The sequence below is a fragment of the Thamnophis sirtalis genome, unplaced genomic scaffold, assembly GCF_051295495.1.
Source record: "Thamnophis sirtalis isolate CommonGarterSnake01/CBP01778 unplaced genomic scaffold, rThaSir2_p1.2 scaffold_1, whole genome shotgun sequence".
In the NCBI taxonomy this organism is placed as follows: Eukaryota; Metazoa; Chordata; class Lepidosauria; order Squamata; family Natricidae; genus Thamnophis; species Thamnophis sirtalis.
The window spans coordinates 64760834-64824340 of NW_028261381.1; the positions used below are offsets into that span (position 1 = coordinate 64760834).

The 63507-nt window shown below is 38.5% G+C and overlaps 8 protein-coding genes and 1 pseudogene across 8 annotated transcripts in view; 2 read left to right on the forward strand and 7 right to left on the reverse strand.

The window, feature by feature from the left end:
- Window positions 1–7037: 7037 nt before the first annotated feature.
- Window positions 7038–8009, forward strand: LOC106543790 (olfactory receptor 5AR1-like). Its single transcript, XM_014059869.2, has one exon. The coding sequence runs from the start codon at window positions 7038–7040 to the stop codon at window positions 8007–8009; it is 972 nt and encodes a 323-aa protein (XP_013915344.2).
- Window positions 8010–9784: 1775 nt separating this feature from the next.
- Window positions 9785–10732, reverse strand: LOC106543789 (olfactory receptor 5AS1-like). The gene has a single exon (XM_014059868.2). The coding sequence runs from the start codon at window positions 10724–10726 to the stop codon at window positions 9785–9787; it is 942 nt and encodes a 313-aa protein (XP_013915343.2). The 5' UTR covers window positions 10727–10732.
- Window positions 10733–22538: 11806 nt separating this feature from the next.
- On the reverse strand, window positions 22539–23145 carry LOC148049461 (olfactory receptor 5P70-like). The gene is given in 2 exon segments (XM_087703690.1): window positions 22539–22931; window positions 22933–23145. Coding segments are annotated over 2 exon segments (606 nt in total).
- A 2006-nt stretch (window positions 23146–25151) lies between these two features.
- On the reverse strand, window positions 25152–29856 carry LOC148049462 (olfactory receptor 5F1-like; annotated as a pseudogene).
- A 300-nt stretch (window positions 29857–30156) lies between these two features.
- On the reverse strand, window positions 30157–31113 carry LOC148049463 (olfactory receptor 8D1-like). The gene has a single exon (XM_087703701.1). The coding sequence runs from the start codon at window positions 31111–31113 to the stop codon at window positions 30157–30159; it is 957 nt and encodes a 318-aa protein (XP_087559827.1).
- A 5573-nt stretch (window positions 31114–36686) lies between these two features.
- Window positions 36687–60747, reverse strand: LOC148049464 (olfactory receptor 8D1-like). The gene is made up of 3 exons (XM_087703708.1): window positions 60660–60747; window positions 39461–39469; window positions 36687–37573 (listed from the first exon to the last, which is right to left on the reverse strand). The coding sequence occupies exons 1-3, from the start codon at window positions 60745–60747 to the stop codon at window positions 36687–36689; spliced, it is 984 nt and encodes a 327-aa protein (XP_087559834.1).
- LOC148049465 (olfactory receptor 8D1-like) lies at window positions 44121–45056 on the reverse strand. Its single transcript, XM_087715429.1, has one exon. The coding sequence runs from the start codon at window positions 45054–45056 to the stop codon at window positions 44121–44123; it is 936 nt and encodes a 311-aa protein (XP_087571555.1).
- On the forward strand, window positions 48979–49926 carry LOC106543788 (olfactory receptor 5D18-like). The gene has a single exon (XM_014059867.1). The coding sequence runs from the start codon at window positions 48979–48981 to the stop codon at window positions 49924–49926; it is 948 nt and encodes a 315-aa protein (XP_013915342.1).
- A 2006-nt stretch (window positions 60748–62753) lies between the features above and the next one.
- LOC106543786 (olfactory receptor 5AP2-like) overlaps window positions 62754–63507 on the reverse strand; it is a 939-nt gene continuing 185 nt past the window's right edge. Inside the window, exon 1 of the mRNA XM_014059866.2 lies at window positions 62754–63507. This exon is cut by the window's right edge and continues 185 nt beyond it. Within this exon, the coding sequence (XP_013915341.2) occupies window positions 62754–63507 (754 nt within the window).

The window sequence follows — 63507 nt, forward strand, 5'->3', positions numbered from 1 at the left end:
TTACTGCACTATGTTGTACATGAGACTATGCTTGAAAACTGTCCAGAAACTGCAGTTGCTACAAAATTCAGTAGCTAAGCAACTGATAAGGGCAACGTATGAAGAAATAGGATTCCTGAACTGAACCAGTTCTGTACTGGTTATGAATTGCCTACCAGACACAATTTAGAGTATTGATTTTGAGCTGTAGAGGCTCAAAAATTCAAGACTGACTATTTGTGGGTTTACCTTGGTTATTGTGAATCTGGATGAGTAGCTTGGTTACTCTGCTATCAGCAATACAACTGTTGGGTATACAGGAAAATATTTTCTCCTGTGTGGAATATCCCAAGAGAGATGGACTTGGCTATTCCCTTGATGGTGAACCTATGGCATGCATTCCAGAGGTGGCACACAGTGCCCTCTCTGTGGGCACACTAGCTGCCACCCCAGCTCAGCTCTGCCACACATGCATGTGCGTGTCCCACTGGCCATCTGGTCTTCAGGTCTCTGCTGCTCATGTGTGGGGGTGGGGCACACCGGAGGGCCGCATGCACATGTGTGGGAGGTGTAGGGGCAGGGACGTGCAGTCACTAGAGGCAGGGGAGGCGTGGCCTCACCAGCCATGAGGAAAAGGAAAGAATTTTAAAGAATTTTTAAAAAATAATTAAAGCCAAGGTAGTTGCTGCCAGATTCCAAGTCACAGTGACTTGGCGTCTGCTTAGTGTTAACTATAGGAGGAGGCGAGAGAACTATGGGCCTCCTGTGCATAAGCAATTTTTTGCCTTTTAAGAGTTAAGCAAGGGTTAAAAAGCGAAAAATTTCATATGCAAAGGAGGCACGTGTTCTCTCACCTCTTGTAGAGGGCATTTTTAGAGGCTTTTTAGAGTTTTCTGGGAGCAACTAGCTCAGTCTGACTCAGGACTCTGGCCTTTCATGAGGGCAGGCAAAAGCAGAGTTGAAATCCTCTCTGAAAGAGCTGGAAAAGGTTCATGTGTGGGGAATGGGGAGGAATTCAAAAAGTTTGATTGCATGCAGAACCACGTTGCCTTTTCAAACACACACACACACACACACACACACACACACACACACACACACACACACCTGGATAAAAGTATATAAGCCCAGCTTCACTGATTACAAGTTTGAAAAGGCAACGTGATTCACCTGCAATCAAAGGCTCCGATTGGAAGGCAGCAGGGGAAGGGGGGGTATGGCACACGAGCTGCTTTCAGGCCTTTGGAAAATATATCCAATCCAACTTCTGTGTTTGTGTTTGTTTGAGAGTGAGTGAGTGAGAGAGGGATCCAACTTCTCTGTGTGCGTGTGTCTGTTTGAGAGAGAGGGAGGGAGGGAGAGAGGGAGGAAGGAGGGGAGGGAGAAGAAAAAGAATGGGAAAACTTATTTTGCAAGGGGGAAAAAATGCTGCCGCTTTAAATTGGAACTGAGCATGTCTGGCTGTGGAATTCTGGGAGTTGAAGTCCACAAGTCTAAAAAAATTGCTGCCTCACCAGCCATAAAGCTCCCCGCACGTCACTGTGTAGGGGCACATGCAGATGGATGCGCATGCAGGTATGGGGGTGGGGACACATGCAGGAGACCACACTCGCAGAGGGGCATGTCCACATTCATGGGGCAGGGCACATGTGGGAGGCCGCATACACATTGCTTTTTGAGGCCACGTGCATGCTTTGGGCACTTGTTACCCACCACTGGCCTATTCTGTATAGAAAACTGACTCTGTTGAAAATAATTAAAGCAATGAATTTATGATTGTTACACATTTCCATCTAGAAGATGATAACCCAACCCAAATTTGCTCTTTCACCAAATTTACTTCTTACCTATGCTAAGCTAGCAGCAAAATAAAATGATTAGATTAAATTATACACAGAGATTCGTTATTGTTCCTTATCCCTGAAATGCAACTTCCTTGGGTTTTGTGAAAAAAGTACTTCAATTTTGAAATGACTAATAAAAGTTTGAAAAAATATTAGAAACTTTATTCAGTTCTTCAGGACTACTTTTCTACATGTCATTAAGCTGCACCCCAGGAGACACAAAGGGCATTTTAATTATCCTAACTGTACCTTTCTTCAAAGGCAAATCTTTGAAGGTTTTTTTTCCTTTTCCAAAGTGAGAATATGCTAGATGGAAAGAACCTCTCAACATTCTCTTGTCCATCATCAGCAATGAAATTGGATTATCATGCTTCTCATCCAAAAGGTATGACCATTATTCTATGATAAAGTAAAAGAGACAGGCCGGTAAAGCTTTGAGATAACTTGTAATCATACAGTGTAAGATTTTGCGATGACTTATTTTGCACTCTCTTTTGAAATTCTCTATTATCAGAGTACTACTGCATTTTTATATTCTCTTTTGATGCTTGCCACAAGCAGCTCAAAAGTGTATTTCACTAAGACTGCCTTGCTAGATTATTAACTCAGCTTTGGGAAAGAGAAGAGCCAAATTCAGTGGAACTAAAAGTTTGGGTTGTTTTTTTTTTTAGGTAAAATGTATTTCAGTAATTCTTTAAGGATAAAGGGATTAAATTATGATTTATGTCATAGTGAGCTTCTAGTTGTATTATGATAATGAAATGGAAGAAAACCCAAATGGGATAAAACTGAGTTAACAAATCAAGAAAAGCATTTATGAACACTTAGGCAAATATGACTTCTTTTTCTTATATCATTGCTTTATTTTTATTTATTAAACAAGAAGCATCTGGAATTTTTTCTTCTTTCATGAAAATGAAAGAAAATCTGTTTTGAAGCACTCATTATTCACACTATAGATCTTGTTAACTGCACAATACTTTTCGCTCTTTGTCTAGTCATAGTTTTCTAATACTTCTTCCCATTTTCAATCTGAAAAACTGCCTTGTCTGAGGCCTTAGCTGAGACCGGGCTCCCAGACTCCCATGCCAAGTTGGCCTGTTAAAGTTAGATGGACTTTTCTAATTTTTTGATGGTAAAAATATTTCACCACTTTTCAAATGCTTAGTGGTTCAATAGGAATGTGAATTTGCCTCATTGACAGAGAACAGATGGTGGAGGAAGTCTTCACATTTGTGTTCTCTATGCAACAGTTGGCACTGGGAAAGACATGCTTGAAAAAAGGAATTGTAAAAAGAGTCCCTCATGAACCACAATCCATCTTATTGTCATTGTGTCCTTTCTACAAAAGTATATAAAATAGCTGACAATGTCATCAACCTGGAATGAATGAGCTGAACATTCAACCTGAAAAGTCAAAGCACAGACCTCCTTAGTTAAAGACTGAGGAGGGCTGAGAGATAAACTCTTTTCAGAAACCCCAGGCTGCTTCCTAAATCTTATTCAGGGACTCAAATAAATTGTACCTCTAATTTGATTACTGGATAGCCCTTTTGTTTGATTGATTATGTGCCATCAAGTTGCTGTTGACTCCCAGTGATCACATAGATAGATCTTTTCCATGATGATCCACATTTAACCTGGTCCTTCAGGCACTTCATCACCACTGTAACTGAGTCCATCCATCTTGCTGCTTGTCACCTTCTTCTTCTTTTTCCTTCCATCTTTCTTAGCATCTGAGATTTTCCCAGAGAAACAGGTCTTCACATAATATTTCCAAAGTAGGATAATTTGACCCTGGTCATTCATGTCTTGAGTGAGAACTCTGGGTCGAAGACAGCCCTTTTAGAGGAATCTCAGTAGCAGCAATGACATGCAGAATATGAAAACTTATCACTCTCTACATTGTGTTTTTGATAGCCACATCATAATAATGAATATTGTTCTTTATCACATGTGATTTGTTAGATGCTTTGGATTTTGTCATTATCATAATAATCTGAATTCTATATATATGCAAAACAGGCAGTCTACTTTTTGTGCGCTTGTCCTCCCTTCCAATTAATTTAATTTTAATTACTTTAATTTTAAATATAAAATATTTTTGCACACATAGATATGCATACATAAACTCTTCTTTTTAGTAGTAGTTTAGTTTGGTGCTACCAAATGAAGTCAGGTGACTTCTTTTGGAAAACAGATTTACTCCCCACTTTTTATAGTTTAATTCTATTGTTCTTGAGCGAGTATTTCAGAAGCCGTGTGATGTTTGAATCTCCATGTGTCAGAAGAAGAGATCTGACTCTCCTCTTTGAGACTGTGCTAAGGTTTGAATCTAATGAATCCCTGTATATGAATTTGATGTTGGAGAAGATACAAAATACATGAATGTCTATGACTAGGGTGGTATTTACATTTTGTGAAATATATAGATAGGGAGAAAGATAAGAACAGTTGCAGATCCTCAATACAAATTTCCCCAACTTCTGATATTCCTTCAGAATGTGAAGAAAATTTTGACAGTCTTGGATCTGAAATACCTTGATTTTTTCCCTTTTATTCTATCTCATAAACATGTTATGCTATTGTGTTTTTAAAGGAGAGGAAATGAATCAGAAATGTGTCCAGATTCAATACATTCAGCTTTAGCATTTTATAGTTACAGATTTCTAAGATGTGATGGTTCCCACCTTTCCAAGTGATGTATAATTCTTATATTCCTGGCTTTAATTTAAAGACAAAAGCAAGTATCCAGTCTTTGCCATATTCCATATATGGTGCAAAATAGGCAACTTATTTTCTATGTGCTTGTTCCTCCTCCAATATTGTTAGCCTATCAACAAAGTCATAGTAGTAATTGGCACACCTTCTATCTGGAGAAGGATCCGAAGGAAAGAGTTACTTCTCTTGTAATATGGCATTGGTCTAAAGGAATCAATATGCTGTGAAATAGCAATAGAATAAAGATAATGGAGAAACAATGGTTGGGAAGGAAATATAGTAGAAGGACTTTTGGTTTATTAGATCCAAAGTTTCACTTATTCACTCTGGTCGCAATAGAAAAAGCTGAGGATAGATGCTGGAGAGAAAGCAGTAGGGAAAATTTGATATAAGATTTTTCTCTTCCCTAATCAGGTTGTCTTCAAACGCAAAGGAGAAAGCCAAAGAATCCTCCACTGCTTTCATTTATTCCTATTCTGCTTGTTCATATTCCTCCTCATCCATATACTAGAGTGAGGTTCAAGGTGATGTAGAGATAAAGATATAATGAATAAACATGAATGTACAGTATATATGAAATCAGATTAATACACCAGTGAGTAGAAGCTTTACAGACAGAGAAAGCTCAAGATTCAGAATCTAGTTCAAACACAAGCATAATTTAAGAACTTAAATTAAGAATTTAAGGGGTCCTCAGATCATCTAGAGCAGTGGTCTCCAACCTTGGCAACTTTAAGACTTGTGAACTTCAACTCCCAGAGTTCCTCAGCCAGCTTTGCTTCTGGGAGTTGAAGTCCTCAGGTCTTAAAGTTGCCAAGGTTGGAGACCACTGATCTAGAGTACCAAGACCAGAATTTAGTAGTTAGAGACAGATGGTGGTTTAGTCGTTAGGAACCCTGAATTTAAAGATTGTAAAGTTTCCAGATTTTAAAGTTCCAGCCAATATCCAATTGTAAATGGTCTGCAGTGTCTCCAAAGGGTATAACTTGCAAAGAAAGGAACTTACTTACTTACTTACTTACTTACTTACTTACTTACTTACTTACTTACTTACTTACTTACTTACTTACTTACTTACTTACTTACCTACTTACCTGTTTGCTTGTTTGTTTATTTCTCTTATCAATTGCCCATCTCCCTCACAGAGGGGTTCTGGGCAAAACTGCTTTTGAATAAACTTTGTATTGGGTGGTGCCTTACACAGGCATTTTTTTGGGGGGGGGGCAAGGGGGTAAGTGATGAAATGTGGTGATGTTGTGAGATAAAAATCCCGTCCCTTATATATCTGTATGGTATGAATGGTGCATTGTGAAATTGTGATACATATAATATGGAATATTAGTGAGTCATTCACTGGCTCCAGTTTCTGCCACCATCATCGGCTTTGTTAAAAGGAGAAGTCATCTTCAGCCTGCCATTGCTTTCCTGGAAGTGATGGCTTTCTTTTAGTGGTAGTTCTCTCTCGGGATGAAAAGTGGCTCAGATTCTTTTGGTACTCAATTAGGGTTCCTCATATCCTAAAGATTCATCAGTAAAAAATCCTTTCAAGGACTTAAATCTTTTTAGTTTGGCCTCAAATTGGATGTTATGAAGTTTAGTAAGTTTCCAAATCATCTTGAAAGAAAAATAGGCTAGACTAGAAAGAATAGTCCCAAGAGCTAAACAATTTCAGAGTTTTTTTTAAAGTACCATGTTTTCCTGAAAATAAGACGGGGTCTTATTTTCTTTTGACCCCCCCCCCCAAATAAGCCTTATTTCTGGGGAGGTCCTATTATTTTTGAGGTGCAGGAGGCGGCAAGCGTGGTCACCTCATTGCTGCTGATGTGTTGCAATATTTTCAGGGAAGGCTTATTTTCAGGGGAAGGCTTATTTTCGCGCATGCGCTGAAAAGCCCAATTGGGCTTATTATCCAGGGAGGTCTTATTTTCAGGGAAACTGGGTATTTTCCTTTATAGGAATGAAACATGTTAAAACATGTTAAAGTAGCATGTTAAACATGTTCAAAACCACAACATAGAAGTCCAGATTGTAATGTAAATGCAATTAAGCATCTTTTAACACCTTAAACAGTTGCAACAAAAAATCACCATTCATCACCAGTTACACCATTTTGTAACTCAGGGCTTCTTTTTTCTCCTCCTCTTTTTAAATTCTCTTTTATTTTGTAAATGTTCAGAAATATAGTCAGCCAATATGAATATATGTATAATCATTTATCACATTATTAATCTATTATTTTCTTCTCAATATACCTAATTGATATATTACACTTAGGATCATTAGTGCTATTATGGGAGCATTAGAGACGATTCTTATATTGATAGATGGCAACAATTTAATTGAAAGTTTAGAGCAAGTGATTAATTCCAGTATTAATTATCTCTTTCAGAAAGTCCATGAAGTCTGAAGGAAACAAGTTTTTGCAGCAACTGATCAGCTATCCCAGCATCCACTAGTGGAAGCTTCTGAATAAATGAATAAAGAAACAGAAAAATGGGCAAATGGAACCAAACAACAGTGACTGAGTTTGTTCTTCTTGGCTTCACTGATCATCAAAAGATCAAGGCTGTCTTCTTTGTTCTCTTCTCAGCTATCTATTTAGTCACTTTGGTGGGAAATATTGGTATCATCGTATTAATTTGGATCAGTTCATGCCTCCGCAGTCCAATGTACTTTTTCCTCAGCAATTTGGCCTTCCTAGATTTCTCTTATTCTTCTGCCATTACACCTAAAATGCTTCTCAATTTCATAACTGGCAAGAAGACTATCTCACTGGCAGGTTGCATTACACAAATGTATTTGTTTGCTTCTTTTGCAGATGCCGAGTGCCTTCTTCTGGCTGCCATGGCATATGACCGCTACATGGCTATTTGTAACCCATTAATTTATCCTGCTCTTATGTCCCAAAGAGTTTGTTTTGGGTTGGTAGCCGGCTCTTATCTTATTGGTAGTATGACTTCACTAATTCACACTTATTATACATTTCACTTGTCATTTTGTGGATCCAACGTCATCAATCATTTCTTCTGTGACATCCCTCCCCTGCTAGCTCTCTCCTGCTCCAACACTCATATTAATGAAATTCTTCTTTTTGCCTTGTGTGGTTCCATCCAAATGAGCACTTTTTTGTTGATTGTTATCTCCTATACCTATATCATTTGCACCATCTTGAGGATCCATTCATCTGAAGGCCGCCAGAAGGCCTTTTCAACTTGTACCTCCCACTTGACAGCTGTGGCTTTGTATTATGGAACCCTTCTCTTTACTTATTTGCGGCCAAGCTCCAGCTATATCCTGAATACAGACAAAATAGTCTCTGTTTTTTATACTGTGGTTTTCCCCATGTTAAACCCTTTGATCTATACCTTGAGAAATGAAGAAGTAAAGGATACCTTCAATAAATTATTGCAAAGAAAACTGATTGCACTCAGAAGGATTAGGAATTTTTTTCCATGTTTGCACTAGCAAAAATGCCACTTCTAAATGTAGACTTGAAGCTGGGAATACAGACATACACAAACCCCTGTGATTACATTTCATTGACTTAATTTCAGCTATTTTCATTTTACTTCATATAAAAGCTTTTGTTCAACTAGTGCTCTTCAAATATTTAATGGTTGTATGCAATAAAGTACTTTTATATGGGAATTCATAAATCACTTGATGGATAAGTTTTATTTTGAAATTTGAAATAGATGTATGAGTGAAAGAGTTATGGATCACAGCCATAAAGCTCCATCTTGTATAGATAAATTCTACTTAGTAAAAAAATAATCTCATAAACATATTTGTTGTGCTATAAACCATTTCTTAGCTACTGTGATTTTTTTTCATCAAAGACAAATTAACAAATTATCCTCAAGGCAAGAAAATAACATTGACATTTGTTCCTACATAAAAATGCCCTATGAAATGGAATGCAATCTTCACAAGCCTCTAGATGTTAAGGCTCCCTAAATATGGTAGTTTTCTATTACTCTGTGGTCTGGGATAGGCAAACTCATCTGCATGGGCTCCCCTTGGAAACACAAAGTATGCTTTAATTTGGAATAAGGTGTTGTTCTTCCATTAATTTAGCCCTATATGGGAAAGATCACTAGGGAAGCTTGCTCATTTGATGATCATTCATAGAAATATTCATAGAAAGCATAGAGGGCAGTGAAAATGTCTACAGACCCCTCACATCCTGGACTTAAATTGTTTCAACTTCTACCCTCAAAATGACACTATAAGCCATGCACTCCAGAACAACTAGACACAAGGACAGTTTTTCCCTGAATGCCATCACTCTGCTAAACAACTAATTCCCACAGCATTGTCAAACTATTTACTAAGACTGTACTCCTATTATTCTTCTCATCCTTCCTATTACCTATCTCCTCCCACTTATGACTATAACCATGTTGCTTTTATGATTTATATTGTTCTGTTTGTTTCCTAGTATGATTTGATTGCTTATTAGTAACCTATGACTATCAAGTGTTGTATCATATGATTCTTGATGAATGTATTTTTCCCTCTCTTTTTTCTTTTCTTTTTATGTACACTGAGAGCATATACACCAAAGACATGGCTTTTCTCTCAATTTTATCTACTTCTGCTTCATTCTTCAGACTCATCTCATGTTCATCAGAGATTAACCAATCAGGTGGATTTACAAGTAAGGATTGCATTTTAAGTAATGTGCTATTCCCAAGGAAATTTCCTCATCGTTTGTGCTGTTTTAATATATTGCATTTTATTTCCATTGTGTTGTATGAACTGATTCTAGCTTAGGATTAGTACATTTAAAAAAAATCACAACTGAGTATCTTATTTCTCAGTTTTCTGTCCTAAAATGTTTTGTGTTTTCTGCCGCAAGGCTCATAATTTAAATTGAGCTTGGTTAGTATGAACTTGGAAATGAGCCTACATTGCATCTCTTGAGGGCTCTTCATTGTCAAGGCCCATGACCAGGGACATATAAGGAAGAGACAAGACATGGTAGGAACCCAATATTTCATCATTCTTTTAAAAATGCCTTTTAAACTAACAACCAAAAAGAAAAAAATATTATCACTGAGAAAATATTCTTTTACTTTAATTGAAAAGCACAAAAGTTTGCTACTGTGCATAAAAACATCATTGAGAATGCGGGCTTTCTAGCTTTATCTGCCAAAAAGATTAATGTATGAATTTACATTAGCATTTTGACTGGCCATATTAATGTTTGGATGTCCGTTCTCCACTCCTCCTTTTCATCATGAATGGCAGGAAACATTTCTTGCCAATGTTTTCTTCCAGGCATCCTTCACTTCTTTGTTCCTCAGGCTGTAGATCAAGGGATTCATCATGGGAAACACCACAGTATAAAAAACAGATATTATTTTATCAGTGTCTGGGGCATAATTGGAAGTAGGCCGAAGATAAGTGAAAAGGAGGGCACCATAGAAAAGTGCAACAGCAATGAAATGGGAGCTGCAAGTTGAAAAAGCTTTCTGGCGGCCTGTGTTGGTAGGAATTTTCAAAACAGTGCAAAGAACAAAGGAATAGGAGATGAGGATAAACAGGAAAGTGCTCATCTGGATAAAACCACATAGAGCAAAGAGGAGCATCTCATTTATATGGGTATTGGAACAGGAGAGGGTCAAGAGTGGGGGGATGTCACAAAAGAAGTGATTGATGACATTCGATCCACAAAAGGAGATGTGAAAAGTAAAACAAGTGTGCACCAATGAGGTCATGCTACTAATCAGATAAGAACCTGTTATCAAACAGATACACACTTTGTGAGACATAAGAACAGGGTAGAGTAGTGGGTTGCAAATGGCCATGTAGCGGTCATAAGCCATGGCAGCCAGAAGAAGGCACTCAGCATCTGCAAAGGAAGCAAAAAGGTACATTTGAACAATGCATCCTGTAAATGAAATGGCCTTCTTCTCTCTTAAGAAATTGACCAGCATCTTGGGAGCAATGGTGGAAGAATAAATGGTATCTAGGAAAGCCAGATTGCTGAGGAAAAAGTACATTGGACTGTGTAAACTGGGGCAGGCCCAGGTTAATAGAATAATACCAATGTTCCCCACCAGAGTGACCACATAGATGGCTAAGAAGAGGACAAAGAGGCCTGCATTGATTTCTTGACGATCTGTGAAGCCAAGAAGAAGGAACTCATGCACTATTGTGTGGTTCCACTTAGCCATTTGATTCAGTCTTTGGTGTCTTTGACTCAGGATCTGAAATCAAGGAGAGATACGAACTGTGAGGACAATGACAAACACACGGTTATACAAAAGGTGTGTCCTCTCTCCCCCTCAAACTAGAAGTAAAAATATTTCCATTGGTCTTCTTTGATATTTATAAACAAAATGCTGAAAAATGATAAGCAGGGAAACCGATGACCACAGAAACCTGACATCAGGTTGCTTGGTTTGGCTGAGTTTGTGTTCTCTTTGACAGAATATATTCTCAATATTCTTCATATCTATTCAAACATTTTTTTGAACATACAGTATGTTGGCTGGTGTGCATTCTCTAGAACAGGAGTGAAGAACTATGCCCACTTTATGACTTGTGGACTTCATCTTCCAGAATTCCTGAACCAGCATGGCTGGCTCAGGAATTCTGGGATTTGAAGGCCACAAATCATAAAAGGCCCATTGTTCCCTTCTCTGCTCTAGAAAAGAGCCAATGAGGCCAACTTCACACAAATTTTGTCCCTAGCCAGGCTGATCTATGCATTGTTGGATTGATTTTCATAGTTATTTATTGATAGGCTGGTGGATTTCTATATTTATAACTCCCATTTCTAAAGCTGTCCAATTTCTCGACAGTTTGAGTTGGCATACAAAAGGAAAACCAAAGAAAAAAAATACCATGACACAATAGTAAAAGGAAACAAAGTTGTCTCTTTTATATCTAACTAGCAAGAAAGACCATAGCTAGACAGTGACCATCTAATGTCTTTAAAAATCCAAATGGTTTACAGTTTAAAAGAGAGAAAATATCATAGACCTGCTTTGAACCAAAACATGAATGAGTATCAAGGGCAATTATGTTTGCAGTCTTTTCTGAAAATCTCTGGATTTGAACAGGATATAAATGTTAATAAACAAAGAAATAAATTAAAAAAGACAAGAGATAACCCAGAAAAGACATAGCATATAATTTCATTCCCGAGTACTGTTTATTAATATTAGTATAAATAATTAGTGTTAGTATTATTACTGTTTACCATTGCTTGAAAGAATGGATATGACAGAAAAGAAATTTACATCTATTCATAATTACTGTATCTGATTTAGAAAGAGAGGCCTTTCAATGCCTGACTTTTTTTCAACCTTAAATCCATGTACCCCTGCTGCTGTACAATTTTGCAATTTTTAGAAAGGTTTAAAATATACATTTTTGTGTGATTCCCCCCCCCCCCCAATATACTTATTTTTGCACATATGTCTTTTCTACTTTATGTATTTTAAGTCACAAATCACACTAAGAGCTAGTATGGTCTAGTGATTAAGGTACCAGGCTAGAAAGCTGGAAACTGTGAATTCAAATCCTCCCTTACCCATGAAAGTCAGCTGGGTGACTTTGGGCCAGGAACTCTCTCAGCCCAATTCACCTCACCTGATGTTGTTGTGCTGAAAATAGAAGGAGGGAGGTCTGATGGATATGTTCACCACCTTGAGTTATTTGTAAAAATAACAATAGCAATAGAACTTAGATTTATATACTGCTTCACAGTGCTTTAAGCGATTTACAAGGTCAGCATATTGCCCCCAGCAATCTGGGTGGGCTATAAATAAATAGATAATAAAAGAAAGGATGGGGATCCTTAAGTTGAATTTATTAACTGCTAAAGTACAATGGATGGATGGATGGATAGAAAAACAGAGGAGGAAAGGAAGGAAGGAAGGAAGGAAGGAAGGAAGGAAGGAAGGAAGGAAGGAAGGAAGGAAGGAAGGAATTCTTTCTATTCAGTTGTGTCAGCAAATCTAAAACAGACCTCCCATTTAAAACCTTCCTTTTCTGGCATTTATTTTCACATGTATGCATTTCTATGCACTGTGCTGTTTCCCCCTTGTATTTATGCTGCCTTTTGTTTGGAGAATGTTGTTGCAAAAGTAAAAAAAAGGTAAAAATCTATTTTGAAATTCAATGGTATTTCAGTGGGAGAATTAGCTCACAATGTTTAAGTAAGGGCATGTTAAATGTATGTCCCTCTTCTCCCAATGCCTAAACCTATGATCATTTATCTTCCAGAATTGAAACAACACAGCATTAAAAAGTAAATGAAATTATACAGACAATATTATTTCATAATTGTTTTCCTTGCAGTGATAAATACTGTTTTTATTTTATTCTCCAAGGCTCAAAACATTTGCCCCTGAATTATTATCAATTCTATCCTGCTTTTCTGTCTAGAGTGTACAAGTCACCTAATCATAAAAATCCAGTCAAATGCCAGTCTGAGTCATCCACATCTGTTCTCAAGGAACATCATCACCAATTCCTGCTATATCACTGCCCATAATACATTCAGAGCACCGTCTTCATATTCTGTTTCTGCTCTAATGGTTTTGACTTACCAGGGAGGCAGTGTGGAAATATTGGCTGCTTTGTTGCAAAAACGGCTGCTTTTAAAGGTTTTGAATTCATCATTCTGACACCAGAGATCAGGATCCCTGGAGTAGCTTAAAGTGGTTAAGCAAGGAAAGATTGTTAAATGTGCAGAACAATCAATTAAACTATGCTTTGGGGGCAAAATATATGGATTGTCTATTTTGTAAAAACTTTACAGTTTTATTTTTCCAAAGGCGGTGCATGTACCTACATTCTCATAACAATGTAGAGCAGCATAAATTGTTGCTTGATTCTGGCTACTGTTAAAAACAATATTGTCAAAAAAACCATTCACAAATATAGGCAGAGAATGCTGGCATATGCTCAGACCCATCAGGCTGTAGGCTTTTGCAAAACTTCAGAAGGTTGATTCAGTCAGAAGAGGACTCACTTGAAATGTACACACCCTTGAATTAAATGATCAAATTCAATCTCTGAATTATCTCAAGTTACATCCACAGGAAGGCAAGTGGGATAAAATTGACACAAGCACTACTGTGATGTTGTAATGCAGGCCTCACCCCAGAGATGGGTTCCTACCAGTTTGGACCGGTTTGACCAAATAGGTAGTAACTTGGGGGCCTAGGTTGCTGGAACCGGCAGCGACCTAGGCCTGCCACATCCCCAAACCAGTTCCCCAGTTGCTTACTCTGCCTGCCTGCCCCACCCAGTCACTTCTCATCTCCTGGGCGGCTTCCCACAAAATAAGCCATGTCCACAGAACTAGTAATAAAAAAATTTGAAACCCACCACAGCCTCACCCCCTTTCTCTTACTCTGTGCAAGGGAGACACAGCTTTGCCTGAGGTGGATCCCCTTGACAGAATACCCTCCCCAGAGAGGCTTGCCTATAGCCATATTAGACTACAAAGACCCCTTCATTTCCCCAGCTCTTCAGTCATATTTTAATTGCATTTTAATTCATATAGTTTCAAATTCTGATGGCTGTCTTGCTTAAGGTGACCAGATTTTCAGATTGGTAAAGAGGGACACCTTTGACCGGGGGCAGGGGGGGGGGGGGCTTGATTAAAAATTTTATACGGAGCAACAAAAATTTTCATACAATGCAAAAATAGTATTGTAATTTTTTTTTATTTCAACATAACTACAATTTACAAATATAAATTTTAACTGTTGCCAAACATCAAAATTTTGATCACGTGACCATGAGGATGCTGCAACGGTTGCTAAGTGTGAAAATAGTCGCTAAGTGTGAAAAATGGTCATCAGTCACTTTTTTCAATGCCATTGTAACTTTGGTCACTATACCACCTTTCTTGCCACAGTTCTTAAATGAATAACTGCAGCTGATATGTTAGTAATATAAGTGAATCTGGTTTTCCCATTTGACTTTGTCAAAAGGTGTTTATATGACCCCAGGACACTGAAACCATCATAAATATGAATCTGTTGCCAAACATTAACATTTTGATCGCATGACTATGAGGATGCTGCAACGGTCGCTAAGTGTGAAAATGGTTGCTAACTGTGAAAAATGGTCATCAGTCACTTTTTTCAATGCCATTGTAACTTTGGTCACTAAGCCCATTATACCACCTTTCTTGCCACAGTTCTTAAGTGAATAACTGCAGCTGGTATTTTGTATTTTGGATAGAATCTTTTTTAAAATAGTCTAAGACAATTTAAAAAAAGAATCCACACAGAATAAATTGAAGTAAAACATTTCAAACTATTCCACACAGAATAAATTGAAGTAAAATTATTTTTAAAAATTCTATGCACAATATATTTCAAAGTATTGTGTGTAGAATTTTTAAAAATGGTTTCATTTCAATTTATTTTGGATAGAATCTTTTTTTAAATAGTCTAAGACAATTAAAAAAAAAATCCACACAGAATAAAATTATTTTTAAAAATCCTATGCACAATAAATAAAATATTATTTTAAAATACATTAAAAAAATAAAAGAGAAAAACCCAGCTCACTTACCAGCAGGCAGGAACTCCAAGTCAATCCAGAATGATGTAGATGTTAATACAAAGAACTGAGCAAATTAAAATGGTGAAATTAGTCAGGGAAATATTTTTCAAAGAAACTTTGTTACCATTTTTTCCACACGAGCTGACCTCCAACCTCCGTGCCCCTCCCCTCCAGAAAATCCAGGAAGGAACACTCGTGACTTCTCTAGCCAAGTATTTCCTGTAGCTCTATGGTAATGGGTCATCTTTTCTTATAAAATGAGGTAAAAGGGGCACGGGGGGGGGTCCGTTTTCTTGCTTTAACATTTTAATATCTTCAATGAAAGTACTGAGACAGAGAGAGGGTTTAGACAGAGTGTCTTTTGTCTTGCCCCGGTTAGGATTTCTTAAGCAAATCCACTGGGCTTTCAACATGAAGCCAGAAAATCGGGACTTTTTAAAAACGCCCCGGGACACAGGACAAATTGTTATAAATCGTGACTGTCCCACCAAAATCAGGACATCGTGTCACCTTAGTCTTGCTTCAGCCTAATTGGTATGGATTTTTTGTTTTATATTTTATTGATTGTATTGTATAAAATTGCATTTTTAGCAAATTTTCTTTTAAACTGGCTAGAGAACTCTAGACTATTGGTGAGCTATAAAATTTTAATAAAGAAAAGTGTTGAATGTTGGAAAACACACATAGACACTTGCGGTACAAAGCTGCGAGATTGCTTGTGGATGCAGCTTGTCAATTTTAATCAGATGCCTCTAAATCTCTTTTGAGAGATTTGTTCAAGGAAAAAATAATAATATTCTGAACTTAACTACAGATGAAGGCAGTTTTATTTATTTGGAAAAAGATAAGATTCGTTGTATCATTCTTAATTAAAATATTTCATAATCCAAAACTGATTTATGTATAAAGTATATCTCACAGACAGATGCGAGAGAATCACAGTCAAAAAAACTACTAAGAAACAAAATGTGTCTGATAAGTTTATGATGCTTCCTCATTAAGCAGTAAAGATGCTAATGAATTGATGGTCTCAGGAAATTCTATTGAGTGATTTTGCATCATCAAGTTCATGTCGACTCACTGTAGCCTCTTAGATAGATTTTCTCTAGGATGATCTGTCCCTAACCTGGTCCTTCATATCTTCCAATACCCATTAGTACTGCAACTGACTCCATTTAACTTACTGCTGGTTATTATCTTCTGCTTTTTCACTTTTTCCATAGAAAAAGAGCTAGTCCTTTGTATCAAGTACCAAAGGAAGGATAATCTGAGTTTAGTCATCTGTGCCTCAGCAAATGAGAATCACTGGGTTGATTTGATCATTGCAGAGGATTGGCTAAGTGATCCTTATGGACCCCTCCCAACTCTACAGTTCTATAATTCTAACAATTAAGTGTGATTTAAGAATTATTTGTCGGCCACAATATCCAATATTTCCTCTCCTTCTTTTTCACTCCCAGGCTTTTGTACAAGCAAACGGTTCATAATAGTAACAGACAAATTTAGGGCAGAGTTCTAATAGGCATTTTTAAATCCAGCAGATTGGATTGGAGCTGTTTGTTTAGTCCCCTCTGAACGCAACTATCCCAAATTGTTTTCCCTTGCCTGAGTTTGGAGTTCACTCCCAGTCAAAGCACAATTTTAATAAACAGTTTGAATACCAATGTTGGCTGGTAATCATGGAGGTTGAACTCCTATGTAGCTGAAGCTGTAATCCCAGGTGAGCTGGCCTTTTGCCAGCTGGCCATTCTGATGAGTATGAAATATCTGGTGTTCTTCATTCTCAGTTGGATGAAGAAAGGACAACTGCTTGTTAATGAAGATGCTGGACATGAACAGCTATTTCTATGAAATCTCTTGGGTGATGTGTTATAATACATCAGCTCCGAGGGCATAACTCATCATTGGATGACAAAAATAAAACAAAAAGGATAATTTATAATTCTTGAAATGAGTAAAAAGGAAGTGGCCACATCCCATCTAGAAAGAATTCTCTAAAGAAGAAGAAAAATATATCAGGCCAAGTTTTAAACCTTAGCAGATGCAATATTCAGCCCAAGAGATTTATATGCAGTAGGTCTTAGGATTCTCCTTGCCTAATGCCTTCAGTGAAGAACTTCTTCAAACCATTTGTTTATATAATAAAGACGTTCAACCCGGCAATTTCTTAGAATCAAGAGATTTAGCATGGATTTTAAACTAAGTAGATTTTAGAACTACAAAAAGGTCGGCAGTAGAGAAAAATTTGGAAATTGTTTCTTGGTTGATGCCACTAATCCTGCAAAACAACCTTAAACATTCTTGACATGATGGAAAAATTATGCCCAAAAGAGGCTTCTTCATTTATATAATTCTGAGATTCAGCAACTGTTTGAAAGTTTTGGAAAACAAGAGCCTGCAGATCAGTAAAAATCTGGGCTCATTAAAGTTGCTTTTAAATGTATCGGGAGGCCCTGATGAGAAGTCATTAGAGGGTGGGGTTAATTTATTGTTCTGCGTTTGGAAATCAGTGTTGCCTTATCCTCACAGGATAAATTCCCAGCACAATTACCTTCCCTTGGCTTTGCAGCAATCACAATCCAACTTATTCCTCCCTGAATATATCCCTTTTCAGTCCTTTGACTGATACTTACAATGTTCTCTTCTCCAAGATACCTGTCTAGTTTTTACTTTTTGGGCTTGACTTCCAACGCAAACCTGTTGTCAGTGGAATCTTACCTAGGCAATGACTAGTGATGTACTGTAAGTTGTAGAACTTAGTGGAAAGGAGGAGAATATTTACAATAAATACAATACAAGTGTAGACTAAACCCACTGTGTCCTTTTACCCCTCAGTTATTCCTGTTTGGTATAAAACTATTGATTGTACTGCTATAGAGACTAACTTGATTTTGTACTTAATAACGGCAGCAAGACTGTTGGTGGCACAATACTGTAAGAAGAAAGATTTGCCTATTGTTCAAGAATAGACATTAAAAGTAACAAACTTAGCAGAGATGGCTAAAATATCAGCATATCTTAAGGACCACTCAAATGAGAAATATAAACTGGAGTGGAGAAGATGGATTGACTATATTCCAAATAAATATGGGATTAAGAAATTCCAGATAGTTTATGACTGAAAAAGCGAGGAATGATATAATCTGTTAAGAGTTAACCTAACAAAAGAGGAGTTAAAGCTCAAATGAAAGATGATACTAACTTTCTTTAAGTTTATTTTAGAATATCTTTGTTAAAGATTTATACCTGCATTTGTTCTGGGAAGTCGGGGGGGAGGGTTGGGGGGGTTTGGGCTTGGGTGGGGAGGGTGGGGGAGGGGAGGTATATATTTTTAAAAGCCTTTTTTAAAAAAAAATCAATTTAAAAAAAAGCCCACTGTGTCCTATCAGAAGAAGAGTCAAGGAGCATGTACTCTGCCTGTGCCAGGGCCTAGGGAGAAAGGGAGGAAGAAGTTACCTCCCAATCTCATAGACACAAAGAAGGCAAAGTGTTGTGCCAAGAGAGTACAAACAGTGAATATTTAACCCTCTCTATGCCTTGCGGTCATTCAGTTATGAATTGGTTTGATTGGATTCCTATCACCAACATTTTATTTTATATTACAGTAATATAAAATAGGTATTTGACTCATTGATCTTTTAACAATTTTTAAAAATCCATTTTAAGAATATGTATCCTCTTTTATATGTAATATAAAGAAGGAATTTTTTAAATACAGATTTCTGTGATGTTATTCTTGAGATAAGCTTTTACGATATATTTTTTCTAGGATTAAAGTGGTTTTTTTTTCATCTCCAACTCCACCCACTACTAGTTTTTTTGCCTGCAACTAGATTTTGCAAACTGGTTTCCATAGAAATCTGTGACAGAATGCTTTTACATTCTTTTTGAAATGGCTCCAGATTCAGTAATACTAAAATTTCTTGAGTTTTTTTTTAAAAATGGAAATTTCACAGTTAAAATATGATCACGTTCAAAACAATTTCAGATAGCAAGTAGAAGACATCATTTTGAATGATCCTAGTATTTAAAAACATCCCCGTAATACAAATTCAGCACATCAACCAACAGGATTCTAAATCCTTTTTTTCTCCTTATTTTCTCTCTCCCTCTATCTTCCTGCCTATTTCCTTTCCATCTAATATGGAAATTTCTTCCATATTAGTTGGAGTGAAAAATTGTCATTGTGACATGTGACTGTAGGTGGATTATTATTAGACTTCCCAATTCCATGATACTCACACAAAATAAAACAAACAAGAAAGGCTAAAATACCAATGTGTCATTTTATTACATGAAAGATGAGAGATTATTTTAAAGGATGGCCTCTAGTCTCAGAAATGTCATTTAGCCCCAATTTAAATAATAAAGAACTTTATTTTAATTCAGCTTGGTTCAGGTTCTTGACAATAATAAAGTGAACATTCAAATGTCTCACTTAACACAAAACATCAATTTAAATATTCCACAGGGCACATTAGGGCACAATTCCTGGCACTTTATTGAACTGAATTCCAATTCACTGCAATCTACAGATGAAAATGTTTATTTTACATGTGAAACATTCTTATTCATTGCTCTTATCAGGGCATCCTTTACCTCCTTGTTCCTCAAACTGTAGATCAGTGGTTCCCAAAGTGGGCGGTACCGCCCCCTGGGGGGCTGACTTAGGGGGGCGCTAAGAGGCAAGGGGGGCAGGGGGCACTAAGAGGCAAGGGGGGACAGCAGGGGATGCAGCAGGGGGGGCGCTAAGAAGGCGAGGAAAAAAATCATGTATTGTGTTGGCTGCAGAGGGCGTCACCCCTAGGTTGGTAGCTTCCCCTTAGCTAATTCTCAGATGGAAAGGAGAAACTTGTCGAGCAGAAGACGAACTGTTTAAAGCCCATCAGCGTGGGCAAAAGGACAAAATTACCCAAACAAACCTGGAAATAGCTGTGGGTTTCCCTTTAAGCACTCCCCAGGAGAGCGGGGGGTGCCACTTGATTCCCCCCCAACACCACTGGCATCTTAACCGACCAGCTTGGCTTGTGAAAAGGTTTTTTTTTAATGGTTGGTGGGTGGGTAGATTGTGTACGGTGTTGTTAGGGGGAAAAAAAACCCACCAATCGAATTCTAGTTGAGCTTGCGAGAGAGCTCTTTGCCACTGGTTTAAAAAACGGTCACATATTTCTATTATAACTTGAGAATGAAGACAGAGGCTCTTTATTCAGTAACACTGTAACCAATTTTAATGTAGCAGTAACTTGAGTGAAAGTAACAGTAACTTGCAACAAAGTAACTCTAGTAGACTGGGCTGTGTGCGCGGCTAAATGAATGTAACAAGAAGTAGACCGGGTACAACAAAGTAACTCTAGTAGACCGGGCTGTGTGCGCGGCTAAATGAATGTAACAAGAAGTAGACCGGGTAGTCTGTGGAGAAGAGGCAGCGAAGCAGTTCCGAGTAAACCGGGTTGTTCGGCTGCTCTGGTAGACTGGGGTGATGGTTGGAGAGAGTCTGCCCTTTTATATTCCAGCAGACTCGCGCTTGACAGCTCGGCAACTGACAGGCGCGTCTGATTGGCTAAGATGCGCCTGGCTGCTGCCGAGCTGTCATTCGTAACAGCGAGGACTAACTTTTACTATACAACAATTTCATGCCATCCTTTTCCTTTGTATGGAGATGTTGGGTAAAAGTAGCGGGGGAGGGGGTGAAGAGCAGAAGTGCGGTTGCTCTCTTTTGGTGGTGTGGGTTTTGGTTAGGGAGCTTTGGATTACCAGCAGGAGGGAGCTCACATTGCAATCTTCCGTTTCTAGCCTTGGAAATATGGGTGTTGTTAAACTCACGGGAGCTTTCTTTGATATAGGTATAGTATACTATATGTATATACTACTATAATATAGGTCAGGAGTCCCCAAACTTGGCAACTTTAAGACTTGTGGACTTCAACTCCCACAATTCTCCAGCCGGCATAGCTGGGAATTGAAGTCCATAGCTGTCTGGAGAATTCTGGGAGTAGAAGTCCACAAGTCTTAAAGTTGCCAAGTTTGAAGACCTCTGGTATAGATTCTTCTGCTTGAGCAGGGGGCTGGACCAGGAGACCTCCAAGGTCCCTTCCAGCTTATTTATTCTAAAGCTTGACAATAATAAACAGCTCCACTCAATGCTGGTCAAGGTTTGGCAAGCAGAAGTTTAGCCATTGAAACCACGTAAGCATTAAAACGCAGAATATCTGTGTCATGCAAAATAATTGGCAATCTGAAAGAGATAAGATTATATTGTATGCCTTTGTATGTGTGGATATGTGCACACATAAATCTTGCAGCAGGGTTAACATAGCCAATGGTTAGCATAGCCAATAAGAAACTTGGCCAACAATATTAAGGGAAGTATGAGCAATTATCTATCCATGGTTGCTTAAAAAATGACACCAGAGTTTCTTGCCATTTCTGGATGGAGACTGGATGAAAACAGTAATACAAATCTTAAAATTGAGATTTTATTTTAAAAAAAGGAAAATAGATTGTACTTCAGTTTTGCTTAGATGTGTGATGTGAGTCAACCATTTTTGATATTTAAACCACCAAATCTTAAAGACTATGGAAGGGGTTAGTAGAAAAGCTAGTGTTGATATTATGGAAATTAATGAAACTGAAAATTACAATGATGTTATTGCAGAGATGTGACTATGCAACTAAAGTTGTTTCTCTGACATTCTAAGACTTAGATGTCTGAGTGATATCAGGATCTTTTTTTGATGGAAATTCCAGAATGGGTGATAAATCCATTTTCAGATACTGAGGAAGATGGGGTAGTGGAGGAATAACTCATAGAGCTGCAAAATGATATTCAGCTGAAGCCAAAGTTTAAGAAATCATACCAAGAGTTTTGGTTATAGAAAGAAATTTCTGATTGCTATCCTGCATTATGGACAGTGGTTAAGAAGCTCCTTGTTGCATTTCTAACATCATATTTGGTGGAACGAGGCTTCAGTGCGGTCATCCAACTTCTCTCCAAGCAAAGAAATCGACTCCAGATTATTGAATGTGGTGATTTAAGACTCCTGCTAAGTGACTTAAAACCAGACATTGGGAAATTGGTATCGCTTCATCAAGCCCATCCATCACATTAAGAATTTACTGAACAGTGAAGTAGTTACTAAATTTTACTGAATTTATAAGTTACTAGTTACTAAGGTTCTTGATAAATGACTATCAGACTTTGAAAACCTGATATCACTGGATCATGTTCAACAATTTTGTTGAATTAGCATTAACTAAAAAGGTTTTTAAATTGGATTTTGAATAAATGTGCAGTTAATTGTTGCAGTTTTGAATTTTACTGTTACTATCTTCCTTCCGTTGTGCAAACCGCCCAGTCACATGACTCCACCAAGCCACGCCCACCAAGCCATGCCCAGAGAACCAGTAGTAAAAAAATTGAATTCCACCATTGGGTGGGGGGGGCACTGAGGATCAGTTTGTAGCACCAAGCGCGTGGTGGACTGAAAAAGTTTGGGAACCACTGCTGTAGATCAAGGGATTTAGCATAGGAATGAAGAAGGCATACAGTACAGCAATAATTTTATGCTGATGTTCAGAATAGTTTGAGCTGGGTTGCAAATAAACAAACAAACCTGTTCCATAAAACATGGTCACAACAACCAGATAGGAGGGGCAGGTAGAGATGGTTTTTTGCTGGTCTCCCAATGAGTTAACCTTGAACACTGTTGAAAAGATGCACATGTAGGAGATGAGGATAATTAGAAAATTTATCAAAATAATGGTTCCAGCACCAGTGAAACCATATATTTTAGGGGCAATGATGTCTGAGCATGAGAGCTTGAGGAGTAGGAGATCACAGAAAAAAATGATTGATTTTATTGGACTGGCAGAAAGACAAAGTCCCTATCAGGGTGGTATAAATAATGGAATTCAGGAAACCAGCTATGAAGGCTCCTCCTGCCATTTTGAGGCATTGGGCATGGGACATGAGGGAAGGATACAGCAAAGGATTGCAGATGGCCACATAACGGTCATACACTGTTGGGGGTTCTGCATTTGGCTGTGTAAGAATTGCCATTAATTTAGATATTTGGGGCAGCTTTGCAAAATAATAGAACAGTCTCTTTCTATAATTGTTTCATGAGGATATGTAAAGACATAATGGGTGTTAATATATGTCACTGTTTAAATCTCAGAAACAAACTCTTGGTTATGCCTGGATTATGAGAGGGATACAAGAACATTGAAAGATAATAGAGATATTCCAACAATTCCAATATTCTGTTGAGAATAACTGTAATGCAGAATTGTTGTGGGGGGAAATGGGGGAAGTACCACTGTGTATGGGATGAGGAGGAGGAGGAGGAGGAGATCACTCCATTCAAAAATATCCTGCACTTTCACACAGAGACCCCCTATTCAAAGGTACATATGTATCAGTCATCAAATTCATCATTCTCTCCCCAAAACTGTGTTATTCTCTGCATCACTTGCATCTGTAGTCAACTGATATAAAACAGTCAGGCTGTATCACAGAGATAATTTCCTTTAACTCCCAATTTTCTCTCCTGCTCCCCCTCTCTTTCTCAGGCATGTAACAAGAATAATGATGAATGAATTGCTTATAGACAACCTACCTGTATGAGCAGGAGGTAACTTGCGTGATAATAGAAATATCTAATAATATTTTCAGAAATACTCTCTTCCTGTGCCTGATTGTATTTGCATCCTTAATCTATCATATGACCGTGTCACTGTATCCCTTCCAGTGCACAGCTGATGTTATTATGCTGGATATCAAAAGTGCTATTGCTTCCTTACTTGGATACCTTAAATATCTTTAAAAAAAACAACCTGCATGGAGTTCAAAATTTATGGTGACTGGGGAATAACATGAATCATGTTAAAACCTGGCTGTTCCGACAGGCCTGGGGCTGATGAGTTCCTGTCCCTGCTCGAATGGTGTGTCTGTTGAGTTGTTTTTAAAATTGTGGTATTGTTTGTCTATGTCTTCCCCCCCCCCTATTTGTATCCCCTATCCCCCCCCCCTGACTTGGGTTGTGAGCCGCCCTGAGTCCCTTCTGGGAAAAGGGTGGCATAGAAATATAATAAATTGAATTCAATTCAATTCAATATCTCTGCAGAATTTGGTGTATTAAAAAGCTAGAAAATCTTTGGATTTTTAATGGCCAAAATGAGGCTATTTCTACAGGTCTCCCAGAGGGGACAGTTCAAATTCATCACCTGATTCATATGATATTCAAAAGTTCCTTCTTTAGTTTCTTAATTGGTTACCCAAAGGATCATGATAAATGGCTCTAATTTTAGATTGATTGTCACTATTCAATGAATTAAGTATTGCTATCTCCCAAATTGCCATTGAAGATTGAGTGTAAAGTCTTATCTTTATCTCCATAAATATACTTTAAATGGGGATATTTTAAAAAAATGAAGCAAGGAAATAATTCTTGAAATTAGCTATTTTGTTATTTGTGTTTATGTCTTTACATGATCACCATCATTGGCTACACACGTCTATCAATGTTGGAGTAGATAATCTACCTAGTAGATAATCTATCAGAGGTCTGTGCCCAGAGCAGTATTGCATTACCAACAGATAATCACTCAGGATGCCTTTAAACATTTCGACCATATTCTCAGGTAGTCACTTCTATTACTGAAAAGGCTTTAGGATTATTATTATTTTTATGTCCAACTGAAATCTGCTGCCTTGTAATCTAAACACATTGTTTCTTGTCCAATCTTCATGGACAACTCTGAACAATTCTGCACTGTTTTCTATATGATAACCCTTGAGATGCTAGAAGATAATACTTTTCTTCATTGGGGTATGCAAACAATACCTTCAACCATTCTCCATCAATTATTCCTTTCATAATACTATCTTACTATTGTAAGAGGCCATTAAATTTATTTACCATTTTAACAATAAATTACAACATTTTAGAAGTATTTACAATATTTAAAATATTTAACAGTTTCAAAGTATAATACAACTGTTACATGGTAAAATTGAAATTGAGGAACATATCTAGGTGGACTGAAACCTTCTTGACTTAATAATTATTTCAAATGCAAAAATAGATTTCTATCCATTGTTTTCTTCAGTGAATCCTTCACCTCCTTGTTTCTCAGACTGTAAATTAAAGGATTAAGCATTGGGATGATGAAGGCATAAAACAAAAGAAACAGTTTTATTCTGATCCTCTGAATAGTTTGAACTGTATATAAAGAGGCCTGTCCCATAAAATATGAATACAGCAATCAAATGAGAAATACAAGTAGAAAAAGCTTTTTGACAGCCGATCTTTGAATTAATCTTAAATATTGTAGGAAGGATATGTATATATGAGGTCAGTATTATCAGGAGAGAGCCCAGCATATTAATTCCAGCACAAACAAAAATAAAATTTTCAGATAAAAAGATTTTGGAACATGAGAGTTTGACAAGTTGGGGGATCTCGCAGAAGAAATGGTTGATTTCATTAGAGTGGCAGAAAGATAAAGTGCCTACCAAAGTGGTGTGAATAATGGAGTTCAGGAAGCCGGCTATGAAGGCTCCTCCTGCCATTTTGAAGCATTGGGTGTGGGACATGAGGGAAGGATACAGCAAAGGATTGCAGATGGCCACATAACGGTCATATGCCATCAACCCCAAAAGAATGATCTCTGTACTTGCAAGAACAACAAAGAAATACCCGATGCCCATGGCTGCCAGGAAGGGGCATCCTGAAAACTAGCCTCCCCAAAGTGTTCACGCAGGATCTCCATGGTATTACTTCCAGGGCTGGTGGGGTTGCTCCACTCCCCCTCTTCATCCTCAGTCCAACGTCTCTCGCTCCATCCCTGCATTGGCAGGGACTGGTAATCTGGGTCCTCCAGTCCCAATCAATGCGGAACTATGCCACCACTCCCCAGATGCTGTGGGACCCAGTCCCATTCCAGGAGCCCCTTTGCTCCCACTAGACCATCAGTCTGATTCTCATGTTCCTTGGGTCTCAACCCCCCCCCTCAAAATGGTCTCTGTACTTGCGAGAGCAACAAAGAAGTAAATCTGAATGATGCATCCTGTGAAGGAAATGGGTTTCTTCTCTGCCAGAAAATTTTCCAAGAGGAACAAAAGACCAACTGCTGATTGACAAGCTAATCCTAAAGAATTCAAAGAAAAGACAAACCAACCTGTTCAAGGCTTGGATAGACTATAAGAAAGTGTTTGATTCAGTTCCGCATAGCTGGATCAAGAAATGCCTGAAAATATTTGGCATCAGCAGCAATATACAAAAATTCATGGAAACTTCAATGAACCTCTGGAAAATGAAGCTTATAGCTAATGAAGAAGTACTGGGTGAAGTTGAAATTAAACGAGGCATTTTCCGGGGTGATTCCTTTTCACCTCTACTTTTTATACTCTCAATGCTACCACTGACAATCATTTTGAAGAAGATGAACTATGGATATGAACTTGCAAAGAAAGGACTGAAAATTTCGCACTTGGTGTACATGGATGATTTGAAGCTGTTTGGTAAAACAAAAGCTGAACTGAATTTATTAATTGAAAGCACAAAATAATTTAGCCAATACATTGGTATGCAGTTTGGAATTGACAAATGTGCAACAATGGAACCAAAGCAGGCAAGGTCATAGAAGATGATGGAATAGAACTTGAGAATGAAGAAATGATAAAAGCAGTAAAACCAGAAGAAGGCTACAAGTACTTGGGGATTTTAGAGACCTCTGACTTAATGCATAATAAAGTCAAGGAATTAACTTCAGCCAAGAACATTCGACGAATTCACAATATATTAAAGTCCAAATTGAATAGAGGAAACATCATAAAAGCCATAAATACCTGGGCTATACCTGTGATTCAATACTCTGCAGGAATAATTGACTGGATCCAGATGGAGTTGGACAATTTGGACAGAAAAACAAGGAAGCTTATGACAATGAATCATGCATTGCACCCTAAAAGTGATGTTGACCGATTATATCTACCAAGAGCAGAGGGTGGTTGAGGACTCCTACAAGTAAAACAAACTGTGGAAGAAGAAAAATACAGCTTGAATGATTACATCCAGAAAAGTGAAGAACCAATGATTAAGGAAGTAAATAAAGGAGGCCTTTTAAAGACAACTAAGTCAAAAGCTGAATATAAGAAAAAAGTAATTGAGAAGCGAACTGAAAATTGGAAAAACAAAGCTATGCATAGCCAATACTTGAAAAGTATTGAAGGCAAAGCTGACCAAAAGCTAACTTGCAACTGGTTAAGATCAGGAGCACTGAAAAAGAAACAGAAGGCTTTATTTTGGCAGCTCAAGAACAAGCCTTAGCCACAAACAGCATAAAGGCAAAAATTTAACATGTTACCACCAACAGCAAATGTCACCTCTGTAATGAGAACGATGAGACAGTCGACCATTTGATCAGTGTGTGCAGCAAAATTTCACAAATTGACTACCCACAATGCCATGACTGCATTGCTAAGATCATTCACTGGAAATTGTGGCAAAAGTTTGGATTTGGGTACAGCAAAAACCACTGGGAGCATCAGGTTCAGAAGGTTTTAGAGAATGAGAAAGTCAAGATCTTGTGGGACTTCAGGATTCAGACTGACAGGCACTTGGCCTACAACACACCTGACATAACAATAGTTGAAAAAAAAAGTATGGTTCATTGACATTGCAATACCTGGAGATGCACAAATTGAAGATAAACAGCAATTTAAATACTTAAATACTTAAAGTCAGGTTCATATTAACAGTTTGCATATTTGTAAAATATTATTAAAGTTTAATAATCATAAGCTTTAGGTACTTTTATTTGTAATATGCAGCAATATATTATTTCATGAATTTCTTTTTCAATTTTTATTCCAGACAGTTTAAAATGCAGTTATTAATGACACAGACAAACCAGTTTTAAGCAATATCTATTTCATAAGGAGTTTAGCACAATTCTCATCATATGCAATGAAGGATGGCACATGTATGATCATCATATCTCCTTCTGGAAGATGCACTGAAGTCTCCATATTATATGATATATTTGTAGAAATCACTTAAGCAGTCTTTCATGAAACAATGGCCTATCATATTCCCTTTTTCCTTAGAAAAGATTATTAGCATATATATTCTATGGACACATTTATCTTGATTTTGTAAAACTCATTTCATAAATGTTCCAATACCACAGACAATTTTTTTAACTGGTGAGAATAGAGAAAGTCTGTCCCTTGCTCATAGGTTTGGGAAAGATCCTAAACTGTAAAAGGGAAAGGGATCCAGAAACTTCCTTCCATCTGCCTATTGCATTATATGTATTATATGACAGTGTGGATGCCTCACTTATGCATCCATGAGAAAAGAATATACATATTGTAGTTATGCACACCATTCTATGATTGCTGCTGAATAAAGAGAAATAGTATATTTCTGCATTTTAGCAGATATATGTTACTACAGCATATGTTTCCTTCTATGTGAATTTTGGATTAGTAGAAAGGTGTTTTTTTCTCTGGAAGTCATTTGCAAAACCTAATTGCACAAGATAACTGCATTGGGTAGGATTATATATTATTTTTGCCACAAAAATATTAGGAGCTTTTTTTGTATGTGTGGAATTCTCCATTAATTTCTGTAAATGGAACAGTTTTGCAATGGGTTAGGGAATCCTGTGAATATAGAAAAGAATTATAAAGAGCTCCTTGTTGCATGGTATAAGTATAATCTTTATTCTCATTGTATTTAAATACAATGAAATTGGTGACAAAAATTAAGGTATATATATACTATATATGTACATGAATTTTCCAACATCGTCTATTTGGGTTGTGACAGTGTACATGTACATGCACACACCCAAACCCAAGTCATTACACAAACAGCCCAATCAACAGTTGATAATTTTTCTTCTATCTTATTTAGTTATGTTCATCTGGTATACTGGTTACACACTGTGCATCCAGCATTCCTGCCTAAGCTACCTTCCATATTCTGAACATATGAATAAGCAAATGGAAAAAAATAGAAATTTATCTAACCTGAGTGAAAATAACACTTTCCCCCTGTAGGACCAGGAAGAAATTAACTGGACAATGGGTTACCTATTAGATAGCTCCAAATCCATTCAGCTTCAGTGATGTTATTATAATATCCAGTTAATCCCCCTTGGTAATACCTAACACTCAGTGTTCATAGAAGGTTTGGCTATGCTTATTAATCTCTAGGTCAAATTTACTTTCAGAGACCAATCAGAGAATCATTTCTCCCTGCTGTTAACTAGCACTTTAAATACTTTCAGACAGTATTCTGATGGGAGCCCGTAATTTAAATGACTAATTTAACTCACTAACTTGAGAGATATAATGTTTAAAAATAAAGCAAAACACTAGAAGTTTTGAAGTTTTCTTTTCTCCTGCCTTTCCTCCTCTTTCCCCCCTCTTTTTAATGAGATATGACAGATTGTGTTTCTAATTATCAACCTTCTAACTGTTATCCTGTCTAGTTTAAATCATATAGTTTCATAACATTTGAAATATGTGCACTTTGATGTTTGTATTTTTAAATTATTATTACAATGATTAGGATATTTAATAAAAAATGTTTAAATGATTAAACATTTGAGAAGTAGCTGTTTACTTCATTGCTTCCTTGATGGTGATGATCAAGATGATAGAATACACACTGTATTTATGCACTGTATTTATGCAGATTCCTCAATTCTGTAGGGAATTTAAGCCTCATGCAAATTCTCTTTTACTTTGTCCCATCTTGCAAAAAGAGTCTTCACAGACTATATTTATATTCCACAATACTCTAGCAAATTTCAGTTAATTTAAAATGAAACACTAAATTCTGCAGGGGCTTTGCCATACAGACTGAAGATACACTGTTCTTTAAATTTAACAGAGGTCAATAAGAAATGTACCAAATTGCTGAACAAAGTCAAAAGCAGATCAAAATAGAAACATGGCTGTTTGAAAGGGTGGCATTTCAAAGACATTAAAGTTCACCTTCAAAGACATCTCCCCCATATTCTTCCCAGCCCTTCAAACCTTTGGTCAACTACCCTACCCATTTATTGTGCAAAAAAATTGCCTGTACTGTATTTGCTGAGATTGCACTACTTGGTGCCATTGGCACCATGAAAGTTTGAATCTGCCTCTTGTTCTTCTAAGAGCCTCCTTCACTTCCTTGTTTCTCATGCTATAAATTAGTGGGTTAAGCATGGGGATTGTAACTGAGTACAACACAGAAACCACCTTGTCCTGATCCTGGGAAGAGCTTGAGCTTGGCCATGAATATATGAAAAGGGTACTTCCATAGTATAATGTAACAGTGGCCAAGTGGGAAGCACAGGTGGAGAAGGCTTTGCACCTGCCTCCAGCAGAGTGAATAGTCAGCACAGTGGCGAGGATAGACAAATAGGATGCTAGAATGAATGCAGTCGTGAGCAAGACGTTGAACCCAACCCCAATTGGAGGCCCATCGCAGAAAAAGTGGTTGATCTTATGAGAACGACAGAATGGGAGATGGAATATAGAGGTGGTGTGTATAACTGCGCTCATCACACCCATGAAATATGCCCCAGCCAGTAACCCCTCACAAACTTTCTGTGACATGACAATGGTGTAAAGCAGAGGCTTGCCAACTGCAACATAACGATCATAGGCCATGACAGCCAGCAGGTAGCTCTCAGTGGTAGCACAAACTGCAAAGAAGAAAAACTGAGTGGTGCATCCAGCAAATGAAATGGTCTTTTTGCCTGCTAAGAAATTCACCAGAGTTTTAGGAACAATTGTAGAAGAATAGGACATGTCTATAAGAGAAAGATGACTCAGGAAGAAGTACATAGGCGTATGGAGTCGTGAGTCAGTCATGATTAATAAAATCATGCCAAGATTTCCAACAATGGTAAAAATATAAATAGCTGAGAAAAACAAAAAAGACAACATTTGGAATATATACTGATATGTAAAACCCACAAGAATAAAATCACTTTCCATAGAGACATTTCCTTCAGACATTTCTGTGATGAAAAGTTTGCACACAGCCTTTAATTTTGCCAGATGACACCACTGAAACTAGGGAAAAGCACATTTTTTAAACAGACAATATTTAAAAATAACAACAGGCTATAAACTGTTTTCCTGGTTTCTTCTATTGTCATTCTAAGTTGAAATTATAGAATCAACTTCAGTTCAATATTTCCCTCCTTCTCCTGTAGCCCAGACTGTGCCAAATCTAGTTAAACTATTTACTCTTATTGTTAAAACTGAAATAAAAGGAAGCACTCTGATTCACAAATGATGCACCCACCAATTTTCAGTTATCTTTCCCCTTCATTGCTGCTCTTCTCCCTTTAAAAAGTGGCTCCAGCGTGGAATATAATGCAGAAGTGTATAGGAGACATTTTTTTGGATTTTGGATTTATTAGACATTTATAGGCCGCCCTTTTCCCTGAGGGGACTCAGGGCGGCTTACAATCCAAAAGGAAGGGGAGTGTAGGACAATACAAAAGAAAAGTGCACAAAAATAAATTAACCAGTAAAACTCAACATTCACTCAGCATTCGGGAGGGGCAAAAATAAGATTATCCCCAGGCCTGACGGGCTAGCCAGTTCTTGAGGGCTGTGTGGAAGGCCTGGACGGTGGTGAGGGTACGAATCTCCACGGGGAGATTGTTCCATAGTGTCGGAGCCGCAACAGAGAAGGCTCTCCTCTGAGTAGTCGCCAGTCGGCACTGACTGGCGGATGGAATACGGAGGAGGCCAACTCTATGCGATCTGATGGGACGCAGGGAGGTAATTGGCAGAAGGCGGTCTCTCAGACAGTGGGAAAGGTTGACTCTTGGAGGCCTTTTCTCCCACAAGAAACAAACCTTTCTGAATGTGCAAAGCCATCATCCAGTACAGCTGATTAATAGAGGATGCCACAGATAAAAAGGGAAAATACCTTCGAAGAGGCATGAATGGAGAGAACAGGTCTTCTCATTTTAACTTCATGATGAAATTCTGCTTCTTGCTGTTATGTACTTGTTTGTCTGGAACTATGAATTGCTGAAAATAATTTATTCCTTCCCCAAGTGCTTCTGAATTATGATCTCACTCACTCTGGGGACTCAAGGATAATGTTCAATGTTAAACTTGCTTACGTCTTGCTTCCAATAGTTTTTACTTGTCATTTAACTGATTGCTGAAGGGGCCCTGGGAGGATTCATTTAGGAAAACCAGTGAAAATATCTAGATGAGGTTCATACATGCACCTTTCTTTATGCATCTCATTGGGGACTACATAAGTGTCGTCCTTGTGGCACAAAATGGTTTACTGTGTGCCAGGAAATAATATCATTGTGATTAGGACCAGTTGACAAAAAAGAAACCTTTAAAAACAGTCAATAAAGTCCAACATTTGCTAATAAAATTAAGATATTTTCAGCAGTATTGTGAAAAAGCTGTGAAGGGCCACATGGTATTCTCTCCATAAGGTACCTTTGTAGCTTCTCAGATGGTCTTCAGCAGTTTGTAAGATATGCTTGAGGGGTTTCTGGCAAAGCAGAGGTAATTATGAGGCCAGTCTGTGAAGTGGAACTAGGACTGTAACTCAAAGTTGAAAACTGTGACTCTGCAGCTATCACTGTTTCCAGTGATAGAGGAAAGACAAGCCAATAACTGCTTTGGCCAGCCTTGAACTAGCTAGTTTAGAAAATGATGTTTCCTCTATCATTAATTTTCTCTTTATCCTATAGCAGGGTTGTAGTACTCAAGGCCCAGGGGCCAGATCTGGGGCATGGGATCCTTAGATCTGGGCCATGGGGCCACCCTGGAAACAGTGAAGGTCTGACCTGCAGTGCCTCCCCCAACAAAAATGGCAAAAAAAACCATTTTTGGCCATGACAGGGAGGGGACGCAGAGCCTCACCACTGTCATCATGAAAAGAAAAAAAAATGTAAAAGGAAAAAGGCAAGAGCTGAGGTCAGGCTGAACTAGTTGCTGCCAGAGTCACCATGGATGACTCTGCTTAGTGCTTAACTATTTAAAAAAGCCCCTAAAAAGCACCCTCTACAGGAGGAGGCAGGAGAACGACATGCCTCTTCTAGTCTGACTTTAGGCATTTTATGATCACTCGAGCAGAGTTAAGCAAGGGTTAAAAGCCTAAAAATTCCTGATGTAGGTGAGGCATGTCATTATCCTGCCTCCTCCTGTAGAGGGCGCTTCTTTAGAGGCTTTTTAAAACAGTTAAGCAGAGTCATCCATGGTGACTCTGGCAGCAACTAGCTCAGCCTGACCTCAGTTCTTGCCTTTTTCCTGTTACATTTTGTTTCTTTTCATGATGGCAGGCAAGAGCAGAGTTGAAATCCTCTCTGAAGCAGCTGGAAAAGGTACGTGTGGGTCAGAGGGAGGGGGAGGAATTCAAACTTCATCCTCAAGTGTAGATCCCTCTCCAAGTGTAGTTTGATTGCAGGCAGAGCCATGTTGTCTTTTCAAACACATGTGTGTGCGCGCGCACGCATGCACACACACACACACACACACACAGAGAGCTGGATAAAACTATATAAGCCCAGCTTCACTGATTACAAGTTTGAAAAGGCAACATGGCTCCACCTGCAATCAAAGGCTTGGATCGGCTCCAATCCAACTTCTGTGTTTGTGTTTGTTTGAGAGAGAGTGAGTAAGAGAGGGAAGGGGGTATGAGAGGTAGTCCAATCCAATTTATCAGTGTGCATGCGTCTGTTTGAGAGCAGGGGGGAGGGAGGGAGAGAGGGAGGAAGGAGGGGGAGGGAGAAGAAAAAGAATGAAGGAAACTTTTTCACAAAGGAGAAAAACAAATGCTATTGTTTTAAATTGGAAATGACAATGCCTGGCTGTGGAATTCTGGGAGTTGAAGTCCACAAGTGTAAAAAATTTTGAAACCCCTGTGTCAGTGCCTCACCAGCCATAAACCTCACCATACATCCCTCATCTGTGCAAACTGTGTGATCTATAAGAAGTTTGAGAAAAAGTTTTTGTGGTCACGCCTGCTTTTCTCTCTCTGCCTGCTCCATTTAAAGTGGGAGATTAAAGGTCGCCTATTTTTATTTTTTGCAGAAAAATAAAACTGATCGTCAGTAGCCTCATGTTAATTGGATTCATCAGATTCTGAGCTGCTTTTAAAAACCTTACAAATATAATGTGGCTCCAGATACATTTCCCCAGCTCTTCAGTCATATTTTAATTCATTAGTTTCAAATTCCAATGGCTGTCTTGCTTCAGCTTATTTGGTATGGATTCTTTGTTTTGTATTTTACTGATCGCATTGTATCAAATTGCATTTTAAGCCATTTTTCTTGTAAACTGGCTGGAGAATGTATGTACAGCTTATCCTCCTTCCATGCTATCCCCTCTCTATGGATTAATAATGTTCTGTTTTCTTCTATCCAGGGGTCTGCCAATAATGCTTTGGGCAATTCGTTCTGCCAAGGGTTTTTAATGGACTCACTAGTTACCTGGTATGATAGCCTGGATGATCTCATCCCATTTACTGTTGTACTGGGGCATATGGGACAGAGCATTGGCTAGGAAGTTCTTTCCTGCAGGAAGTACTGAAAGTACTTCAATTTAAAGTTGACACGTTGGAAAGACTGGGCCCATCAAACCTGTTTTGGAGATAATTCTGTGGTGTTTGTAAAACCTCCTGGTTCTTGTGATCTGTCCATACTTCAAATAGTTGCCTAGCCCCCTCAAGTAGATGTTGCCACATCAGGAGTGCCCATTGCACCACAAAGGCCTTCTCCTCCCAGATAGCCCACCCTCTCTTCATCGGTGTGAGCTTTTGGAAGGTGTGCACAGGGTTGCAGTGTTCCCTGATGGTTGGCCTGTAACAAGACAGCTCCCACAGCCAAATCACTGGCATCTTCCTGCACTACAAAGGGCCGTGCTGGATTGGGGTGTTGTAATACCGGTTCTTGAGCAAAGAGAGCTTTTAGCACCTCAAATGCCCATTGACACTCCATTATCCAATCTAAGGCCTGTCCTGGTTGGGTGTTTCAATATGGCAGGTTTGGTATGCAGTAAATCTGACAGGGGTAATGCCACCTGGGCAAACTCTGGTATAAATTGTGGAACTTGGCAAACCCAAGGGAGCCTTGCAACTGCTTACATGTCCTCGGCACCTGCCACTCCATTACTGCCTGTACTTTATGAGGATCCATCTCCACCCCTCACTGGAAATATGATAACCCAGGTAATCTAGTCTGGTTCTGCTGGGAGCCTGGTCTAATCTAAAATTCAGCCTAGCCAGATGGAATCGTGTCTCTGAACCAAGGCCATCCAACCCCGATGCCCATGCTGCCAGGAAGGGGCATCCTGAAAACTAGCCTCCCCAAAGTGTTCATGCAGGATCTCCATGGTATTACTTCCAGGGCTGGTGGTGTAGCTCCACTCCCTCTCTTCATCCTCAGTCCAACATCTCTCGCTCCATCCCTACATTGGCAAAGATTGGTAATCTGGGACCTCCAGTCCCAATCAATGCGAACTATGCCACCACTCCCCAGATGCTGTGGTTTCCAGTCCCATTCCAAGAACCACTTTCCTTCCACTAGACCATCAGTCTGATGCTCTTGTTCCTTGGGCATCAACCCCCCAAAAATGATCTCTGTACTTACGAGAGCAACAAAGAAATAAATCTGGATGATGCATCCTGTGAAGGAAATGGGTTTCTTCTCTGCCAGAAAATTTTCCAAGGCTTTGGGGATAATATTGGAGGAATAACAAACATCTATGAAAACTAAGTTACTAAGGAAGAAGTACATAGGTGTATGAAGATGAGTGTCCATTCTGATCAGCAAAATCATTCCCAAATTACTTACCACTGTGAAAAAATAGACTAGAAGTTTTGAAGTTTTCTTTTCTCCCTCCCTTCCTCCTCTTTCTCCCCCTCTTTTTAATGAGATATTACAGGTTGTGTTTCTTATTATCACCCTTATAACCGTTATCCTGTCTATAGGATGACAGATAGTTAGCCTATAGTAGGATAGTTTCATAACATTTGAGATGTTTGTGAATTTTGATGTTTGTATTTTTACATTATTATTACAATGATTAGGATATTTAATAAAAATGTTTAAATGATTGAACATTTTAGAAGCAGCTGTTTACTTCATTGCTTCCTTGATAGTGATGTTCTAGATTATAGAATAGAAACTGTATTTATGCAATATGTAGGTATTTTTCAGTTCTGTGAGGAGTACATTTAAGCATCATACAAATTCTCTTTTTCTTTGTCCCATCTTGCAAAAAGAGTCTTCAAAGACTATATTTATATTCTACAAAACTCCAGCAAAATTTCAGTTAATTTAAAATGAAACACTAAATTCTGTAGGGACTTTGCCACATAGACTGATGACACACTGTTTTATAAATTAAACAGAGGTCAATAAGAAATATACCAATGTTGCTGAACTAAGTCAAAAACAGATCGAAACAGAAACATGGCTGTTTGAAAGGGTGGCATTTCAAAAACATTAAAGTTGACCTTCAAAGACATCTCCCCCATATTCTTCCCAGCCCCACAAACCTTTGGTTAACTACCCTACCCATTTATTGTGCAAATTATTTTTTTACCTGTACTGTATTTGCTGAGATTGCACTACTTGGTGCCATTGGCACCATGAAAGTTTGAATCTGCCTCTTGTTCTTCTAAGAGCCTCCTTCACTTCCTTGTTTCTCATGCTGTAAATTAGTGGGTTAAGCATGGGGATTGTAACCGAGTATAACACAGAAACCATCTTGTCCTGATCCTGGGAAGAGCTTGAGCTTGGCCGTGAATATATGAAAAGGCTACTTCCATAGTACAATGTAACAGTGGCCAAGTGGGAAGCACAGGTGGAGAAGGCTTTGCACCTGCCTTCAGCAGAGTGAATAGTCAGCACAGTGGCGAGGACAGACAAATAGGATGCTAGAATGAATGCAGTCGTGAGCAGGACGTTGAACCCAACCACAGCAAAAAGAAGTGTCTCATTGAAATGAGTGTCTGAGCAGGCTAGGGTTAAGATTGGGGGCCCATCGCAGAAAAAGTGGTTGATCTTATGAGAACGACAGAATGGGAGATGGAATATAGAGGTGGTGTGTATAACTGCACCCATCACACCCATGAAATATGCCCCAGCCAGTAACCCCTCACAAACTTTCTGTGACATGACAACGGTGTAAAGCAGAGGCTTGCAAACTGCAACATAACGATCATAGGCCATGACAGCCAGCAGGTAGTCCTCAGTGGTAGCACAAACTGCAAAGAAGAATAACTGGGTGGTGCATCCAGCAAATGAAATGGTCTTTTTGCCTGCTAAGAAATTCACCAAAGTTTTAGGAACAATTGTAGAAGAATAGCACATGTCTATAAGAGAAAGATGACTCAGGAAGAAGTACATAGGCGTATGGAGTCGTGAGTCAGTCCTGATTAATAAAATCATGCCAAGATTTCCAACAATGGTAAAAATATAAACAGCTGAGAAAAACAAAAAAGACAACATTTGGAATATATACTGATCTGTAAAGCCCACAAGAATAAAATCATTTCCCATAGAGACATTTCCTTCAGACATTTCGTTGATGAAAAGTTTGCAGTCTTTAATTTTGCCAGATGACACCACTGAAACTAGAGAAAAGCACATTTTTAAAATAGACAATATTTAAAAATAACAACAGGCTATAAACTGTTTTTCTGGTTACTTCCATTGTCATTCTAAATTGAAATTTTAGAATCAACTTCAGTTCAATATTTCCTTCCTTCTCCTGTAGCCCAGACTGTGCCAAATCTAGTTAAACTATTTACTCTTATTGTTAAAACTGAAATAAAGGGAAGCTCTCTGATTCACAAAAGATGCACCCTCCAATTTTCAGTTATCTTTCCCCTTCATTGGTGCTCCTCTCACTTTCAAATGTGGCTACAGAATAGAATATAATGGAGAAATGTATAGGAGGCAGTGGGAAAGGTTGACTCTTGGTGGCCTTCTCTCCCACAAGAAACAAACCTTTCTGAATGAGCAAAGCCATCACCCAGTACAACTGATTAATAGAGGTAATGGTATCAGATGCCACAGATAAAAAGGGAAAATACCTTCGAAGAGGCATGAATGGAGAGAACAGGTCTTCTCATTTTAACTTCATGATGAAATTCTGCTTCTTGGTGTTATGTACTTGTTTGTCTGGAACTATGAATTGCTGAAAATAATTTATTCCTTCCCCAAGTGCTTCTGAATTATGATCTCACTCACTCTGGGGACTCAAGAATAATGTTCAATGTTAAACTTGCTTACGTCTTGCTTCCAATAGTTTTTACTTGTCATTTAACTGTTTGCTGAAGGGGCCCTGGGAGGATTCATTTAGGAAAACCAGTGAAAATATCTAGATGAGATTCATACATGCACCTTCCCCTATGCATCTCATTGGGGACTACATAAGTGTCATCCTTGTGGCACAAAATGGTTTACTGTGTGCCAGGAAATAATATCATTGTGATTAGGACCAGTTGACAAAAAAGAAACCTTTAAAAACAGTCAATAAAGTCCAACATTTGCTAATAAAATTAGGATATTTTCAGCAGTATCGTGAAAAAGCTGTGAAGGGCCACATGGTATTCTGGCCATAAGGTACCTTTGTAGCTTTTCAGATGGTCTTCAGCAGTTTGTAAGATATGCTTGAAGGGCTTTCTGGCAAAGCAGAGGTAATTATGAGTCCAGTCTGTGAAGTGGAACTAGGGCTGTAACTCAAAGTTGAAAACTGTGACTCTGCAGCTGAAGCTGTTTCCAGTGATATTGTATTTAGTTTTGTATTTAGTTTATTTGTATGCCGCCCTTCTCCAGGAGGGACTCAGGGCAGCGAACAACTCAGGGGGAAAGGGGACATAAACACAGTACACATAATTAAAATACACGAAAATCACATAGCCATACAAGTCGAGAGGGGAAGGGAACTCATCAACCCCAGGCCTGCTGGCACAGCCAGGTTTTGATGGCTTTCCGGAAGGCCAGAGGAAAACAAGCCAACAAATAGCGGAAAGACAAGCCAACAACTGCTTTGGCCAGTCTTGAACCAGCTAATTTAGAAAATGATGTTTCCTCTGTCATTAATTTTCTCTTTATCCTATAGCAGGGGTGTCAAACTCAAGCCTAGGGGCCAGATCTGGGCCATAGGCCCACCCTGGAAACAATGACAGTCTGACCTGCAGTGCCTCTGCCAACAAAAATGGCAAAAAAATCCATTTTTGGCTACGGCAGCCTCCTGTAACACTCTTGCAGTGAAAAAGAGCTGGTAAAGTGCTCGAACCATAGGAGCCTCTGACACGAGTGATGTCAAGAAATTGAGCATCAGGTTTTCAAGTAACACGCCCAACCAAAGAACACTCCGAGGCCAACAGTTCCTCAACATTCCATTTTATTGGAGATGTCATATTGGCACATCTGGGAAAATCTGAATCTGAAAGCCCCCAGCTTCTCCCAATCCAAAGGAAAATCAAAGTCCCTTCCCTTGCACTCACATGTCCATCACATGGTCCAATCAATCCACCATCCCAACTGGAGAAGTTCCCCAGTCATGCCTCTCCAGGTGTAGGCTGAACGTTCTTGACCCCCAGAGAAAAGAATGTTGTTATGGCTATATATCTCCACCAACTCCATGCAACCCCCTCCTTTTTTCTCACAGTATTAAATGTGGCAGCCCTGAAGATCCAAAGAAAAAAATGACCCTCAGGGCTGACATCGAGTTTGACACCCTTGTCCTATTGGATTATTCTTTTTTTTAAAAAAAACAAACCTACATTATCACTTGTTCATCAAGAGAAGTTCCTTGATGTGGTATGGCTATTTTCCTCTGAGCCACTTACCATAATTATTATCCCATTAGTTTATTTTCAGAATGACGTAGAGCATTTATAAAATATTCACTTTCTCTGGTTTTGGCAATAAATCGAAGTATACTAATCTTGGAAGCTTCGGAGACTATAGGTGATCTGAAAATAAATATTTAGTCACAAAGAAGAGATTATTGAGTATTGTCAGCCATGCATGCAATCAAACAAAGAAATAAAACAAGTCATTGAGAGGACAATATGTTTAATGGCTAAGGCATTGGACTTGTGCTTGGAAGTCTAGGTAATAATTCTCAGACATGGAAATTTACTGGTTTGGGGCCAGTCATTATCATTCAATCAACATTAACATATATAGTTTTGGGGGGAAATTGAAGGAGAATAAGTGCTGTTTAAGCTGCCTTGAGCTCCTGGAGAAAGAAGCAAAAGTAATGGTTTCTTCAAATCAAGCTTGATTCCTGATGATTTCATAGACACTCTGTGTGGGGTATGATAGGATTTTCTTGAAGGATGTCAGTGCTATGAAAATTCTTTGTTGTTGCCTTCTTCCAAGATATTTTTTAAGCTTCCTAATTTTATGACTTATAAGATTTGGGGGTTTCCAGTGTTGTCAGTGGTCACCCATTCAAGGACTAATTGTTCTGAGCATCTTTAATTTTTTCAGTTTCAGCCCAGAGCAGCTAAATGCTTCTCTGCTGCCTTCTGAGAAATGGAGAAAATGTAGACTATTAATATGAAAGGATTAGAGCATACATAGATTAAAACCTAATTCAGCTTTTGTTAATTGCTGCTGGGGTGAGCTCCAGTGTAACCTAATGTGCCAACTGCAAAGATAAAGCCTCTAGGCAAATTGCCATGTAGCCTAGATAAAGTAACTTGTGAAATGCAAAATGTGAATTCTGCCTGTTTTGCTGTAACTTAAAATGTGCATTCTCAGCAATGTGATAGCATTCCCTAACAAAACTCTGAGTTATGTGCCAGAAAATGTATTTCTTTCCCCTTCTAAAGTCCATTGTTTTCAAAGTGCTGAGAAAATCAAGAGATTTGCATGATATGAAATAATGTTTCTAACACTATGATGATCTGTGCAAGCTGTGTGAACTATAAGAACTTTGAGAAAAAGTTTTTGTGGTCGCGCCTGCTTTTCTCTCTCTGCCTGCTCCATTTAAAGTGGGAGATTAAAGGTCGCCCAGTTTTACTTTTTGCAGAAAAATAAAACTGATCATCAGTAGCCTCATGTTAATTTGATTCATCAGATTCTGAGCTGCATTTTAAAAACTTACAAATATAATGTGACTCCAGATACATTTCCCCAGCTCTTCAGTCATATTTTAATTCATTAGTTTCAAATTCCAATGGCTGTCTTGCTTCAGCCTAATTGGAAAAAGTACATAGGGTATGAAGCTGAGTGTCCATTCTGATCAGCAAAATCATTCCCAAATTACTTACAACACTTACCATTGTGAAAAAATAGACTAGAAGTTTTGAAGTTTTCTTTTCTCCCTCCCTTCCTCCTCTTTCTCCCCCACTTTTTTACGAGATATGACAGGTTGTGTTTCTAATTATCACCCTTCTAACCATTATCCTGTCTATAGGATAACAAGTAGTTATCCTATAATAGGCTAGTTTCATAACATTTGAGATCTTTGTGAATTTTGATGTTTGTATTTTTACATTATTATTATGTTTAGGATATTTAATAAAAATGTTTAAATGATTGAACATATGAGAAGCAGCTGTTTACTTCATTGCTTCCTTGATGGTGACGTTCCAAATTATAGAATACAAGCTGTTTTTATGCAGTATGTAGGTATTTTTCAGTTCTGTAGGGAATACATTTAAGCCTCATACAAATTCTCTTTTACTTTGTCCCATCTTGCAAAAAAAGTCTTCACAGACTATATTTATATTCTAAAAAACTCCAGCAAAAGTTCAGTTAATTTAAAATGAAACACAAAAATGTGTAGGAGCTTTGCTGTAGAGAATGAGGCTGTTTGAAAGGGTGGCATTTCAAAGACATTAAAGTTGACCTTCAAAGACATCTCCCCTATGGCAGGGGAAAAAAGCAAAAATAAAACACAAAGTGTTGCAAGATGCTAAATCAAGAGGAGGATTCGGATTACCTGACTGGGAGCTATACTACCAGGCAGCTAGTCTCATATGGATCAAGAAATGGATAATGTTAAGAAATGGTAGGCTCTTGAACCTAGAGGGACACGACTTGCTGCTGGGATGGTATGCTTTTTTATGATATAAGGGAACTAAAGCACATGGTTATTTTAGGAGGCACTATATAAGAGAGGCTTTGTTATTAAACTGGGAGAAGGTTAAGAGGCTACACTATTTAAAAATTCCAGTCTGGATATCAACCATTGAAGCTTTTTCATATTCAATAATATACAAACAGCAACAAACAGTTAGATATGCTGAATTATTAAATACAGAGGGTGAACTCAAATCTATACAATATTTGAAACAGGAAGGTATTGAAGTTAATTGGTATTCATATGTGCAAATACATTCTAGATATAATAAAGATTGAAAAAAGGAGGGTTTTTACAATAAAATCTTAACAGGTACCAATGAAAAGGTAATTAAAAAACTCTATGGCTACTTATTAGAGGTGAAACTTCAGGAAGAACAAGTCAAAGAAACTATGTTAGCTTGGGGAAAAAACTTTGGGCATGGGATTGAATTAGAGAAATGGCAAAAACTGTGGACTCAAAACTATAAAATGACAATGTCAACTGCATATAAAGAGAACTTGTATAAGATGCTTTACAGGTGGCATCTATCCCCAACGAGAATTGCTAGAATGTCCAAGAATTAATCCGAAAAATGTTGGAAATGTCATCAGACGCCAGGCACATACTGTCACATGTGGTGGACTTGTACTGAAGCTAAAAGATATTGGACTAAAATTGACATGTGGTTGGAGAAAATGATACATAAACACATAGACTTAAAACCGGTACTCTTTTTATTGTGAATAATACCAGAAACATACAATAAGGACTTGAAACACCCGATTTGTAAATGTTTTAACAGCTGCTAGAATTGTATTTGCCAAAAATTGGAAAAATGAGAAATACCATCACAGGAGGAAACTATTTGAAAAATAATGGAATGTGCTGAAATGAGTAAGCTTACATTTGAAATTAGAGAACAAAATGACAAGCAATATTATAAAGTATGGGACTTGTTTTACCAATGGTTAAATAAAAAAACCAGAGAATGATATTGTTTACTTATGTAGTAATAGAAATTTATAGTCATTGTTATGAAGTTTTTTCTCCCTCATTATGATATAGAGCACTATTCTCATGATACATAAAGGACAATAATGATCTCAACGTATAAGTGTGGGATGATTTGAACACTTTGGTGTAATTGCATGTAGCGACCATTTTATATTAGAAAAATATTTGTATATTAAATGGACCAATGATGATGTAATGAACAATTAATATATATATGATTTGAAATACTTAACCACTATATGGATTAATAATTAATAATGGAAAATTATTTTTGGAATTCTGGATGATTGGTGACATTATGGGCAATTGAAAATATGAATGTATATTATAAATTAATAGGAATTCTTTGTTCTAATCTCCGCTTTTTCTCCTTGGAGATAGGTGATATTATAATACTTTAAAGACATTGTTATTTGATAGATAATTATGAATTCAAGGAAATAAGGATTGTTACAAATGAAAGAATATTAATGGTAATTTGAACACATAATGCTCAATGACAGTGAAATATTCAGTTATGTTTAATGCAAAGCCAGTGATGTTATTCTTAATCTTAAGAATTGATGCACAAAAACTTGTAACCAAACGACATGCTTGATGAAATGGAGGAAAGTTGTTTTTTTCTCTTGCTTTGTTTTGTATGTGTTGTTTTGTTTAAAAAGAATATATATATATATATATATATATATATATATATATATATATATATATATATATATATATATATATATATATATATATATATATATATATATATATATATATATATATATATATATATATATATATATATATATTTAAAAGACATCTCCCAATATTCCTCCCAGCCCCTCAAACTTTTGGTTAACTACCCCATCCATTTATTGTGCAAAAAGAAATTACCTGTATTGTATTTGCTGAGATTGCACTACTTGGTGCCATTGGCATCATGAAGGATGGAATCTGCCTCTTGTTCTTCTAAGAGCCTCCTTCACTTCCTTGTTTCTCATGCTGTAAATTAGTGGGTTAAGCATGGGGATTGTAACCGAGTACAACACAGAAACCACTTTGTCCTGATCCTGGGAAGAGCTTGAGCTTGGCCGTGAATATATGAAAAGGGTACTTCCATAGTACAATGTAACAGTGGCCAAGTGGGAAGCACAGGTGGAGAAGGCTTTGCACTTGCCTTCAGCAGAGTGAATAGTCAGCACAGTGGCGAGGACAGACAAATAGGATGCTAGAATGAATGCAGTCGTGAGCAAGACGTTGAACCCAACCACAGCAAAAAGAAGTGTCTCATTGAAATGAGTGTCTGAGCAGGCTAGGGTTAGGATTGGGGGTCCATCGCAGAAAAAGTGGTTGATCTTATGAGAACGACAGAATGGGAGACGGAATATAGAGGTAGTGTGTATAATTGCGCTCATCACACCCATGAAATATGCCCCAGCCAGTAACCCCTCACAAACTTTCTGAGACATGACAACGGTGTAAAGCAGAGGCTTGCCAACTGCAACATAACGATCATAGGCCATGACAGCCAGCAGGTAGCTCTCAGTGGTAGCACAAACTGCAAAGAAGAATAATTGGGTGGTACATCCAGCAAATGAAATGGTCTTTTTGCCTGCTAAGAAATTCACCAAAGTTTTAGGAACAATTGTAGAAGAATAGCACATGTCTATAAGAGAAAGATGACTCAGGAAGAAGTACATAGGTGTATGGAGTCGTGAGTCAGTCCTGATTAATAAAATCATGCCAAGATTTCCAACAATGGTAAAAATATAAACAGCTGAGAAAAACAAAGAAGACAACATTTGGAATATATACTGATCTGTAAAACCCATAAGAATAAAATCACTTCCCATAGAGACATTTCCTTCAGACATTTCTTTGATGAAAAGTTTGCACACAGTCTTTAATTTTGCCAGATGACACCACTGAAACTGGAGAAAAGCACATTTTTAAAGTAGCCAATATTTAAAAATAACAACATGTTATAAATTGTTTTCCTGGTTACTTCCATTGTCATTCTAAGTTGAAATTTTAGAATCAACTTCAGTTCAATATTTCCATCCTTCTCCTGTAGCCCAGCCTGTGCCAAATCTAGTTATTCATTCAAGATTATAATTTATTTCCTATTCCTGATAGATACAAATCTGACTACTGTATACTATTATTGTCCTCTTTCAGCCCCCCTTTATATCAATAATAAATCTGTTTCCCCACTCTAATTTAAATTTCTTCCCTGCTATCTAAAGTCAGATTTTTTCCAGCTGTACATATCATAAGATGCATACATCATCATAACTATTTACTATTATTGTTAAAACTGAAATAAAAGGAAGCACTCTGATTCACAAATGATGCACCCACCAATTTTCAGTTATCTTTCCCCTTCATTGCTGCTCTTCTCCCTTTAAAAAGTGGCTCCAGCATGGAATATAATGCAGAAATATATAGGAGGCAGTGGGAAAGGTTGACTCTTGCTGGCCTTCTCTTCCATAAGAAACTAACCTTTCTGAATGTGCAAAGCCATCACCCAGTACAACTGATTAATAGAGGTAATGGTATCAGATGCCATAGATAAAAAGGGAATGTACCTTCGAAGAGGCCTGAATGGAGAGGACAGGTCTTCTCATTTTAACCTCATGATGAAATTCTGCTTCTTGGTGTTTGTCTGGAACTATGAATTGCTGAAAATAATTTATTCTTTCCCCAAGTGCTTCTGAATTATGATCTCACTCACTCTGGGGACTCAAGAATAATGTTCAATGTTAAATTTGCTTACGTCTTGCTTCTAATAGTTTTTACTTGTCATTTAACTGTTTGCTGAAGGGGCCCTGGGAGGATTCATTTAGGAAAACCAGTGAAAATATCTAGATGAAGTTCATACATTGCACCTTCCTCTATGCATCTCATTAGGAGCCATACGTTGTGCTTGTGGCACAAAATGGTTTACTGTGTGCCAGGAAATAATATCATTGTGATTAGGACCAGTTGACAAAAAAGAAACCTTTAAAAATAGTCAATAAAGTCCAACATTTGCTAATAAAATTAGGATATTTTCAGCAGCATGATGAAAAAACTGTGAAGAGCCATGTGGTATTCTGGCCATAAGGTACCTTTGTAGCTTCTCAGATGGTCTTCAGCAGTTTGTAAGATATGCTTGAAGGGCTTTCTGGCAAAGCAGAGGTAATTATGAGTCCAGTCTGTGAAGTGGAACTAGGGCTGTAACTCAAAGTTGAAAACTTTGACTCTGCAGCTGAAGCTGTTTCCAGTCATAGAGGAAAGACAAGCCAATAACTGCTTTGGCCAGCCTTGAACCAGCTAGTTTAGAAAATGATTTCCTCTATCATTAATTTTCTTTTTATCCTATAGCAGGGGTGTCAAACCCAAGGCGGGGGGTGGGGGCGGTAGATCTGGGCCATAGGGCCAGCCTGGAAACAGTGAAGATTGGACCTGCTGTGCCTCTCTCAACAAAAATAGCAAAAAAATCCATTTTTGGCCAGGGCAGCCTCCTGTAACTCTCTTGCAGTGAAAATAGAGCTGGCAGAGTGCCCAGACCACAGCGCCTGAACCAGTAGTAAAGAAATTAGCATCCCACCTCTGAATTGGACCTATTTTCTTGTTAGAGTAATTTTATTGGTCATCCAAGTAGCTTCCTGAGTCAGAGCAATTTAATTAGGCAGAGTCATTGGAATGTACCAACTCCTCCAGCATTAACCTCCTGAAGAAAGAATTGGTACATTCAGCTCTTGCTGTGACTGATGAAGCTGCTTGTATGGGCTGTGAAATGTCTCAAACCAATAAGAAAATAAGTCCAGTTGCCATGACTCAACCTTCAGAGAAATATACATAGGGCTGCTGTGATCTCTCTTTTATCACATAGGAGAATAGCTTGGCTCAGGATCCTGGATGTTAAAGTTTGGAAAAGAAAGCTGGTGCCTGGCTGGATAAGAGGAGACAAAGCTATGTGAAAGAAAAATATGCAACTCTTATAGAAATCTTTCATTGTTGTCGATATTGCTTGAGGAATCCATCCTCTCGAGGAGACAAATTTAAAGTACTTAGAGATCACATCCCAAAGGGCACAGGGATGATTGAAAAAGGCCCCCTCATGCATTCTAGTAGCATTTGCCTTTGAGGTCAGGAAGAGGAGTCTGTTGCCATTGGCAAGGCAACTGCAGGCGTCTATAGCTGCTCTGTTGCTTTCCAATGTCAAATGGCACTTGGTAAGTTCTGGAATAAAATTAAATTTAGCCAATCTAATTTAAAGTTTGAAAATCAAACAGGAGATCTGAAATGTGAAGAAAACATGATTCAATTATTTGCAAGTCAGCATGCAGGGCAAATTTATTCTATTCAAGAATCAATCTAGGTTTTTTGGGGGAAAAGATTTGCACATAGGCAATAATGGGAAAGCTGGTCCTTTAAATTGAACCTTGCTTCAGTTTAGAAACTGCTTCAAAGAGGTAATTTGATCAACGCTTTGTCAAATTGAATTGCCCCTTAGAAGCTTTGCAGAGCAATGCTTAGGACCCTCTTGACAAATTGGAATCCATTCACTTTCTAATCCAAGAGGCACCCTTCAGTCTGAGCCCTGTGAAAACCAGAAAGCTGTCCATATAGTTAAGGGTTGATTGTGATAACTTGAGTAGGGGGCTTTCAACTTTGTTTCTCATTTTGTGGTAATTTGAACATGACAGGTACAGGTTGCAATCAGAGTATTTTTATTTATCCATTTATCTGGTGATCAATGGAAGGTACATGTGCTTGCAACAGAAAGAGACCTAGTAAAATATTATGCTGGGGGGAAATGCCTTTGGAGGCCTTCTCATACCACCAAATTGTTCCTTTCATGGTGCAGAATAGTATCCTACTTTCATCAATATTCTGTTAGTACTATGGACATAAGGGATTAAAACTGAACAACCAAAGGGAAATCTCCTTTTTGGAATATCCATTTGAATTATTTACAGTCTACGCTCTGGAAAGTTATGCCCCTTTTGATTGATATAGATAATATAAATGTGTTCCTGTTCATGTCTTTTTCCCCCCTGCTTTTGCCGCCTATTATCCATTTTGCCAGTTAAATGCTTTTATGTCAGCTGATGTTTCATAACAAATATAAAGTTATATTTTTTGTTAGCTGTACTGAGGGATTTGTATGCTTGCTCTCATCTGGATGTAGAGATTGACTACTAGTTGTATCGGGTGCTAAGTAAATAATTTTCTAACAGCTCTAAATTGGGAACTATGTTTAATATTTCAATTGTTCTCTCTGCCTGTGAAATTCAAGCATTTCCAATCTTCATAGAAACATTGACTAATGTGATGCTACTTTCCCATAATAGCTGGTCCTGATGGATCTTTCTTGCACAGTCCATCATCCAATTAGCAATGGAGTTCTGTTTGACTGCTGTCTCGACTTTATGGCTGATGAGAGAGACAGACAGACAGACAGATCCAATATGATATAGAAAAATAACTACAACTGGGATTGCAACATCATGAAGGATTTTACTTAAAATCTCTTCTCAAATACTTTGATTGGAAGTGATTGGTTTGGCAGTCACATGATGAGTTTTTTTTAAAAAAAATAATGTTGATAAAGACTCCTTTATTGCAATTTTTTTATTTCTCTCCCCCCCCCAAGGAGCATCATTCACAGGTGAAAAAAGAAATCACTCTTTGAAGAACAAAATATGATGCAGAAACAAATCGTTACGTTCTTTAGCTGGTTTCTAGGTCAAATGTCTCCTCATACTATATCAAATATGATACTTTCCAGTTTGTAATCTGAAAGGAATGGAGAAAGGAAATTACACACTGGTGACCCAATTCATTCTTTTGGGTTTCTCAGACCATCCAGGAGATCTACAGGTCATTCTCTTTCTGATGTTTCTTGTGATCTACATTATGACTGTGGTGGGAAATCTTGGGATCATCCTGTTAATCAAGGTTGAATCTCGTCTCCATACCCCAATGTATTTCTTCCTCAGCCATCTATCCTTGATTGACATTTGTTACTCTTCATCTATAACACCCAATTTGTTGATGGGTACTGCCTCTGCAGTAAAAAGCATTTGTTTCTTTGCATGTGCAGTTCAGATGTACCTGTTCATCATGTTTGTTGTTGCTGAATCATTTCTCTTGGCTGCAATGGCATATGACCGGTATGTGGCCATTTGTAACCCTTTATTGTATACTGTGATTATGTCCAAAAATGTTTGCATCTTTCTAGTGATTAGTTCTTATCTGTGGGGCATTATTTGTGCTCTAGTTCATACAATCTCTGCTTTTCGGCTACCATTCTGTGGAAATATTGTCAACCACTTCTTTTGTGATGTTGTGCCAGTGTTAACTCTGTCTTGTTCAGACACCCAGCTCAATAAGATGCTGCTTTTCATTTTTGCCACTTTTGTGGAGAGTAGTACCATCATCATTATTCTCATGTCCTACACTTTAATTATCGTGTGTGTTTCAAAGATTCACTCCAGCGAGGGAAAATGCAAGGCTTTCTCCACTTGTGCCTCTCACTTCACAGCAATCTCAGTCTTCCATGTGACAATTCTTCTAATATACTGCCAGCCTAATGCAATCCATGGAAGAAATTCAAACAGAATTACCTCTGTCTTCTACACGATGGTGATTCCCATGCTGAATCCTCTGATTTATAGTCTGAGAAACAAAGAAGTAAAAGGAGCTTTTCAAAGGCTGGTGAAGAGAAAAGTTTTTTCTCCATCAACGTGCTAAATACCATATTTTTCAGAGTAAAAGATGCACTGGAGGATAAGATGCATCAAGGTTTTGAAGATGCAACTTAAAAAAAAGTAGGTAGGTAGGTAGAGGGATAGAGAGGGAGAGAAAGAGAAAGAAATACAGTAGGTGGAGAGGGAGAGAGAGAGAGTAGTTAGGTAGGTGGGTAGATAAAGAGATAGACAGAGAGAAATAGAGAGAGATAGAGAGAGAGTGTAGGTAGATAGAGGGATAGAGAGAGAGAAATAGAAAGAGATACATAGAGAGAAATACAGTAGATAGGTAGGGAAAGAGAGAGAGAGTAGTTAGGTAGATAGATAGGTAGATTAATGGATATATATAGAGAGAAATAGAGATAGAGAAATACAGTAGGGGGGAAGGGAGGGAGAGAGTTTGTGTAGGTAGGTAGGTAGGTAGGTAGGTAGAGGGATAGAGAGAGAGAAATATATAGAGAGGGAAATACAGTAGGTAGGTAGGTGTTTCTGCTGGCACAGCACTTGATCAATGTAATTCTCATCAATCAGTTAAAGAGCTTTCCAAAAGGAAAAAAAAGTTTTTGCACTTTGCAAACTTCCCAAAAACGACCCGTTTTTCATGAAAATGGGTCCGATTTTGTCAAAGAAATTGCATGAGTGCTGCTGTGGGGTGGAATGGTCTGTTGTTTGCTCATTTCTGCCCTCCCCAGCCCTCAGGAGCTCTCTGAAAACCTCCATAAGGGTATGCACGGCCATTTTGGTGAAGGGGCGGGGTTTCAGGAGGCAAAAAATGCTGTATTCGATGTATAAGATGCACCCAGATTTTCAGCCCCTTTTCTGAGGAAAAAAGGTGTGTTATACTCCAAAAAATACAGTAGATTTTCTCATGTACTTGCAGGGCAACCAAGTGATATATAAAGACAGACCCTAACAGCCAAGTGCTCATAAAAACCCGTCCTTTGCATTGACAGAGAAAATGCATTTCTCAAAAGGAAACCTAAAGGAAGTTCCAGAATTCCTATATTTGTGATTGTGTAGCTTTGTAATGCATTTCTTGAACACTACTGGCAGAGAAAGTATTACTTAAAATATACCAGAATAAAAGTCTGGATGTTTTCTCTCATGATGGCCTCCTTTATTATAAAACTATGGATTCATAAGGCTCATGTCCCTAAGAAGGCTTGAGATGGAACATGAGTTCTTCCTGAAAAGAAATCATTGATAAGGCAGGCAGGGGAAATATTTCCTGCATACCAGCAGTGGGATTCATTTACCTTCCCTACCAGTTCCCAAATATGAGCACACGTGCCGCATATGCACATACGCCCCACCTTCTGTGCATGCACAGTGCTTGCATATTACATTGGGGTGGGTTTGCCCAAACCAGCAAGGACCAGCTGAACACCTCCTCTGCTGCATACACTCCAGTGTTGGGATTCAAATAATTTAACACCCGGTTCTCTGCCCTAATGACCCGCTGTGTAGGCGTGGCTTGGTGGTTATGTGACTGGGTGGGCATGGCCAACTCAACATCACTCAGGTCGATGGGCGCTTCGCCTTAGCTGTTACAATGTAACAAAGGTTACTGGAGAGGCAGTTTTTGTAGGCAGAGCAATAAAGATTAGACTATAAACAACACCAGAATGTTTCCTTCCTTACAGGATTAGCCCTGTAAAGTGGAAAAAAACAAAAGGAGATTTCTTCCAACAACTGGTTCTCAGAACTGCTTAGAAAGTTAACAACCAGTTCTACCAAATAGGTGTGAACTGGCTGAATCCCACCACTGATAAACTCTGACATCTATTTGTTAATGAATATTGATGAGCTCCTGAGTAACACTAGAAGGCAAATGCAACACCCTTAATAATAAGTGGAGTTTGTTCCTGCTTTTTCTGCCTCCTCCTCTTCTCTACCTCCATATATCCCCTCCTTAATTCTAATTAATTAATTCTGCAAACAGGATGGATTTGAGTAGGGACCAATTTTAGCTGAGTGCCAGCATCTGTTTCTTACTTTCTTGGGGGCATCATCCATAAGAAGATGTTCTGCTGATATCTTGGAGCTGCAGAGGCCAGAAAAATGTTCTCTGCTTTAAAAAGCATTTGAACCCCTTTTTTAACTGGAGCAGAACAGGGCACTATTTTAACTGTTGAGGCAGCCTGGGGCTCTTACACAAAACTGTACATGGATTTTGGCCAGTGTGTGCAGCAACTCTTAGGAATCACTTTCCCATCCTTTATGGTCATTTGAATGTGTTAAGGCTTGGAGTATAGTATGCTTGAAATGTTAAAATAACACATTCCTAAGTTTAAGAAGCAGGGGGAGGCTATAAAATGTACATTTCTGCAATATATATAGGCCAATCCAGTAACCTGATATATCCCTGCACTTTTCATGGCCAAAGGGGGGAGGGGAGAAAGCATGGCAGAAAATAAGCATGCTTCTCAGCCATAAATGATTGGTTTACAGGTCACAGGTTAACAGGTCACAGGCAGTATTTAGATGCTGCAGTATCCATAATCTGCAGACTTTCCCATAGTCTGTACTGGTGAAACTAGCAGTCTTTGGTTAACATTTTCAGAAGAACAAACAGAGTTTTGAGACATCTGAATGTGTTCCTGAAAAAAACCTTAAGGATAGTGTCAGACAAGTGAGATCAAAATAGTTATGATTTGGCCACAACTCTGAAATCAAAACACTGTCCCTTTTTATATGCATTGCTTGCAGAGCTTTGAATGTGTGATTGCAGCTGCCATCTTGATTTTTTTTTTACATATCTTTCTCATGGGATTGCCTCTGATACCAGGGATGAAATTCAGCAGGTTCTGACAGGTTCTGGAGAACCGGTAGTGGAAATTTTGAGTAGTTCGGAGAACCGACAAATACTACCTCTGGCTGGCCCCAGAGTGGGGTGGGAATGGAGATTTTGCAATATCCTTCCCTCAGGAGTAGAATGGGAATGGAGATTTTGCAGTATCCTTTCCCTACCATGCCCACCAAGCCATGTCCACAGACCCGGTAGAAAAAAAAATTGAATTTCACCACTGTCTGATACTATAGTATTTATTGAGTCCAACAATTCTTTTTTAAAAAGTTTATAATGGTTATTTTGATGTTATAATTATAATATTATATAGCAGTATGGCAGCCTGATGTACTTACTAAGAATTATATTAATTGTAATAAAACATTAATACTATAATTATGCTTTCACACTACCAGAATAGAAGGAAGATTTGGTGAAGACTTGAACAGTGAAACCTTATCAATTGAACTTCTTTAGTCTTCTGATTGCTAATGATGTAGGAACTTTGTTCTCTTTGCATCTCATTGATTCAGGAGAAATTTTTCAGTCTGAGAATGACTAGTTTGATTGTGTATATATGATATTGCCGACTTTTAATAAGTATAGATTGAGTATCAGGGTTTTGACAAGTTTTGCCTTAAAAGATTGATAATATTAGCCTCTGAAAGATCAGATCATGGATTTTAATTACATGTTTTTGCTTTTAGTGATCAGCTGATTTGGGATGACAATCTTCATGATAGACAGGATTTCTAAAGTTTTAGTATTTTCTTGACAATTCTCACATATTATTTTATGTTTCTGAATCATGTGCATGCATGTAAAACCCTTTACTTATATAGTTCTCCCTTATTCCCCACTTTGGTGATCTTGTTAGTGGCCAGTTCCCTCAGATACAACATATCCAAATAATCAATTATTTTGTCCCTGATCTATTTTGGCAGAGGCATATTTAAAAAAATAACTCTCTGGGTTTAGATACATTAAAGCCACTTAACTCTGCTGCTTGTACAATACTGATCAAATAAATATTTTACTCAGATTAATAAATAAGTCTCTGGAAGCTGAGCTCTAGTAGCTGAGCTAACAACACTCTTGGTAAACAATTTACAACCCAGAAATGCTGTGGTTGCATGCATTATCTCTGGATATAAACAGTGGGGAGACTTGTGAACCACTTTTAATCATCCTGGATGTTAGTTGGGAATTAGGCATTATCCTGGGTAATACATATCATTAGTATCCTGGGTATTAGTAGAGAGAGTTATGAACTTCTACTTTTAATCCTCTTTTAAAAGTACATGCTCAGTAAAGTTATAACCATAGAGTAAGAAAGGAAAAAAGTGTGTGTGGTGTGTGTGTGTGTGTGTGTGTGTGTGATAATTTTATAAAACAGTTCTAAAAAGAGTCTTAAATGATCACGGAAAGGTACTCCATGTCCTAAACATCAAAACATACCATTCTCCTCTGCTTATTATTTTTGTATTTTAATTACTGCTCAAGAGAATTGAAAATAATTTTTAAAAAGCTCCTTCCATTCTCTATGCCATTTAAAAGAAATGTCAAGGAACATTGATAATTCAGGTCTGGCCAAGTCTTGACCATGTCTTCTTTTGATCTGTGGCTGACAATTACCTGTAGAGAAAGTCAAACAAGGAATGATGATCTTTCAGTTTGACTAGGGCAGTGGGGAAGAATCTAAGCTACACCTTTATGTATACATGCATGTATGTATATATTTACTTGCTTGCTTATTTACTTACTTAACAAATTGTATGTTGCTGCAATCCAGGACTCTCAGTGATCTCAGTACTTAATAAAATAAAGCCGAAACAGAACATACAGCATCAAAAGACCTCTGGAAAAACATACTCTTCAACTCTTAATTGTTCTTCCTTTTCTACTAAACTCTTCTGCTAGAACCTAGACATGCAGGTGGGGTTTATACAAGTTTAGATATTGAGTACTGTAATTAGGTTTGAGGCTGTGTAATATAAAAGACCAGCTCAGTTCACATTTTGCCAGTATCCATAATTTGGAGACAAAGATTGTCCACTACACATTCCTACTCTTGAATATTGAATTAATTGTGTCTGAAATTTAAAGAAATGCACACTCTTTCTTATTGCCTGAGGACCTTTCTCAGCGTTGACTATAAAGGCAAGAAAAGGCAAGCTTTGACTATAAAGGCAAGAAAAATACTTGACAAATAGGCATAACCATCAATACAGCAGGGACAATGTTCAGAGCAAAAATTGTCTACTGTTATTAAAGATGTAACTGATTTGGGGAGGCTTAACAGGAAAATGGTGCCTTTACCAAGGTTTAGAATTCCAGAAAAATACTGGGGCAGCCAAGAGCAAGCATGTCAGCAATACATAAACTAGGATATTTTAAGATACTAAGATATAAAACGAAGGTATTGATCAAAATAGAAGGTATGGGCATAATAATAAGAAAAAAAGGAAAGTAATTATAATTAATTCAGGAATTGGAGATAAGGCTGGAATGTCCTCCAGGTGTGAGAGGAAATAAAGAAATGCTTTGAAAGCTAGCATAGCATCCTTGATACAAATCTGTTGTGGCTCATCAGGAGCCGTTGGAGCTGCCACCAGAGTCCGACAGCGAGAGGCCCTATGAGTCGGCTCTGGAGGATGTGGAGGACCCTGACAGGGTTCCGACTCCAAGCAGGGTGCAGAGAGGCTGGTTGGCCACCAGGAGGCACCTGATCCTTGGACCAGTGGGGAGGAGACAAGGGAGAGTGAGCCAGACGCCAGCAGTGAGTTGTTCCTGGATGCACAGCACCGAAGAGCTAATAGGCATCAGGAACAGTTGCGCAGTTACAGGAGGTAATTGCACTCAGCTGGTGGTCATTAGGCTCCTCTCCAGACTATAAAAAGACTGCTTGTGCACACACCCCTCTTGCAGAAGTCAACGCAGGAATCAATGTCAGAGAACATTATGGTAAGCTTGGCAGGCTGGATTGCTGCCAAGCCTTATCTGTGCTGGATTGCTACCCAAGCTTGTCTGTGCTGGTTTGCTGCCAAGGACCTGTCTGTCTGTTAATTAAATGCCGTAACTTATCTTTGGCTCAGAGTGTGTGTTGGTGTGGGACGAGGGGGGTCAGAAGACAAATCAGTGCTGAATTTGTATTCTAGCAAGCTTGTAAATTTTGCCAGAATTATGGAGAAAAGAAATAAGGAGCTAGCAGGACACATTCCCAAGCCTTCAACACTTTCCAAACTAGACGATATATTCTAAGTGTATGTTGAAAGTTCTGTAAGTCATAAACATGTCGGACATAGCAGGGAGAAAATCTAAAGAATAATGTGAATATGCAAACAATGAATGTACAATTCAATATGGATATATCAAAAGGCATGCAAGGATATATATATACACACACATATACATATACATATACATATACGTATACGTATATGTATACGTATACGTATACGTATACGTATACATACACAATACCTTCTACTGTAGATTATGCAAATTACAATCTTTACAAACAACAACATATAAATACACTAAAAAGATATACAAGTGTATGACCATATACAATATGGTCAAAAATTCAAAAGCTCAGCATCCCTGGGAGTGGGGCAGCACAAAAATTAATTAAATAATAAACAAACTATTATTTCCATCTCTTTACCACCACAAGTTACAACTTTTCTAATAAAGATAAAACATAGTTAGTGTTAAGTCCTCGCTTTTAAAGGGTGCCTGCCACTAATTATAGTTGCTGACCCCCTAGCCACCCTTTTGGGGCTTGAGTGGTTTGCAGCTCTTCGCCTTTCTATTGCAGGAGTCCATACCACCAAGAAAACTGATGACTACACCGACCTGGAAAAGGAGTTTACAGATGTGTTTAGCGACAGTCTAGGTAAATATACAGGGTCACCTATTTCCTTCAGTTTATATGCACAGGTTCCTCCCATTAGACTAAAGGTGCAGTGCGTCCCCTTTGTCTTAAGGGACAAAGTGGATGCAGAGCTTGATAAACTGCTGGCTCAAGGCATTTTGGAACCTGTGGACTATGCAAAGTGGGAAACCCCTATTGTTCTTCCAATTAAGTCAGACGGATCCATTAAGATCTGTGCCAACTATAAATCGACAATTAATAAAGCATTGCAGGCTAATCCTTACCCTGGCTCAGTGGTGCAGCATCTGCTCCACTCTTTGGGGCAGGGTTCAATTTTTGCCAAACTCGATTTGACCCAAGGGTATCAGCAATTGCCTGTGGATGACGCTACTGTGGATGCTCAAACAATCGTCACACATAGAGGGAATTTTGTTGCTGCCGGCTCCTGTGTAAGTCGTAGTGGCCAGTTTTCTTGGCTGCCTACTCCTATTGCCTGGAGTACCGACCAGAAAAACATATTACAGGAGACAGTTAGAATTGTCTGTGGTAAGAGATTGCCTATTATGGGGCAGCAGGGTGGTGGTGCCATCACCGTTCCACCAATCCATCCTTAGTTTCCTCTATGAGGGTCACCCCGGCATAGTGCGAATGAAGTCTTTGGGTCGCAGCTATGTCTGGTGGCCCAAAATGGATGAAGCTATTGCAAAATGGGTTCACAGCTGCCAACCCTGTCAATCATCCCAATCAGCCCTGCCCACAGCAAACCCCAGGGAGTGGGAGCTTCCCTGAGGACCATGGTCCCGAATCCATTTGCATTTTGTGGGGCCAGTATAAGGCTAGTTGGAGATTGTGGTAGTGTATGCCTTTTCTACATAGGTGGAATTAACACCCATGCATTCCACTACTGAGGAGTCTACCATCTGAGCTTTACAGTGTCTATTTGCAACACACAGTTTTTCAGACACCATCGTGTTTGATAATGGGCTGCAGTTAACTTCAGTGGTGTTCCAGGCCTTTGGCCTTTGTGGCCAAATTAGGCATTTGGCATGTCATGGTGGCTCCTTACCACCCCGCCAGTAATGGCTGGGGTGGAGCGAGTGGTTCTTTCGGCAAAGGAAGCTTTGGGTAGGATGGGGTTAGGGAGTTTAACAAACAAGATCTCTTGCTATCTGTTCATACAACACATAACTCCCTGCCCAGTGTCTGGAAAAAGTCCGGCCGAGCTCATGATGGGCCGACGACTATGAACTGACCTGGGCAGGCTGCACCAAATGTGCACGACAGAGACGCCGCAAGAGGGAATGACTCAGAACTTTTTACCTGGGGATTAGGTGTTTGCTAGAAATTGCACAGGTGACCCAAAATGGGTACCGGGTAAAATCACAGAGGTAACTGGGCCCTGTTCTTATAGGGTCCGATTAAATGATGGATGGATGTGGCAGTGCCACATAGATCAGCTGTGGCACTGCAACCAGTCAAAAGCCGATGAAGCCACTCAACCACCTCCATTACCACAACAAGTTTAAGTTCTTACCGACAATGAAGCCATTCAACCAACCCCGTTGCAATACCAAGTTCAAAGACCTACTACCACCTACCGGCTATAAAACACTGCTTCAGAGGAACCACCGTCTCTACCTCCTGAAGTGTTCTTGGCAAGAGACCTACCTGTAGAGTCCAGACGGCCTACAAGTGGGAGGTTTCCAGCTGATGATGTCACGATGGGTCCCACAGCAGAGGAGGAGCCTGGACATGTTTCTTCACCAGCACCAGCCCTGGAACTGAGGTGTTCTGTGCAGAGCCGCCACTGGCCTGCCTACTTACAAGACTACGCTTGCGTGGTCTAGGAAGAAGGGGTGTTAAGTCCTTGCGGTTATGATTGCTAGGTGTCAGTCAAGGATAGAAGCAACCCTATTGGTTCCGATGTGGCAGCCAGCCAGCAGGAGAATTGCAGACTTCTGATTGATTATTCCTCTGACAGCTCGGGAACAAAAAGCTGTCAGAGAAACTGCTTGTTATATTAGTTCCTGATTGTATTAATAAAGATCATTGGGCTCAAATTGCCTCCGATCTCCTAAGCAACTCAGAACTAAATAGTTAGTGTGGAACAGGTAAGAAGTATCTGCTCCAGGGGATATTCTGGATATCTGTTCAGTCATGTCCAATTCTGAAGACAACTCCCTGCAATTTTCTTGGCAAATTTTCAGCATTATTTTATTCAATCTTTGGTTTGCTTTAGTTATCCTTTAAAGCAGGGGTGTTAAACTCCAAGCCCATGGGCCAGATGTGTCACATGCTGGCCATACCCACACCCAGTGTAGTTAAAGGGGTGTGTGTGTGATATGTCACGTGATGATGTGACAACATGAATTTGACACCCCTGCTTTAAAATGTTCTCTTCTCCTTGTTTCTCATGTCAGCTGAAAGACTTTTCTAAGCTACAATATTCTCTGTGGATGCCACCTTAATTTTGTCATTCTGAGTCTCTCCCTTGTCTTCACTATGGCAACCTTCATCTCTTGGTTCCTGAGGCTGTATATCAAAGGATTGAGAAAGGGGATTGCCACAGTATACATAACTGAAACAATGTTATGTTCCAAGAAGAAACTAGAGCTGGTCCTAGCAGGTTCTGACAGGTTTTGGAGAACTGATAGCAGAAATTTTGAGTAGTTTGGAGAACTGACAAATGCCACCTCTGGCTGGCCCCAGAATGGGGTGGGAATGGAGATTTTGCAGTATCCTTCCCCTGCCACGCCCACCAAGCCACACCCACAAAACTAGTAGTAAAAAAAATGAATTTCACCACTGGCTGTGTCACAAATACATAAAGAGAAGGGTTTCATACAGTGAAATTCATTTTTTTTTACTACCGGTTCTATGGGCATGGCTTGATGGGCATGGTGTGGTTTGGTGGGTATTGCTTGGTGAACATGTCAGGGGAAGGATACTGCAAAATCTCGATTCCCACGTCACTCTGGGGCCAGTGAGAGGTGGCATTTGCCAGTTCTCTGAACTACTCAAAATTTCTGCTACTGGTTCTCCAGAACCTGTCAGGACCTGCTGGTTCCATAGAAAAAACTAATAGTGGCCAGATGCATATGAGGATGGTAGATGAGATGTAACAGTAAGAGAGGAGAATTATGAATGTAGTGGTAAGAGCCGAGGTGGCGCAGTGGTTAGAGTGCTGTACTGCAGCCACTTCAGCTGACTGTTATCTGCAGTTCGGCGATTCAAATCTCACCGGCTCAGGATTGACTCAGCCTTCCATCCTTCCGAGGTGGGTAAAATGAGGACCCAGACTGTAGGGGCAATATGCTGACTCTGTAAACTGCTTAGAGAGGGCTGAAAGCCCTATGAAGCGGTATATAAATCTTATTCCTATTGCTATTGCTAAATCCAACAAAAACAAAAACAAGGATTCGATTGAGATGGATATCAGATCAGGCCAGTTTGATTAAAAGTGATGTTGGAGTCATCAATTGATATTTTTAAGGTAAAACTGTTGGATTTAGAAACCCGCATGCATAGGATTCCAATACCAGTCAGTCACATAGTCTATGAGACATGATGACAGTATACAGCAAGGTATTACAAACAGCTACATAGCAATTGTATGCCACAGCACCTATGAGATAAGATTCTGTGGTTGTGGAAACAGCATAAAAATATAACTGGGTCATACATCTGGAATACAAAATGGTTTTTCTCGGCGATAAGAAATCCACTAATAGCTTGGGGATGATGATGAAGGCATAGCACATGTCAAGGAAGGACAAATTGCAGAGAAAGAAGTACATTGGGGTCTGAAGATGAGAATCAATCCTTTGTATTACAATAAGTCCAGTATTTGCCACCAGAATGATAACATAAACCAGAAGGAATATAATGAATAAAATCAGGGATGGTATTCACTTACCTTCACTAAGGGTTCGCAAATGTGAACCTTCTGTGCATGCACCTTGGATAAAAAGGGGCCTAAATGGGATGTCATAGAGCCAGGGCGGGTGGGCGGAGCTACCTGCAATTTTCGTTCCTGGTTCAGGTGAAACAGTCCGAACCGGCAGTATACCACCTCTGAATAGGATGATCTGTAGCTCTAATTGATCAGTAAATCCCACAAGAACGAATTCATCCAATGTGGTACAGTTGTTGCCATCCATATATTGTGAGTTCAGTATTCTGGGTCTTAAGAAGAAATTAGAGTAACTGGGTGGCTTTTGTTAGGGCAAAGAGATTTAAATTGTAAATGTTATTGCATACTGGATGTGACAAATGCACAATTAAACATAACACACTAAAAGATGTCATTAATGTGATTTTGTGTCTGTGTGTTTATAATATTTATATATATTTATAAATAGTTAAAATGAGGTGGCAAACAGACCAAATACTTCTGCCTCCTATTTTCCCCACCAGAACAACCCTGTGAAGTGTGTTGGGCTGAGAGAGGTCACTCAGCTGGCTTTTATGATGAAGGGAGTCCAGAACTCTTAATCTTTTGGCTTCCATATCCCCTGAATTTAAAAGGCATTAAAAATGCTATAGTTGTTTTGAAACCCTCCCCACTAGTGTTTGTGGTTGCCCCAACCAATAAAATGAAATACAATGAAAATATGCTGTGATACCTTTCAGGGAACAGCATCTAGTTGACCATATGTGAGTGCCAGAGCTAAACAAATTCAGACCTCATTAGTATTTGGATAGGCTATTATGTGGTGTACTATAACTTTATGCCAGACTGGGAAGCATTTTGGAAGATGGCCATCACAGAATGGAAAATCAAATGGATGTGACATTACAATTACTTCAATTCTGCCAATAGACAATTTAATTCACATTTCTTTTTACTCGTCACAGAGAATTTCTTTCTTGGGTCAATCAGAAATAAGAAATAATGAAATGGAATTGCTTCCAGCTATTTCTGGTGTTATTGTGGAACATTAATGCTGCATTCTCAGTCTACATCTTAGTTTGGTGGAAGGATCTCTTAAACTTAAACAGCCTCTGTCATATCTGTGCTATTTATTGTTCTGGCTGTTTCAATCCATGCTGCCTGTTTATGTGTGTTTTAACTATTTTAATTATTTGGGGAATTTTGTAAACTATCCAGCATCTAAAGTAATGGAATGGGTGGCCATAACAAATTTAATAAATTGTGTTGATTTTTTTTTCCAAGACGTTACTTCCCATAGGGGGAGTTCATTATTAGTAGTGGAAGTTGCACCTTCACAAATTGTCCCCAAACAATGGCTGCCAAGTTATTCCTGCTGTTCCTTGTAGAGTGGGGGAGAAAAATCTTTTTAAAAAGACACAATTGCCACTACTAATAATGAATTCTCCCTATGAGAAGTATCTTCTTGAAAACATTCAACTCAATGCATTAAATTTCTTATGGCTACCAGGAGAAATGGCCAAAGAATAAGTCTATGCACCAGCTGATAGCTGATAAAATGAAAAGGTTACATACAACTTTTTGACATATTGTTCTCTGTTAACTCACTCACACATATCATTATACAGTGTGAGAGCAAAACAAACAAACCTTTAAGAACCTAATTTATGTTAAAGTTTCATTTCTGGTTCCTAAGACTAAAAAAATTATCATCATTTTTTTAAAAGGACAATCCATATAAAAATATGTAATTTGGAACACTTTGGTGTAATGAGAGATATAAAGGAGACTGGAAAAAATGGATTGACTATATACAAAATAAATACGGGACCAAGAAATTCCAGTTAGCCTATGCTTAAGATCAGAAATGATTTAAATTGTTTAAAGTTAGCTCAGCAAGAAGAAGCTAAGATCAATGTAGAGATGTCATTAATTTCTTTATTTCTTTTTTCTCAATAGATTTTAGACTGTGTTTGTTAAAAATCCATACCATGTATGGGTTCTGGGAAGTTGGGGGGGGAGGAGGAGGGGGTTGGGAGGGAGGGGGGAGGGAGGGGTATACATTAGGCTAGACAAGAATTTGGTGGTAAACTAGAACTATTTTGACACACACAAAAATTGTACTCCGATGTCTCACTGATTGAGGAATCATGAAATGTTTGTTTTAAAAGAAAATAAAACTTTTGGAAAAAAAAAGAAACTCAGCACAAAAACTTTGGAAGGACGAATAAAACATAATTCTGAAACAATTGTAGATTCCCCAAAGTGTGCAAGTCACTTGGAGGTGATTATTCTCTGAAATGTTTTTTTCATGGCATTCCTAACTTCTCTATTCCTGAAACTATATATGATGGGGTTCAACATAGGAATGATCACAACATAAAAGACCGACACAATCTTGTCTTGCTCCAAGGAATAGCTGGCGCTAGGGCGCAGGTACATGAAAAGAACAGTCCCATAGAAAGTGCAGACAACAATCAGGTGGGAAGAGCAGGTAGAGAATGCTTTGTAAATACTTTCAAGTGAACGCATTTGGAGGACTGTGACAATGATACAGCAATAGGAGATTACCACTAGGGATGTAGTTGCAATCTCATTAAATCCTACAAAAGCAAAGAGTAGAATCTGAACGAGTTGGATGTCAGAACAATAAAGATGAGTCACAGGAGGTCCATCACAGAAGAAGTGGTTGATGATGTTGGAATGGCAGCAGGTTAATCTTAAACGAAATCCCACTTGTATGGATGCATTAAGAAGTCCAGCTATATAGCAGAACATTACTAATGAAATGCAGACAGTTTTGGACATGACAGTAGTATATTTCAGTGGGTTGCAGATGGCCACATATCGGTCATATGACATCACAGCCACAAGGTAGCATTCAGTAGTTGCAAAACAGCAATAAAAGTATTGCTGTAAGAAACATCCAGTGTATAAGATGACTTTCTTCTGTGCTAGGAAATTCATCAGCATCTTTGGGGTAACAGCAGATGAGTAGCAAAGGTCTAAGAAGGATAAGTTGCTCAGA

What these genes read in the sequence shown, in the direction of transcription:
- LOC106543790 (XM_014059869.2), top strand. Translation starts at nt 7,038, where the DNA reads ATGGGCAAATGGAACCAAACAACAGTGACTGAGTTTGTTCTTCTTGGC.
- LOC106543789 (XM_014059868.2), bottom strand. Translation starts at nt 10,726, where the DNA reads ATGGCTAAGTGGAACCACACAATAGTGCATGAGTTCCTTCTTCTTGGC.
- LOC148049463 (XM_087703701.1), bottom strand. Translation starts at nt 31,113, where the DNA reads ATGTCTGAAGGAAATGTCTCTATGGAAAGTGATTTTATTCTTGTGGGT.
- LOC148049465 (XM_087715429.1), bottom strand. Translation starts at nt 45,056, where the DNA reads ATGTCTGAAGGAAATGTCTCTATGGGAAGTGATTTTATTCTTATGGGT.
- LOC106543788 (XM_014059867.1), top strand. Translation starts at nt 48,979, where the DNA reads ATGGAGAAAGGAAATTACACACTGGTGACCCAATTCATTCTTTTGGGT.
- LOC148049464 (XM_087703708.1), bottom strand. Translation starts at nt 60,747, where the DNA reads ATGGATGGCAACAACTGTACCACATTGGATGAATTCGTTCTTGTGGGA.